Raw genomic sequence first — 69,146 nt, forward strand, 5'->3', positions numbered from 1 at the left:
GGAGAATTGATGGAGATTTTTTGTCTCTTTAGAAGAAAAACATCAGTGATGTGAAATCCAAAGACGTACTTCTTGAGACGGAAGCCATTGTGGGGAAAGTTGTTCAGAAATCGGGGGTGCGCACATATCAAACCAAGGACAAGAAGAAGAAGTTCTTCTTCTATATGGCGGTGGCCGACGGGACAGCGAGCGTTAAAGTGATGGTTTATGGGAAAGAGCACTATCGAAACATCAAGGAGGAGAGCTCCTACCTGTTCAGACGCCTGATAAAAGATCAAAATGTTGTTAAGGTCACAACATCGAGCAAAGTGTCGTCAACCAAACCTGTTCAAGTCCCTGAGGAGGTGGAGGTGGAAGCTCGGAAGCTGATTTATCCTGAGAGTCCTCCTTACTCTGTCGCTGAAGCCAAATCATGTTCTGACGGGACGGATGTGAGCCTGGAAGGAACCGTCGAAGAGGTGAGTTCAGTCATCGAGACGCTCAGCTGCTCTGTACTTTGTCCAGATATCATCAGAGTAACACGATCTATCTCTGTTTTACTACAATTTAAGGTGCGACATTGATGTTAGTCCTTAGTATCAAAGGCAATAATGATTTGTGGAGGAAGTTGGGGAGTCGGGGGCTTAAAGGCTTGTTTGACCAGAATCCCACTGTGGCCATTGTGTCCTGACATCACGCTCAGGGTGGGAGGCTAAAATGCAGCTAGTATGTCGTCCTGCTGTGTTCCACTTTGTCAGTCTTAAGAGAGGAGAGAGAGGGAGACAGACACACAGACAGATAGATAGACTGACAGGGGGAAAGCCACTCAGGCATACAGGGAGACAAAAAGACATACACAGAGACAGGGAGACAGGCAAGCAAAAAACAGGGAGAAAGACAGACAGACAGGGAAAGAGAACAGACAGACAGAGAGACAGGAAAAAGACATACATGGAGACAGATAGAAAGAACGGCAAATAAATAGACAGGGAGACAGGAAGGCTGATAGGAAGAGAGACAGACACACAGCAACAAGAACAACATATGACAGACTGTGTTACAATGCCAGTATTTACAGTAGGGAAATGTCTGATGGCCGTAACAACTTTAATAATATCAGAATGAGAGATGAAAGTAATCAAGTAGTTTGAGTCAAACAGGTCCACAAAAATAAATGTTTGCTTTGATCTGGGGAGTGATCAAGGTTCTTATGGGATTCAAACACCAACATGAAACATGCTCATGATCTCATCTTGCTGTTTTTGTTTAGATTGATCCAATCGAAGACATTAAGGTGTCTTACCAGCAGGAGAAGAAAAAGAGGCAACGTTTCAAACTAAAAGATGAGACTGATGCCATCTGGATCTTCATATGGGGCGATGAGACGCAGCAGAGCAAAGATTTAACTGTGGGAGACGTCATTAAGATCACCAACATCAAGAGCCATCAGTTTCATGAAACCAGGTCGATGAACTCGACTGTATTCACCAAAATTCACAAGGTGACTGCACTAATCCTCTGAGCTGTGTTTCTCCTCGAGTCAGACATGTTTGTAGTCCATTCTGTGCAGAAAGAGACACATTAGTCTTCATTACGAGATGACACCCTGCTCATGTTTTTAGCTGTACTGAGGTGTATTCCAGAACATTGACTGAGTGTCTCTGTCTTTATGCAGGTTAAAAGTGCGGGCGTCCACCAAGAGAACATCCAGATCATAGGGATCATAAAAGCCACAAAGAAGGAGACTCAACTGGAGGCAGAGTTCAACCAACAGGTGCACACACTCGTTGTGGCATCTAAACTTCTGGCGAAGGAATTTGACATCAAACTGGACGGTGATTTTAATGAAAATCTGCTCAAAAAACTGAATCTCAATGCGGAGGCAGAAATCAAAGGAAATAGGATAAAGAAAATTACAGCTGCTTAAAAGATGTAAAAATAATTTGATTATGTTAAGAAGGTTTTACAAATGACCGGAGCTATCATTTTTATATAAATGTATTCAAATTTCCAATAAATATCTATCTTTCTATCTAATGTTTTTTCTTCTTGTCGACGGGAAAAGGGGAGAAATAATTTTGGAAGCAGGTTCGTACTTTACATGTGCATGTTACTGGTTTCAACTAAAATCATATTATAATGGAGAAAAACATTGTTGTGGTTTTCTTTGACGATGACGTCTGTAGCTCATGTTTTGAGATGAGTCCGGCTGCACATTAATACAAATTCAAGCAAGAAAAATAAAACATTGGCTCAACGGTTTTAATGATCCCTGAAATGTATTGATTTAAGAACGATGACAAGAAGACGAAAAGTCAACATTTTAACTCTGTAATGGAGACAAGTGTCTGGAAGAGAAGCTCAAGAGGGGCATGTCGTCATCCTGAGCCTGCGAGGGAAACGCTAAACGGCGCTACTCCACTGACGAGCCTGTCACTGTGTGACACAATACTAACAAGATGGTAGAAAATACCTGCATACAAGTGTTCAAGTATTCCACTCAAGTACAACTTTTAGATACACAAATAAACTCATCAAGGAAGTTGTAGAGCAACGAGAGCGATGTAACAGTTGTTTTCATCTTTTTGCCTCAGTTAGTTTGTTTGTGTGACTTTGATGTTTTACATGGTTAGTTTATATCCAACACAATATTCTGTAACACACTCCAGCTGTGTCCTGATCCAAGGGCTGCAGCCTTCGAAGGAGGCGGTCCAGGGAGGATGCTCCATTCACAGCCTGCGGAGATGTTAAAGCCGAACTAAAATGAGACGGTGTGGTCTACCCTTGCGTCACCAAGCGCCGTTCCTGTCGCCTAGCAACAGGTAGCTAGCGGGCTAACTAGCTAGCATAACTAACATCGAGTAAGTTAACCTATTATATTTAAGATAATTTGTTCAAGGGCCCTTTCGCTTTCTTAAACATGTGTAAGGCTAGCTATTCCATTGAGTTGAAACCAAAAACGTTTACATTTTAAAGTGTGTTCCTCGGCCACGCAAAAGCCATTTTGTTTGAATTGTTACGCAATCTTGGGATAAGTTGGGCGAAGGATCCATCGGGTGCATCCTTCACGGCCCGGGAAACGGAGGACGCATTCGTCGGTCGCATCTGAAGGAGCCTTCGAATTGGGACAGCCTTCGATGCGCTTCTGTGACGCAATCGGCCTTCAAAGGCTGCAGCCCCTGGATTGGGACACTGCTAATAACACAAACAAACAAATCATTAAAGGCAGCAGTAGACTAGCAGCTCCTGTGTTCTGGGAGGTTAAATCACTGTTTTTATGAATGGAGTCTGGTGTGTCTGCAGAGAGCGATGTAACGTCTGTTTGTGGTTAAAACAATCATCTTCCTCTGTAACAAAAAGGTCTATCTCTGTAGGGATCCTTTCTGTAATGTTGTCACACACTTAGAATAACAATCTGAGCCTGTCAGTGGAAACAACAAGAACTTTGAGTGGACGACCTTTGACCCATCAAGGATTATGTTGCAGCCATTACAGCTTGTCCCTCTCCCGTGATTATAAAGTGTGCAGGTTACTGAACAGGACACGGAAGCTACGGGCTAGCAGGTTATGGGTCAGTGTTTCACTCAACAAATTATTAATCGCACTATTAATCCTGTGTGTCCTTAGATTCTGCAGCTTTCAGTGCTGCTTTAACAGTCTCACCTGCACAGGCTGATAGTGGATCAGTTTCTGCTCTGTATGAATGAGAAAACAGATTCATTGTCAACAGAAGAAAACACTGCCTTTAAAGAAAGTTTTTTAGTTCTTTTTGGACGTTTAAAGGTGACTGTACGCCGCCCAGACAGAGCCCAACTCACCTCAACATGCTAAAGTTGGCAGTTGCTGGTTGCAGTCTTTAGAATGTTCCAAAAACCAACTGCCAGCTCCACACGGCCCAGACATCAGCTGACAGGACAGACTTTTGTTGCCTACTTTTTCTTATTAAGTTTTAGCTTTATTTTGCATGGATGAAGGTCGTGCGTACTGATGGTCAGCACGCAAGTATAGGCTAGTAGTCAAGGGAACGCACTCTCAGAATTTTGCTGTTTGCTGAGAAACGGTGCACACTGGTCCGACTTTCCACAACTCCACCAAACCCGACTGGACATGTCAAACTGCAACAAATCCATTCAACCAACTCCAACCAACACCAACTGTCGGCACACACTGACCCGACAGTTGGTGTTGGTTGGCGTTTGTCCGGGCCGTATGCAGCTACCTTTAAAGTAAAGAATGAAGATGTTTGATTTTGACTTGCTATGGTCCGTAATGTTTAAGGGGAAAAAACAGACCCATGTTTATCCTTTTGATTGACAATATTTTTTATACTTTAACAAATTAAATATACATCCACAAGCAGTTAAAAAGAAACTAAATTATTATTTAAAAAAGTAAAAGGATACTTCTGTTGTTCCTCAGTCTGGCCAGCAGGGGGGGCTGCACCACCTCTCCTTCCTGTGATAATGGTGACGACGCAAAAACACATAAGGTTTCTATTATTTCCTTCTTCACTTGAAAGTGAAACTAAGTGCTATGTCTAGTTAGAGGAGGAGGGCTAACCCATTTTTTCAGCTGAGGGGAAACAGAAAGTTTGGAGCTGGATGTTACAAAAAAAAGTCAAAGTTAGAAAAAATATAATATTTGATGAAAAACTTTTTAGCCTTTATTCCATTTATATTGGATGGCTAGAGGGCTGTAAAAGATGTATCTCAGTTAGTATCTTCTGCTCATTTTTACGCACAAACTTTTTTTTTTCTTTTTCATCAGTGAGAGCTTCTCAAACTGCCACTGATAGTAGATTACCCGGGATTACCGGAAACAGTCTGTGTTCAGCAAAGGGACAAGGTGAGTATTATCGTTTCAGCCTTCCTTTAAGTTAAAATACCTGTGGTTAGGGTTAGGAACGGTGAGTTAGGGTGAGGAGAAAGGTGCGGAGTCGAATCATTTTACCGTGTTTAACTGTTTAGTTGTGCACGCAGATCTCAAAACAGCATGGCAGATTATACAGTAAGAAAAAAATGATAATGAATTACATATGGATGAAGAGAGTGATCAAGATATAAGGGAAAAGCAAAGCATTATGAATTGTTTTTGTTCTGATGAACGCTTGTGGTCGCCGTAATGATTGTGTTGCGCGTCTATTCATGCACTTACGGTAAATGTGCTGAACGCCGCCGAATAAAAGAAGCATTGAAGTTTGAGTAGAAAAAACACTAAACTTAAAAAGAGTAATATAACCATTAAGTATTTCATTCTGTATACGTATGTTTGTTTTCACCAACTTGTAAGCATTATATTTATTGATTATTTTAACGTCTGTGTACTTTGAACTGTCAATAAAGCTGACTTGTCAGATTTGTCAATTGGTTATATTTAAAATGTCTTAGAAAGAGGAGCCATTTTAATTGAGTTACCTGTGAATATGCAAAAACTGTGGGATCAGTTGTTTAAATAATAGCTTTGAGCAAAGATCGCAGATTATTTCATCTTTTCCATTTTTCGCCGCCTTAAGCACTGCTACCGTAAGTGCATGAATAGAGATGCAACTAAATCTGAACACTACCTGACTAACTGGATTTCACACCTGAATGAAACATTAAAACCTGTTTGTTTTTAAACTGCCAATTACTGAAATAAACTGTTCAGTGTGTACTGTACTAAGCTCGTAGACATACCAGAATGTCAAACGTCGATATGATGCTAGTAGAAAAACATTAATGGGGCTTGCTCTCTTCACTTCCTGTCTCTGTCGCTCAACCACAGCTACTCTCTCTCTGACTGTAGATCTGTTGTTTTTTTTAAGCCTCGGTATCTTTCAGTGCTAGCGAATGTTAAAATAACGGCGATTGTATCGTTTTAAAGCACGATATCGAAAAGTATCAACATATCGAAAATTTTGACTGTACATGGTGGCAGGTGTGAATAATGTATTTCACAAGTCGTAGCTCGTCCGTACTGAAAAAAATAGTGATGATGTTTGACCTTTTCATTGTTTTGTTGTATATAATTGAACTGTTATTGATTTATGTATTGTGTTTAAAGAACATGGCTGAATAAGTTTAGATTAAAACAAAAGCTGTGTGTTGGCTCTCACTGACTTCGTTCCCGCCTCTCTCGATCGTTGCTTGTGTTGTATTAACTCTCAGATGTACGTCGCTTTGGACTAAAGTCTCTGCTGAATAAAATTGTTACATTGTAAACTCCACTTTTTAGTTTGAGATCAAATGTTTTCTACAGTTGAGTTTTTTCAGACATATTTAGATAGAATAGTAAAGCAGGAAGTAGAAGAACATGAACATGAAAAGACGGAAAGTAGAGATGCTCTATACGTTATCTTTTGATTTCTGAGAGTGTCCTCAAGGCTCTTCAGGTTTCTGTTTCCTGTTTCAGATGTCACTGATGGCTTTAGAGACCAGGTGGAAAAAAGACCTGACCGCCATCATGGAGGAGCTGAACGAGTCAGAATTCAAGAAGATGCTGTTCCATCTGGTCAAAATCCCCCAAGGAGTGAAGGCAGACAAGGTCAGAGTGGAGCTCCCTCAATTAATCATCCAGTACTACGGGGCAGAGAGCTCGATATCTATGATAGAGAAATTGATGAAGGAGATACCCAGGATGGACGCTGCAGTCCAGGAGAAGCTCCGCCCACACGTGGACAAACTGAAGAAACAACGCCAGAAAATCAAGGGTCAGCTCATAATTACATATGAAATAACACACAATACAGTTTTTAGTGGCTCGTCAACTAACAAAACTCAAAATCAAAGCGGCCACAGGAGCTCGGGGGAGTGGATCGAACGCAGGATCAAACAAACGCTCCAGGCAAAAACACGTTTTTCTTGTTCATTCAACTTTTTTGTCCTACAATCCGTGATAACTGGCGTCCTCATTTTAAAAAACTATACCTAAACCTATCTTACCTGCCCACATATGCACGTCACCTGGTGCAAAAACTACAGATTCTACCAAAATAAAAGCCTAAATACTTGAATATATTAGTACCACAAATAGTATAAAACTTAATCCTATATCTTCCTGAAACAAAAAAACAATAAATGGCTAAATGTAAATTAATTAAATTATACAAAACAATGTGAAAAGCTCCGAAAGTTCTTAAAAAAACGACCAGAACAATTCAGAAACACTTGTGCAATATCACTAACACTATCAATAACACTGCTGTTATACAGAATATCAGCACAGACGCAACTGTTATATTTTAATACAACAGTTCTGCACAATACAGTAAAAAAAACTGTTACAAACAAAAGATAATTATTTTTGTTTCAGCCAAAAACAACTATTTTGCAGCTCATTCATGTCAGTCCCAGTGCTGTTGTTTTCTATACTAGCGTTCATGGAATGCCTCTCGTCCAATCAGATTACTTGGTTTGAACTAACAAATTATTAACAGCCACACAGAAGCTTATTCATGCAAGTTTTGTTTATTTTTAAAATGACTTTTTCAGAGATGGCGAAAACTGTGGCTAACTCAGGATCAGTGGCCAAGAAGGAGAAACCTGTGGCTAACTCAGGACCAGTGGCCAAGAAGGAGAAACCTGTGGCTAACTCAGGATCAGTGGCCAAGAAGGAGAAACCTGTGGCTAACTCAGGACCAGTGGCCAGGAAGGAGAAACCTGTGGCTTACCCAGGACCAGTGGCCAAGAAGGAGAAACCTGTGGCTGACTCAGGACCAGTGGCCAAGAAGGAGAAACCTGTGGCTGACTCAGGACCAGTGGCCAAGAAGGAGAAACCTGTGGCTGACTCAGGACCAATGGCCAAGAAGGAGAAACCTGTGGCTTACGCAGGACCAGTGGCCAAGAAGGAGAAACCTGTGGCTTACTCAGGACCAGTGGCCAAGAAGGAGAAACCTGTGGCTTACTCAGGACCAGTGGCCAAGAAGGAGAAACCTGTGGCTGACTCAGGATCAGTGGCCAAGAAGGAGAAACCTGCAGCTGGTACGTTAAACACACAGCAGGCAGATGTGTGTTCACCGTGAGTCTGGTTCTGTTGTTAAAGGAAGTGTTTGTTGCTCATGGTGGATTCATGTTGGGTCTCTCTCTGAATAATACAACAAAGAGTACGCCCCAGACCTGCTCTGTTTGTAAACTGATTTCACGGTTTCAAGTTTTGGTGTTTTTACACAAGACGACATCGAATGCTGGATTTATTATTATAGTATCCCTGAGTCTCCATAAAGACTGTAGTTCGAGGTGGGATCAGGAAGCTCATGAAAGAGAGACGATCACATGGGAGCTTTGTCAGCATGGATCAGCTTCACAGCAAACACCTCTGTAGCATGCAGTGTTCCAAAGACATTAAAGGTACAGGAGAAGTGCCCCTCAATGTTTAACCAACATTGAAGACCTCAACGGAATCACAAGGAAATCGGATGATAGTTCAAATTGGCAGAAAAGTTGCAGCAATTGGCCGAAATTGCAAAGTCGAGAAAAAGTTGTTCCTGGAAGAACTGACACTCTCATGCTGATGAGCAGCAGAACAAACTGTGTTGCTGTACGATAAAACTGAGAGAAGATCAAAGAAATATTTAAGTAACACAAAATGTCTTCATGATGAGAAATCATTAAAGACTTCTGTCAAAAACCGTCTCTAAATACTCCCATATGAGATGTATTTATGTTTTCATTCTGTCTTTTCAGGGACGAAGAGCAAACCTGCGGCCGCCTCAGGACCAGTGGCCAATAAGACAAAACCTGCAGCTGGTACGTGAAACACACATAAGAGAATCATAGTTTATAAGATAAACGTCTGTCAAACTGACGCTTTGTAATATCTCAGCTCTGATGGTTGATGACAGACGACTCAAACCGCCTTTAATGAGCTCCACCACCTCCTCAGTTTACCTTTTAGTTTAAGTATCAAGGCCAAATTTAGGAAAATAATAAAGTTAGAAATCTAGACACCATACGACGGTCAGTCCAAGGCTAAAGGAGAGACCTAATAACACAAACACCACAAGTACAGGAAGACAAAGAAACATTAAACATAATGACGTTTCCTTTGAGCTTCCAGTTTGACCTCTAACAATAAACACTGATGTTTGTTTCTTCCTCTAAAGATGCACAGAAGAGCAGCCAACCTGACCAGGTGAGAGTGAAGGACATCATATTAGGTCCCTAATAAACACTACACCATGCACACATGCTCATTTGACCTACGCTGCTTAAGCAAATCTTTTTTTATCCTCTTTGTGTCCAGAAGAAAACCATCACTAATCCTAAAGGCAGCAGCAAAACAACAGCTGCCAAAGTTGTGAAGGAATCTGCTCAGAGCACGATCAAGACAAAGAAGGAGGTGAAAAATGTTCCTTTTATCAGATGGTTGCTGGTGTATGTGTTGCATGGACTGTCTACGTGACGTTAACAGGAAGTAGAGGTGGAGAGTCGCCTGCAATATGAAACCCGCCCAACACACATCGGGGCCCAGATATTCAAAAGTAATCTGTTCAGATTGGATCTAACTTGTTCTTCAAAAAGATAAAGGATTTCAAAATCAGATCAGGTAATCCAGTTTTTATCAGTTTTTATCCTGATCAAACCTCCTGTACAAAAAGTCTACCTCAAAACACGGATCAAAAGACTACCAGCGGGTGTCTCTAAGGAGAGGTTAACCTCTAAAAACAGTGTGAGGGTTTCTCTGAATGTGGATAGGGACACTGTAAACCATAGACTGTATATAGGACGGGGGTGTGAGCACAGTCACCATCTTGTTTTTCTGGAGCCAGAAGTGACCATATATGGATGAGAAGGTGGAGCTGGAGAGAAGTGAGGGGTTATCAGCTAATGCTAGTGCTAGCTTGGTTATTAAGTTACACCCGTAATTCACAACTATGATTTTAATCTGGATGCTAATGTTAGCTAGCTTAAAACTGACTTTAAACAAACCGAGCCCTCTTAAGCCCCTTTCCCACTGGTCAAAATACCTGCTCTTTTGCTTAGATGGAAAGGCTACAATGTGCATTAAAACCCGGGTCAAATGACTCTGCAGCAGACCCGGGTAATTATTGCCTTGGCTCCGATCAACATTGATGGGAACACAAAATCTGGGTCAACACGCTAATCTCCGCCCCTTTCCGGCGCGATGCTATGCTCCGTCTGTAACTTCTGCGACTCCTCGTCATCTCAGCTACAAATTCCGCCCGTGTCCGTCAAAGCAGCGCTCAAACATCGTTCCAAATTTGCTGTTTTACTGACTTGTCAATCACAGGTAGCCCCGCCCTAAATCCTCCCCTGCTTTATAGCCTGTGTGACTCTCAATGGGAGCACAATTTACTAAATGAACATCATTCTGTGTTGAAGACTTGAAACCAGAGATTGAGACCATAAACTCAAGGGGAAAAAGTGAGTTGCCCCCTGCTGGACATCACAGAGAATGCAGGTTTCAGATAGTTCTGCATTGGCTTCACTTCACCTCTTCTTATACACAGTCTATGGTGAAACTGCAGTTGAATTACTCTGAGTTTTTTTACAGTTGTGTTGTAATCTTGTGTTTCTGGTTTATTCAGCCTGGTCCCGCTGCGGCGGCGAAGCCCAAACAGAAGAAGACCGAGAAGTAGACCAACCGGATCCACCACCAGAGACGACTCTGTTTCAATGACCATGTCTGATTTTACATTTCCAGACTCAATCCTCCAGAAGTCTCTAGATTTTCAGACCATATTTGAAATCAGAGAACAGATGGTGTGTGTTTATTACATGTATGTATGTATGTATGTAGGTATGTATGTATGGTATCATGAGTGACAGGCTGAACATCAGGGAGAGTCACTTGCTGTGCTACCGGTTTTATTTTCCTTTAAAATACTGACTAAATTATAAGATATAATAGGGCCTCATATATTTCAGTGTCTTTTGTAGTAAGATATTAAACTACAAGCCTAATAATTGGTCATAAGTGATGTTATGTATTTATGCAATTCAAAGATGTTGCTGCATTTTATTTAAACTAATGTGTAATGCCGACAGTGAATAAACTTGGGAGGTGTTCTGCAGGCTGCGACGAGGAGACGTTAATAAAATCTGTTTTTATTTCTGCATACCACTCAGGAACCTTGCTGACGTCGATTTAAAATGTTTGTTGTTCAGGTTATTGATTGTGATTCTGATTATCAGTAGAATTCAGGGATTAATCTGGACCAGAATAATAACTTCTTGTTATCCAGGATCAGCTAATCCATCTTTCTTTGGGTTTGTAATTGCAGGTACGTTTGGTTTCATTGCCAAGAGTTGCAAAAACTAAGTCCCAAAGTCACGACCAAACGGCAGGTGTGAAAGGTGTACTGTTCACTCAGTTCTTGGTCCAACTGAAAATTTCAGTGATTGAAAAAAAGTCTTTATATTTCATTTCATGCAATAAAGAAATACCTCATTTGGTTTGTTTTGTCCATTCAAAGTCTTACAGCAGCATTTACAGTTGTTAAAATGTCTGAATGTGGTCTTAAGTTTGTTACAGCTTAAAGAATAAATCCTGAGATCCAGAAACAACAAGAAAAAACTATCATACGTGTTTATTTCTACTTGACTTTATTAAAAAATATTATAACAACAAAATCATCAGGAAACACACGCACACACACACGCAGCGTAGTCATCCATGAACACTACTACACACACACACACACACACACACACACACTTGCAGTTTCTTTTAAACAGGAGAAAAAAAATACATTGATTTGAGCTTCCTGTTCTTTGAAAAACAACAAAACCGATTTGACTTTGAAAAACAGAAACATTCTTGACAGGCCGACAGGAAAAGAAAAATGACCCGTCAATCAATCAATCAATCGATCAGTAAGTGAAGAGCTTCTTTCCAACACACTTTGCATCCAATTTATTAATAATTAAAGATGGAGGATAGAAATGACCTGATGTTCCCTGTTTGATTTTCCAAAAATATACAATATTTATATAATTACACGCAGTGAAATCTCTGGCTGGCAGCTCGTTTTGGAAGGAAACTCTTCACCTGCAAAAGTCTGACATCAAAACTGTAATGAAGTGATAATATATATAAAAAAACACGTCTGTAGTTGTTTATCTCTGCTTTACACACACACACACACACACACACACATTTCTGACTTGCATTCAAACCAAACAGAAAAACAAGAAATCTACAAAAATAGACCATTAGGCATTTTACACTTTGCATGTGGAGCCTTCCTCCGAGCCGTCTCCAGACAAATCAACTTTGTGCACCCGTTTGTACGCCTTCACCGCTCGTCTTCAAGATAATCGTCTTTATTCACATATGGACAGATGAACAGATGCTACTGTCACACTACGCTAAGCTAACGGCTGTTTGATTTACTTACACTTAAACCAAATCTTAGAATGAACACACACAGCACAGTTGACGTGTGATGCATTTCCCCCCCCACACATTTAATCAGAGCTAATCAATAAGGCGCCGCTTTTTTTGGGGTCAGAGGTCAAACGAGCTATGGAGGGTTTTCACGCTAACATGCACAGTGAGGAAGAAACTGGGCTGAAGGAGGAAAGAAGCTTTTTGGGCCATTTTAAAACGATAAACAACAAAAAGAGAACTTGGAAATGACATCAGTGAAAACTGATTTTAATCCCAACAGATCAAATAAAGTGTTAAATGTAAACATAACGGAGGACCGCACCAGAGGGACTGCAAGCTTTAGCTACTTTTATAAATGTTTACTTTAGACTTTGTGGAGAGACGTTTCTTTGATCCTCAGCATCCTGAGGTTTACACTCAGCCACGCAGAGAATGAACTTCAGATCTTTATCAGAAAGTGAAGAAGCTGAAATCTTCAGGTTGATACTGAGAGGGCTGAAACCAAATGGAGTCATTTCTTTGAGTGTCTGCAGTGAATTCTTTAACTATAATGCAGCTGTCGACTGCTGAACTGTTTTCACACTGGACAGACAGAAATGAAACCAGTGGATTCCTGGGAGAAGTAGAAATAAGACCTAAAGAAAGGCTGCCGGTTCGACCACAGTATCATTTGTGTTCGTTTTTATTGATGGAATTTGTGTCAACAAGTCTTTGGATTGACTTCTTAGCTTTTAGCAGCTGAACACCTTAAAAGTTTGTGTAATATGTTTGAACTCTCTTCTTAAATTAATCTGTCAGCTGTTACCCGATGTACCAAACAATATATTTAATTCAAAGACTTTAAGGTAAAACAATCCAGTCATTGATCAGAGGAAAGTCCAAAAACAGACTATCCCTCTGCTTTCGCGTGCTGTGAACCACCACATGCGGGGAAAAGACCCCGAGGTCGGGAACATAAAACCTGTATTTCAACTGATTTGTAGTAAATAAAACATGCAGGAGTCACTGGTGTGGTTTAATCAGGAGTTATTTCATGTCACTTACTGTTGGTTATCTATTAAAACGCTCCCCTGAAGCCCCACACAGATGATGAGGAATGACATCGGAGCTTTTTACCACCGACAGACTGAAGATCGCTGCAGAAGCTGAGACAGACGGCGTCAGAAAGCAAACTGAAGAAACTCCTCAAACTGTTCCCCTCAGATGAGGACTCATCTTTAGGTCTTTACTTTTGCTGCTTCGTCCTTTTTGGAAAACTTTCTGCATCAGTATTTGAAGATATTTGAGCAGCTGCAAAGTCGATCGTTCATCATGTCTGCGTTCTCATTGGCTGACGATGAGCTGTCGCAGGTACGACTGCGTGAGGCCTCGCAGCTCCTCCAGCGTGTAGTCCTCTGGCATCGGCAGGCGGGTGATGTGCGGGGCCAGCTGGGCGAGGGGGATGCTGAGGGAGTCGGACGCCGCGTCGCCCTGCTGCAGGCTCAGCACCACGCGCAGGATGTTGGCCACTCGCTTCGCCATTTCTGCACGGAGGGAGGAGACGTGGGGGAGGAGGTGGAGGGGAGGCGGGGCTTTGTTAGCTCAGAGTTTTTGTGTCGCAGAAGTGTCTGCAGGTTTTTCGTTCTCATCAAACAACAGCAGCTGAGTTCATCCACCTGCCGGAACGTTCTTTCTCTCCCTCTCTTTCCCTACAAACTCTTCCTGCTGTTACTGCAGAACAGGAAGTCTCACTCCGAACTCTTCCTTTAAAACACCTACCTGAGCAACTACTCACCTGACAAAATCTCTTCCTTCATGAACCAATATTCTTACACATCAGTTTGACTTCAAACACCTGCAGCCTCGTGACTCTGATTATACTGTGATTACTGTCAGACTTATTTTTTAATGTTTATTGGATCCGAGCACTAAAGGGCAAGAACAGACCATTGACATGCAGTATTATTTATATTATGATTATTAGTGAGGGCTTTGTGATGCTTGAAAACTCGGCTCAGGTGTAAACGTGTGTTGGGATAAAGTTCCTTTGAAGTTCATGTAATTCAGTTGCTCATGTTTCTTAGAACATATCAGATGTTTTTCATGTTCTTTGATCTCATTTTGGATTTCCTGCTTCAGTTTTCATTTTACAAACGTGTTGGAGAACTTGAGCCTTCGTCACAACTCTTTGTAAACTGGTTCAAACGCATCGCGTCACCTCAAAAGCACAAGCTTTAAGCATATTTGAGGTGCTTGAGAACAACAGCATGAAGTGATTTGGCTGTCGAGTTTCCACCTTTACATTTGACAAAGATGTCTGAAGCTCAGGAGGCTGATGTAACAGCTCCTGGAGCCTTCAAACAATAACAACTCTTTTAAACATATCTGACAATTTACTGCAGAGTTCAGCTGGCAGATAAACACTGATGTGATCTGACACTGTAAAAATGTCTCTCTCAAACTGAACTCACTCTCTGTCTGCTCCTACCTTCATCTCACTTCAGCCAATCAGAGGGCAGATGTGATCCAGCTGCTGTTGTTTACAGTTGGAGGGAAAACCTGCAGACTCTTATTTCCAGGTAAACATGAAAGCATGAAGCAGAGGAGCTCTTACCTGATTGGGCGAGCCGGTCTCGGGCGGAGCTGCAGGGCAGCAGCTCGATCCTGCTGCAGAGAGACGTCACGTCGGTGTAGAGGCGCTCCAGCTCGTAGCCGGCGTTTTCCATCTGACAGCGAGGAGAAAAAACAAACATGAAACTCTAACCGTCGTCATGTCACATAAAAACAGAATTTAATCATTACGTATTTGGAGCACTCAGAAACACATGTCAGTACCTGCTGGATGTCCTGCAGAGTCTTTATGACTCGGATGTAGTCCAGGTAAACTCTCCCTGCAGTGTCCCAGTCCTGGATGGTAGCGCTGTGTTCAGGGACCGCCAGCCCCTCCAGGAACTCCAGTAGGTAGTCGTGGTTGTCGTTGATGATGCAGTCTACGGCAGGACGTGAGGGACAAAAATTACCTTTAAAAAAAGCTTCAAACTCCCTTTAACTTAATGAAACTTGATTATTATAAACTATTTTCTGCTAAACATGATTGAAAACCAGAGACACAGAGTCCCCTCAGTTGGTGCTGACCTGAGGCCAGGTGTTGGATCAGCAGCCGGTGGCACTGGCTCCAGAACCCGGCCCGGTACAGGTGCAGGGCCTCCTGGTGTCTGTCGGCGTCGCGGCGGGCTCGGGTGGCCTTGGCCTCGTGAATCCACTGCTCCGGGATCAGCAGCCTCTCGGTCAGGAAGCGCTCCCTCTGGACCGACTCGTCCGTGTCCTGCAGGGAGCAGTGGAGGGTCAGCATCTCCCGCACTGCTCGCTCCCGCTGACTGAAAACACACACAGAAAAATACACCTCAGTTTCTTCTCTTCAGGACGGAGATGAACATAGAACAAAAAGAGAAGCAGAGAAAGTACTGTTTATGTTTTTTGTTCCAAAATCTCTAACTTGCCGAAAATTATACCTATAAAAACTCATGAATGACTTCTGATGCAGCAAACATACTGGGTCTACGATGCGGCCGATAGAAACATCTGTGTCAAAGCTTTTACATTTATAATTTCTCATTTCAAGCTCCTGTCTATGACTGAACGGGGGAGGAAAACTCTGCGCGTTTCTTTAAACATTATCCAGTGACAGTAAATAAAGGAGCCAAAGTGTTCGTACGTGTGGTCGGGGATGTGCAGCAGGATGAAGATGGCCATGTGCCACAGGCCGGCGCTCTCCAGCTGAGCAGCGTAGCTGGCGTGGAGGAGTCCCTGCCGCGAGGCACTCAGGTGGCTGTAGTGCAGCGCCTGCAGGACGCCCCACAGGTGCCAGCTCAGACGGTAGTCCAGACGCTCCCAGGTGACGGTCAGGGGGTCCAGCAGCTGCTGCAGGCTGTAGTGTCTGCAGGAGACACATTAAAGGAGCATTACACTGATTTTACACATGTTCAAACTGCAGAAATATTTTTTTCTCTGGTTCCTGTTGCAGGTGAGCGGCTAGTTTACCGGTCGCTGTACAGTTTGAGCAGGTGGAAGCAGAGGTCGTGCAGCGGTCGTTTAGACTCCTCCTTCTCCTCATCCTCCAGGTCTGGCTGCTCTGCCTCCATGTACGGAGGCAGGGGCGCGACGGCGTACTTCCCCCCCTCAAAGGAGCCCTGCAGAAACAAGACGATAATGAGGAGGCAGGAAGCTTCTTGGAGTCTTAATGGGAAAATAAACCAACTGAAGGCTTGAACAAGTAAAGAGATCAGAACAGAAGCTCGAACCAATCACCTTTGAGTATAAAGTATCATGTGACAGCAGCTTACCTGGAAGGCAGCTTCGTACTTAGCGAGAGCGTCTGCAACGGAGGCCGTCGGAGGCAGCATGAACCAGAGGTGGACGGCCACGCAGCGCTTCCAGTCCAGCTCGATGCACACGTTCACCACAGAGTCCGACGACTGCCACACCTGAGAGACGCACAGGGAACACCGTCAGCATCAAACTACATCACATGACTAAATGGAGACACAGTTTAAAGACAACAAACTTTTGTTAAGGTTACTATGGTCCTGTTTAAAACAACAAGGTAAAACTACTCAGCAGATACCCGAGCAAATTCTGTGTCTTTGTGTACCACGTCTGAAGATGCACGTTAACATGTTAAAAAGGTTTTTTATCAGAAAGGAAAAAAACGTTGTATCATCTTTCAGGAGAATCTGTGAAGTTTATATCAGCAGTAATATTTCTGTTCTGTTGGAAGTGAATGAAACGTGTCGTACAGGTTTCCCGGCGAGCAGCGTGAAGATGCGAAGGCGCTCCTCGGGCAGGTAGCTGTCGGTCTGCATGCGGTTCCAGTCGGCGAGCTGCAGGGCCAGCAGGTCCCGGCAGTACTGAGAGCCCATAGCCTGAGACAGCAGCAGGGACAGACGGTGGTCACCTGGAAACACACAGCTACAGGTTAGCACGGCTGCTCGCTCAGCATGGAGGCATTTTGTTAGTTCAGTAAAGCTCCGACAGAAACTTCAATTCTGTGAACCATGTTTCAGCTCCATCTTGTGTGTCATGGAGCTCAGAGCTGCTGCGTTTACTTCACGTCTGCTGGACACAAACAGTTTATCCATCTGTCATTGGTACCACATCTGGACTTTTCAGATCCTAGTTTGATATTTTCTCTGTGCCAACTCTTCAGAATATAATAAACCTTCTTTAACTCTGGGTCATGTATGATTGAGCAGCAGGCGAGAGCTTGGATGAGCCTCTCAGTCTGCAGTGTTTTAATGATTCTGACTCTCCTCACCTTCCTTCTGAGCGAGTCGACATGCCTCGCTGATGCGGTTTCCCGTCAGGTAGCTGAAGATGGCGTCCGTGTGGCGACCCTTCCCCGCCAGCGCCACCTCCTCCTCCACCCTGCAGGAGGCTCCGCGGGAGAGCCATGCCGAGAAGGTGCGCCTCCTGTCCAGCTGCTGCTCGTACTCGCTGGGAGTGTCAACATCTGGATCCTGATCTGCAGGACCCAACCGGCCCCACAAGGCCTCACACAGGGTCCAGACCTCAGACCAGTACCCCAGGAGGGCTGCAGGGAGGACAGAGGTTGAAGGCTTGTACGGTAATGATGCATGAACATAAATAAATGTAATCATTTCCTTCCACAAAACATTGAGCTGCTTAGTTTTACTGTTACACTCATACATCATTAAAGTCATATCACTCAACCGTCCGTCTGAACTCCTCCCACTTACGGTCTGCGTCTCCCTGCCTGTCGCTCAGCTCGCTGATCCACTCAGCGTACTCATGCAGCGCCGCCACGCCAGGCTGTGGTCGGATCAGTGGGCAGGCGGAGACATCTGGTGTGTCTACGGTGCTGTGCTTCAGACAGATCTCCAGGGGGCGCTGCAGAACCGCCTGGCTCTCCTCCTCCTCCTCCTCCTCACTGCTCTTCACTGCTGGAGGCTCCAGACCCACCACCTGCTCCAGCACCACCTTGTAGGGGCTTTCTGTCAACCTGAGGGAGGAGAGCTGAGCTTTAGCAGAAACACGACCCTGGACACTTTGATTCATTTGGACTCTTTAAAAATCAAGTGTACTCTTCCTGGTTTCATAAACAAAGTGTTTCTGTCTTACGGTTTGCTCCTGGCTGGTTTCGGCAGGAAGCTGAAGTCGGTTTTGCTCGTCAGTTCTTGCTGGACGAGCTGTTTGGTCGACGGTGAGCTCAGCCTGTGGCCGCAGTGTGCGAGCGTCCAGCCGGGACCCCAGCCCACCCGGAAGGAACGACCGGCAAACAGCCCCGCGTCCATCAACAGACAGCCCTGCAAATAAAAACAAGATTCAAGTGTTTATGCTGCTGTCACCACTGAGGGGCAGTGTTTTTAGCTTTCACTGTAGAAGGTGTCTGTTATTATACTGTTATAACTGTTAGCAAGAGAACATGTTGCTCGTGTTTCCATAAATGTGTTTTTAAGTGTCGCAGTAAAAAAGCTGTAAAACTTTTGACTGCACATGACACTTCTGAATAACACGTGGCAGTGATGCATCTCAAAGCTGTTTGCTAAAACACTAGCAGAGTGCTGATTAATAATTGGGGGTGGGAGAAAGCTTTGAACTGGAGGTAACATCAATGCACAGCTACGCATCCAGGTAATAAAACCCTCACATATCACTAAGAATAACGAAACAACGTTATTGTAATTGTCAGCCCGATTCTGGCCTGTAGATTACAATGACTTAACAATCAGCCTGTAGCAGTATCGACAGGTATGTGTGGACCAATAACGAGACGAGGACGTAACGACAATCTCCATTTTTGTCCCGCATTCAGGCTGCATCCAACCCCTGGGAAGTGTGGCATATAAATCAATCTGACCTGTGTAAGTAACCAGCCCATCACCTGATGCTCAGGAGACATAAAAGACCTGCTCCATTTACTAACACTGAGCAAGACGTCTGGATATGAGCTGATGTTTTTAGGTGCACAAGTAACTTAAATAGCCCTCGTCTAGATTTTAGTGGCAAATATATTTATGTAAAACAAACCAACCTTCCCCTGAGTGACCGACTCTTTGAGGGGGACGGGGCCGCCCAGCCGCCGGACGCCAACAGTCCTGACCGAGGGCTCCGGGGCCCGGGGGGGCAGCAGGAAGGACGAGGGGCCTGCCCCCGCCCAATGTAAGGGCCGGGGTGGTTCGACCGCCGCTGGAGACCCCCGGGACAGAGAGGGAGGAAGAAGAGGAGTGCGAGGAGAGTCGGACACCTGAGAGAGGAGGCCGGAGGTGAAACGAGCCTGAAGGAGACCGCCCACTGCAGTGAGAGACCAAGAGAGAGAGAAAGAGAGAGAGAGAGGTTAAAGGTTGGGTTAAAGGTTACCAAAATAAAAGCGGGAGTGGGCGGAGCTTGTTGCTTCCTACCGGAGGGTCGGCTCTGAGATCCCGGCAGGACGATGCGAGGAGAAGAGACGTCAGTGGAGACCTTCATCGCTCTGTGATCCTGAAACATGTCGCTCTCCTCCTCATCCTCAGCAAACAGAGACGCCTTCATGATCTGACGACAGAACAGGACATTTTATTGTGGTGGCGGACGGTTATGGAGATGTACTTCCTGTCTGTGGATGTGGACTGTGGCGCTACCTGTAAGGTGTGTGGGTTGATCCCCAGTGTGGACGCGATGTGGCCGGACGCAGAGACGCCGTCGTGCTCTGTGGGGATCAAACCTGCGAGCTTCCCGCTGGTTGTGTCCATGTCCCCCACAAGCAGCTCGCTGTCCTCCTCTCCTCCCAGCATGCTCTCTGTCGGGAAGCTCTGGGTGATGTCGGCCATGTCACTGTCCAACTCAGCCACGCCGCCCGGCAGATCAAGGACAACAGTGGACTGAAGACACAGATGGAGATGAGGAGGTCAGAGAGACATGAACACAGAGTTCAACAACATCATCACTGACTCTCTGCTTTCTGTCGGTCTTTTATTTTGAAAAACAATGAGGTTTCGTCTTATCTGAATTACTGAACTTTTAACGCCATTTTAGGACGACAGGAGTCTGTTGTTTCTGTAAATGTTTCCTGATTCAGGATCAGTGTTCGTCCACTTACATTGCGTTGATTTGTATCCTGATCCAGACGTAAACGTCTTAAAATAACAGACTTCTTATATTTTACAGATAAAATTATAAATAAGAAATTTAAAAGTTTAGCATAAAATGATATAAACCAAACAAGAAACACCTGCGAGAGAGCTGCGGACGTCACATTATCACCACAAAGAGAAGCTAATCAGACCAAATGTTAAGCATCATCTTCATTTACTTTATTCTTTTCATTTCATGAGTATCATTTCAAAAGTACATTTTCTGCAGCGCACCTTAAAGCAGGTTAGAATCTAAAACCCACTCAACTTAAATAATAGTTGTAGTTTATTAGAAAACACAACAAGCTCTTAATAATAACTAATATAATAACAGCAGCATGAACAGGCCATAAAAACTTAGTCTGATTTTACTAAAGATGATAAATAAACACAAAGTGAAGACGTTCAGATCATTTCTTCAGTCAGCAGAGAAATGAGCAGGAAACTTATAAGAGTGTAAATTCAGATTAAAAAAGAGATAAAGATAAAGCCGTTATATTTCAGATTAACTAAAGCAACATGCAGTAACTTTTCTCTCTGCAGACACAGTGACAGATGTTTGGTTTTAACAGCTGAAGCGATGAGACGATTCAACTGTGACAGAAGATTTAATGCTTTTCTTTGTTTTATATGATCGTAAACTGATTATCTTTGTGTTAAAAACTGCTGTCACACATCTGTAGAGATCATCTTTGTAAATGAGTCCTAAAAAAAACATTCGGCAAAAGTAATCTGAGTTTATAAATCTGTGGGTTCGTGTGGATCTTTCTATTTGCTGACAGGAGAAACTCAAAGTAACGATTTTTGCTTCAAATATCAGATAAAAACACACAAAACACTGAAAGAAGAAAACAAATAAATCCTGCTTTGTATTTCTTATACTTGGCTGTTACAGTTTTCTCTTTGTTAACTCTGATGTTTTACTTTCAAGACCTTAAAGTGAAAATCTCGAAGATGTTCATGTAAATAAATGTCTGTAAGTCTCTCTCTCTCTCTGAATGAGGTAACACATGGTGACTGAGCCTATGGCCCACTGATGAAAGCCTTTGCATTTGCAGTATATAGTATTATTATGGACTGGGTGTCTGTGGCGGTGCCCAGTTAATGACGCATTTTCCATCAGCCAGCAGTGGTTGGTCTGCCAGAGAGGGTAGGCGGAGCTAAGTGGCTGCTTTTCCGCTCTCTGCAAGTGTTGCGAGTAAACAGTAATCTACTATGGCTGAACAAACAAAGAAAAGATGGATGACTACAGATACAACTTCAACAAGAAGTGAAAATCCAAAGAAGAAGAAACAAACTCGACGCTCAGATGAAGCAAACAGTCTGAAAAGGAAAGCGACCGTCAGCCAGGAAAATCAAGAGTTACAGCCGGAGCCAACCGTGGACGTCTGGTTAAATTGGGAAGTGTGCTCCCGCAATTGTCTTTTATCCTCATAGGGTGCTGGCAAACTGAGATCTTCCAGATCAGACCTTTAAAGTAGTAGTTTACTGAATAGAACAACATCTGCACTGAAGCTAAAATCACTGTTTGTAAACAAATATCTTAAAATCCAACAAGAACTCTTTCATGCATAAATCTGACGGTGTGACCTCGGTCGCTTGTTTACAGGTCTTATATTATATATTACTTATGTATAGATATATATTATATATATTTATACATAAGTTTGTTGACGATCGTCCGTATTCAAAAGCCTCTAATAAACTGAACTGCAGCAGAAACAGATTCCACCTTTTAGAGTGTCAGTTTCAGAGAAAACATTAAACATTTCAGGCTGAGCTCAATCCATCACCCGTAAAAACCTCAGCCTGCCTTTATTAACTTCAGTTTCTCTTTAGAGGCCTGAAAAATATAAAACTTTGGGGAAAAACCCAAATCACATGCTTTAATGGCATTTCGATAAATGCAGAAAATATCAGTTTTGTTGGTGGTCGTCGTCTTCGTCGGCCTGGAATAACTGAAGCCGACTCTCATAAATCAAATGAAAAACAAGCTGCTAGCTGATGTTTGAGTGAACTGCTCCTTTAATCATCTCAGCTGTGTCAGTGAGGATGAGGAGGATGAGTGTTGATGGGCGCAGGCTGCTCTACCTGAGCCTGTGGCGCCACCTGCTGCTGGGAAGGAGGCAGTTGCTGCTGCAGCTTAGAAGGAGGAAGTGACGCCATCGTCTTCAGCTTCTTGGGGTCAGTTTTGAGTGGGACGTCGTCCTCCTCGTCCGAGTCCTGGAGGCCATATTTGGAGAAATGTGTGACCTGAGAGAGGGGGGGGGAGTGGGCAGAGTCAGTTACACCTGAGGACAACATGACAGTGCCACACTGCACAGAGCTCACTGTGACCCAGCTAACTTTCACAGCAATGTAACGTTTGGTTCACGATAAACTGGATCTGTGTCTCAGCTTCTGAGAATGAAACATCTTAATTTAAAAAAGGTTTCTTCAGCTTCTTTTTTACAGTGACTCACAGATTCGATGCTTAATGCACAGAAACAGGCGCCTGATATTTTGATTGATTTTCACAATTGGAAATTCAGTAGCAGCAATGAATCAACAGATCTTGTTGTTTTGTGTTCCACCTGAATGAACAAATTCCTGAACAGTAAATGAACCTAACGATGGCTCTACTTGACTCAAAATTCTGTCAATCGAATTCTATGTCGTTTAATGTTTTTTTCTTCGGTTCAGCGACAGATCAAACTCCTACATCAGCCAACTTGTTTTTTCCTATAAGACGCACATAATTAAGTTTTCCATTAGAGACGTCGGTCAGCTGGACATTAAAACACATCCAGACGCCTTTAAATAGTTGTAAATTATGTTTTAACTACACAATTTAACTGAACAAAGGTTTTAGTTAGTTATTGCACTAGAATAGAATAGAGCCCCGAAGCCGAGCCGAAGTTCACCTGGAGACAGTTTTTGACGAAAAATTCATAAAATTGTATTTTCAATATTATTTTTTGGCTTTTGCCTTTAATGGATACGACAGTAAAGATAAACAGGAAAAGTGGGAAGGAAAGAGTGGGGACGACACACACACGGTCTCTGCCTCTGTATATGGCAGCGTTAATTTTGTTCATGAAAATTATGACAAAAAATGTTCGTCAACAATCAATTTTCCACGACAAAGACGAGCTAAAAATAGATCATTGATAATAAAAACTGACTGACTGACTTGTATGTTTAATTTTCGTTAACGAGACGAGACGGGACTAAAATGTGAGTGGTGGACTGTCAGCCATTTAAAATGCATATTTCCCCCCGCAGTGCGTCTGTCTGTCAAAATTCAAGCAATGCACTCCTGTAACTGGGTTACGGGCATCATGAAGCTGGTTGTGAACTTTCTGTGTCACTCAGGCGTTCTGCTTCAGGCTCTGTGCGCGCTCACAGAAAAAGGGGCGTTTTACGCGTCATTTGACGCTTGTTCAGCATTCACCGCCTGTCTGCTTCAGTCAGACTGTTTGAATGAGAAGCAATGATGAAAAGTAATCCTTAGATGCAGTGTCTACATCGTTTTTTTACTGTAAGGATGATCTGCTGAAATGTAAAGTCTTAACTAACCGAAGCAAACAGGTAACAGGCAAAGCGAACGACTAATGAAGGCCAAGCACTTGTGTTTTTAAAGCCGTTACTGATGTGGACACATTTAAGAATGTCACTCTAATGTATCGGTTTAAAATTAAGATTTTAACAGAAACAGAAAAAATTGTTCATTACACTTTTTTAAAAGAGTTGTGACCTTGATATAAACTGGAAACACTTTAAGTTGAAAATCTGACTCTCTGTTGGACAAACTTCCGACACTGTTTGTACATTTTCTCAGGCCTTACACAGACGGGTTGTCCAACATGTCTGCAATGAGTCAATAACAACATATTCATTAAAGGCTCCTATGTGTCCTCAGCTTTATCATTCACGTGAGAGTCTAAATAAACTTTAGGTGACACAACAGACGCAGCAGTGACCGACCTCGAACACCCAGGATCCCGTCTCAGGTCTGTACTCCAGGAACCTTGCTCCCTGTTTGCGTGATGCTTTCTCCAGCCGGCCCTCGTAGTTCATGTCTGTGAGGCGCTCGGGGCTCCTGATCTGCATGCAGGTCGTCTTGTCGTTTGGCCAAACACCATCGAGAGTCACTTCCGCTCGCCTGCGACCACAAAAAACAGGATGAAATTAGTCAAAGCCTCCCCATGCAAGAAGGCTTTCAGAGTCCCTGGCTTCACTTCCTGTCACTCACCTGTTAAGCCCCTCCCCCTCTGGCGGCTTGTTTTTGTCGTCCGGGTACACGATGACCTCTTTGCGTCTGAAGTGGACAATCTCGTCGAGGTTCAGTCCCGTCACGTTCACCTCGCCGGGGAAGAAGATGGAGCCGTAACCTGTGGGCCAATCAGAGAAGGGCATTGAGACGGCTGTCCAATCAGGACTCGTGACAAAAGAAGTTTGGTTAGTTTTCTACAGGCCCAGGAACCCATCAGGAGGCAATTAACCAGCCAATGAGTTCGGATAAAGTGTGAGAGTGCAAACATCACAAAGTCTGAAGTCAGGTGTGTGTGTGTGTCTCCACTGGGAGCAGAGATGGAAGCTGACGTTACCTTTCCTGCCGACAGTGAAGTTTTCCACCATACACTCTCCGTTTTCGTCCACCATCTCAGCCAGATCCTCCATGGAGGGGATGGTGTAGTAACCCACACGGTTCAGAACGATGCCTGAAAAACAGGAAGCAGCATGTGACGGATTTATTCGACAACCACTCAAATGTAGTTTTAAAGGTAATGTAGGAAGTCGCGATCTAATTTCCTCTTGTAAGTGATGGCCCAATATTTCCTATGCTAAAAGGAGGAGTCATATGGGACAAAGCAGAGAGGACACTGAGGTAAGAGGTAAGAAGTAGTAGTTCAAATGTTTCATTCTGACCTGCAGGGTGAGGAGACTGTTGGGACTCCTGCTGCTCCTCCTCTCTCTCCTCTTGCAGAGACTCCTCCCCAAGAGACGCCGACACGTCCTCGCTGCTCAGCTGAGGAAGAAGAAGCATTCAAGTAAAAATCAAAGTTCCACACCTTAATATTAAAGCTTTCACCTGACAATAACCCACAGAATGAAGGTGACGTTTTCCATAAGATTCATTCAAATATGTCAGTCATCAGGATTTAAACACAACTTGATCTTTTCATTTTCGTATTGGAATATCTGGCTTCTACACAGAATCATAAAGTGGAGGTAAATGCTCCCTCTGTTGTTGTAGGCTCTCGATGCAAATACTGCCTCTTCTAATCGAACATGTTTTGTGAACCAGTGTTGAAACATGAAAGTAACTGGTGCAGATCAGGTTTGAGGTTTAACCTCAGATCGTCTGACCTCCAGTCCGTTCCTGGACGCTTTGTGCATGTTGAGGTCGCTGATGGTGTCCTGCAGGCTGGTCTGGGTGCGGCCCTGCGGGATCGGCTTGGCGATGGGGTTGACGTAGAACTGTGTGACCTCGGGGTCGTCGTCAGCTTGGGTGCTGGGGCCCGGCACCTCCCTCAGCTCCTCCTCCTCCTCCATGTGACTGTAAACAGGGGAACAGAGAGGAGAGCGGAGGACTCAAACTATGAAATTATTGTCCACTAGATCGTTCAACTAATCGTTCAACAGTTCACTGAAAACTGAGTTCTTAAGTGAAATTTTAAAGAAGAATATGTGAAAAAAACCTGATAAAATGGGAAGTGTGTGTGTGTGTGTGTGTGTGTGTATTTTTTCAGACCTGTGTCCGTTCTGTGGATACTCTGAAGGTGAAGCGAGGTCGTCAGTCTCTTTGTTGATTGGACTGTTGTACTGACTGCTGTTCAGGTTCTTCAGCACAAGTTTCTTGATGCTCTTCCTGTGGACAACACAGGACAATGTCAACACACATGATTTTTGTCGTATTTCGCTTAATTAAAAATGATTCTGGTTTGAAATAGTAAGCATTTATCTCTCAACAAAGCCAATTATGTGCATTAAAACACCTGTTCAGACACTGTTGCCATGGCAACGGTTACCTGGGTATGAAGGCTCCGTTGGTGAGCGAGGGCTCGTCGTCATCCAGGCCATCGAAGAGCTGTGTCTTGGAGGCTCCTGATGACGTCAGGGCTTTGGGGCGTACTCTGGTCGCAGGGCGAGGCGTCAGCTTGTAGTGGGTGGGCGTGGTCAGAGCCTTCTGGGCCGTCGGATTGGTCGGTTTCAGACGCTGTTGCAACAAAGATAGGTTGTAAGTTTTTAACGCCTTTGTTACAAAACCAGGTTTCTCAGATACTCAAGGCGAGCATGAACAAACTAGCTCGACTCTCTCACCTCCTCTTTCTTCTTCGGGTCTGACAGCTGGTTTCTGAACAGCGGCGAGTCTCCGTACGGCGAGTACGCCAGAACGCTGAGCTGCTGCTGAAGCATGGCCTGCTGGGCCCCCGCAGCGCTCGGATCTGAGAGAGCTGAAGGAGAAAAGGGAACACACACATCAACATGGAGAAGAGTAACCAAGACAACTGGGGTCAAAGTGTAACACTCAGACAGCTGAAGAAATAATAAGTTTGCATATAAAAATGTGAGATATCACACATGCATGGCATGATTGCTGCCATAGGCTTTGACCCGAGTAAAACTATATATTTTTTACACAACAGTGGAAGAATAAAGCTGTCTGAGAGACAATTAGACAGACAGACAGTCAGAGTTGAGCTGCTCACCGACGGGCTGCTGCGGAGCTCCGAAGCCGAGGGTGCCGGCTCCGGTGTTGAATCCTGTTCCTCCAAAGGTTCCTATAGCTCCCAGCGTGGTGCCCAGTTTGTTCTGGTTGTTCCCAAACAGAGACGGCTGTCCTGTGCCCACTGCTGAACACACACAACTTTGTATCAGTATATTTGTGAGGACTCTTTCTGCATGTTTCCACAGTCAGGGGTGGCTTTAACCAAATATTGTGTCAATTCTACTGAATTCTTTTTAAATGACAGGAATCTAAAGTGGAACCTCTCTTTAGTGGTGCATTTTGCTCTTCTAGGGGAAGGGTCATGGGAGAAATGTTGAGACATAATGCATTCTTATATTTCACACCCTGAATCATCATGTGTCCCTTCATAGTTTAATTACTTCCTGATGTCACAGATCATCTGGTACCTGTTCCAAAGCTGGTTCCCAGTCCAGTTCCCAGTCCCCCGGTGGCCGGCTTGTTCCCGAACAGACTCCCAGCAGCAGGGTTCGCAGCAAAACCTGCAAAACATCAAATCATTAATAAAAGTTAAGTATACTAAAGTAGTATAGGGGTACAGTATGTTAGCCTTAAGCACCTCGAGCAACGTGCGATGGATCAATAAATACTGCTATAAATCACAGCGAACACTGGCAGACCTACCGAAGGTGGACGTGTTGGTTCCTGTCCCCAGCGTGAGTGCCGGCTTGTTGCCAAACAGCCCGGTGCCGGTGCCGAAGGAGGGAGCGCTGGTGGTGGTGGTGCCAAACCCAGCTGTCTTACTACCAAATAAACTCGGCTGTAAAAGTAAACATACACAGACGCATTAAAACATCATTCAGTCACATTCACTCATTAACTCTTCACCAGGAGCCCAAGAAGCTTTGAGGAACTCAGAAACTGAACCTGTGATTCACCTGAAAAACATTAAAGACGACATACTAAACTTACTTTCCTCTTCTGGTGGTTTTAAAACAAATAACCATGACACACACGAAAGAGCCCAGCGGAGAAAACCCTTCCGGGGTTCAACGTCTCGTTTTAATTCTCTCTCCTTTAATACTTCGTCTGTACATTTAGCTAAGTTTGTAAGTTTCTTTAACTGACTAAATAGGACCTTAAATCTGATTAATTTCGAATAAAACTGGTTGGTACCTGAGTACCAACGTTTCCAAATCCAGTGTTGGTTGGACCGAACAGCCCGGTGCCCGCCCCGAAGCCGGTGGCGGTGCTCGTCTGAGCGGCGCCGAACAACCCGCCTGACTGAGACGGTGCAGTGTTCCCGAACAAACCCTGAATCACAGGAGAGGAGCGGTGACTCAACACTTCAAACATCCACAAAACCCTGACTGAGGAGTCTGACAACAGCAACGTACAGATTTTAAAGGGGAATTGCAGTGTTTTTAAAGCTGGGCCACCATTTTATACACATGTAAATGTCTCCAGTACAAGTGTTCATCCTGCAGCAGTGAAACAGGCTGTAATGGCTGCAACATAATCCTTGATGGGTCAAAGGTCGTCCACTAAAAGTTCTTGTTGTTTCCACTGACAGGCTCAGGTTGTTATTCTAAGTGTGTGACAACATTACAGAAAGGATCCCTACAGAGATAGACCTTTTTGTTACAGAGGAAGATGATTGTTTTAACCACACACAGACGTTACATCCCTCTCTGCAAACACACCAGACTCCATTCATAAATACACTGATTTAACCTAACAGAACACAGGATCTTACTGGTGGATGGTTAATTTCGGTCCATAACAATATTTGTTTAACACAAACAAATAATAATAAGAAAAACTATGTTAAAAAAAAAGGGCCCAGGTTTAAAAATACCAGAATTACTCTTAAATACACCAGAATGCTTGTTAGTGACACTGCACAGAGAAACAGAGCGACCCTCACCATGCTGCTGGTATTAGGCTGCCCCATCGTGTTGGTGTTACCAAAGGAGAAGCCGGTGCTCTGTGTGGTGGTGGCCTGGAACGGCTTGAAGAGGCTGCCGGCTGGTTGCTGTGCCGGCTGACTGAACAGTCCGCCTGCTGTCGTACCAAAACCGCCTGCAGGTGCTGGACAAGAGAGAAACACAAAGCATGTCGCATCACCAGCTCTTATTAACACTTCTTATTTCTGAGACGTATAAAATGAATTCTACAGAATAACTTCAGCTTAATCGTCACTTACTTGCTCCAAAGGTGCTTTTGTTTCCCCCGAAGGAGAAGCTGGAGTTGGGGGCGGAGGAGCCGAACAGGCCAGTGGCGGCGCTGGATGCGGCCGTGGTTGGTCCGAACAGGCTGCCCGTCCCTGCAGCCATCGGGTTGGCCGGACCCTTTCTGCCCGCTTGGTAGTCCTCGAGCCTCAACTCCTGCAGGAAAACACCGGAGAGAGAAGAAAGTGAGTGGTCAGCAAATATCAGGTCATGATTCTACAAAGTCTAACTTACAAAAATGCTTTGCTTTGTTTAAAGCTGCTTTTTTGGTGTTTTTAACAGTTTGAATCTGGGTCTGTTTATTTTGGAGACATTACTGGATACTTCTGCATCCATTAAAAACCTTGTGGATGATGAAAACTGAATAAATCCTGAACTAAAAACAAGTTAGTAGGTAGCTCCTGACATACGTACACTGAAGGGTGTCGGACATTGTTTACTAACATGAGGCTGCTTTATTCAGTGTTTCTATCGGGTGTAATCCCCTTTAGATAGAAGGAAAACTCTTCGGTTAAACCTCGGGAAAGATTAAAACGGAAGGATAATTTTTAGACTCGCTTTTGTGTTGCTGAATCTGTAAAAGCAGCAGCTGACACGTCTGTCTGTGTGTCGATCTACAATCTCACCTCCAGGGATTTGTTCTCGTACTCCTTCATGGCGGTGATGCACTGGTGCTTGGTGTTGATGCTCGTGGTCACACCTGCCTTCACCATTGTGTCACTTCCTGTTGGAGGCTGAAGGAGCAAAAAAATAAAAGAAAATTGTTAAGTGTGAGAAATACAAAGACGCTTGAACATTCCCTGAGGCGTCTTTTGGCCAACATTTCCATCCAGACAAATAAAATCTAAATCCTTTTATATTAAACTGATCTAGTTCAGTGTTTTTGCAGTAAGTACAACAGAAATATACAGACTATATCATACTAACATGAAGTTAAACAAAGATGCTAACTGTTTTTAATAAACTTCATGTAATAGTTGAAAACAGTTCTTCTGCAACATGTTGTGCGTCCACATTCGCTGCACCTGAAGTACTCACGTTAAACTTCACGGTGGTTCCTGGCTGCTGTGTGGCGGAGAACCCAGAGCCTCCAAACAGTGAGGCGGTTCCACCGAAAGGGTTGGAGGTGGTGTTGGTGGAGCCGAACAGCCCGCCACTGCTGGTGCTCGTCCCAAAGCCTGGAGGACACGATGTGAGGGACACTTCTTCAGGCCGATCAGACGTTTCATTTGATAAACAAATCACAATGACAGCTGGACTGAGCAGTTTGAAAATGGCACTGGAACGGAGGTTACTGTTGTTTTTGGTTAGTAGACACTTTTATTAGAAAAACTTAAATCTGCAGCATTGTTTGCATTATATTGTTAGTACTTTTCTCATTTTGGTTTCTGATCCCTATGTCATGATTTAGTTCTGAATGAAATATAGAAACTCAAACACATAATTTCCTTAGAGAAAGTCAGCTGAGGTTCATACTGGATGGATTCAGAAGCAGGTTGTCATTAATGAGCTAATCTGATGGAATAAGACAGCTTTAAAAAAAAAAAGAAACTGTTCAGCAGTGATGTACAGTGGGTTCTTACTTCCAAAAGATGTGGGTTTGTTTGCACCGAATGCATTGTTCGGCTGTGAGAAGAGTCCACCAGTGGTGCCCGTCGCGGTGCTGCCGAAGAGGTTGGTGGTAGTCCCACTCGGTGCACCAAAACCGAAGCTAGTGCTGGTGGAGGAAGTTGCCGGCTGGCTGAACGTGCTGGACCCGAACAGACCGCCTGGAGCAAACAGACAGAGATGTTTCAGTGTAAAGTATTTCTTCATTCATCTTTAAAAGACACCTTCTTTACTTTACTTGATTGATAGACATGTTTGCGTCTTTAAAATCACAACTTTTTGTTTAAATAAAAAAACTGAAAGTTTGAAGACTTAGTTCAGAAAATAAGTAGACATCTACAGTCTCAGCAGGTGAAACTTTATCTCCATCTGGATGGGCTCACAGCACTCAGAAACTTAACAACATGTGTCTGCTTTTTCTAACAAGAGCAAATAAGGTAAGAGCTGACGAACCAGGTTTATTCTGTGTGGGACCAAACAGTCCTCCAGCGTTGCTGGTGGCCCCAAACGCAGACGTCCCAAAGCCTCCTGCTGCCCCAAAAGCTGCGTCTAAAGTTACAGAGTTCATGTGAGGAGAGGACCACATGACACACATAGATGCTTTATATCACCTGCTGCAACTTCAGACAACAGGGACAAAAAACTTGAATACTGAAACTCTCATTTCACTGACAATTATTAATTCGTACTTCTGGTACTTCTTGCCATGAATTGAGTAAAATCAGACTCCTACTGCACAGAGCAGACACTAACATCACTTACATACATAGCAAAAAAAATAAACTACTTACTTTGCTGTCCAAAGGTTGACGATGTGCCAAAGCCCCCTGTCCCTCCACCGAAGGGAGTCCCAAATGACTTGTTGAACATCTTGCCCTGCTATCAGGACAGCATAAGTCTTCTGTATGGAGACAAAGTAAACACATCAGCTGTTTATATTCTACAGGAGCATTCCAGAACTGTAAAGGGGCTTACCTTTAAACAGTCTTAAAAATATTGTCGGATAGCTCTGTTATAAAGTAAATAAACTGAATTTAAAACACATCAGATTTGGGATAACTCTACATGTTAAACAATCCTATCCTAAAAATCAACTGAAATTTAAACAGCTTCCTTATTAGAACAAATAATCTCGTCACTGCTTTAAAGAAATAAAATGCACAGATTACAGTTACTGGTGATTACATTACATTTGGGACACAATTTTCCGAGCAGGGTGTGTAGTCTTGATATAAGTGTCAGTCACATGGTGATGACGAACAGGTAAACAATACGGGCTACTGTACAACGTTCAAGATAAAGTTACTATGTGGAATTAATCACTGTTTTTGTATGTCAAGGATGTTTCCGAGGTGGACTACAACTGAAGTGCTGCTGTGGGCTGATAATATCTGAATTTTTGTATTTTGTAAATCTTCCTGTCGCAATAGATGCACATTGACACTCCCTCTCCAGACATATCAAACAAAACATTAAAACCACTGAACACTATACAAAATATCAAAAGAAACAATTCAAGAACCTTCGGTCTGATTTTCTTAGAGCTGTCAACCTTGTTGCGGCTGTAACATGAATACCGAATGTGGTGAAATCCGGAAAGTGAAACTTTAGTACAATACTGTTTCAAATGAAGCTGGCCTGAAATCTTAAGCTCAAATAACGACATTGTAGAAGACAACATTAGCCGACCCTCACTCTATCTGACTTCCTGCTCCACGTGCAGCTAACCGGGTAGAGCCATTAATTTAAAACCGCTTATCAAATCTATCATATTTATGTGAGACCCCGAGGGTTGGGCGAGTTTAAACTGTTGGAAAACCATCCCGTCACTTAGCGAGTTTGAGCCAGATTAGACCAGTTATTCACCGCAAAACATTCAGCTAACACTGACACGCACGTAGCATAATTTCTTAGCGACCATATAAGCTCTTTGACTGTAGCGCACAAATAACGCTATCGACAAGTTAATTGTTCATTACTAATGGTAAGGCAATATTTAAAATTGATATAAAGTCGAATTACTGTTGGATATTTAGTGTGTAAACGCTACGGACAGTTGTTAGAAGTTGCGTGTCAAGCTAATATTAGCTAGCTAGCGCTCCCGCTAACTACTTAGCGTTGCTACGTAAACGTTAGCAAAACAAATGCGAAACAGACAAAGAACGACTGATACTCTGACAAACAGTTACCTTGAACACTGTTGCTGTGGTTGTTGGGTTTCTTTGTCGGCCTTTCTATGCTATGTCAAAACGACCGGTCCAAAATGATGAAAGATTAAGTATGTTTAGACAAACATCGGCAGAGCCGGATAGCTTTTTCAACGAGGAGGGAAAATTGTCGACCTGCAACCGTCACTACGCACACTCATGCGTCATACGTTATGACGACACCGAAGAAGAAAACGTTGAGAGTACAGCACTTCTGAAAATTGGAAAAATAAACATGTACTTTTAATTCTGGGTAAAAAAATGAAACTGTGGTCTTATTTAAATGCTAAGGTTTTTATTTCTACTAATGTTTAAAAAATAATACAAATACTACATACAGTCTTCTATATCATTTGTTATTTTGCCCACATGAGTAAAGAGAAAGTAAAATTCAATGTCAAACAAATTGTTCACTTAATGTCTGATCAAGATTTGCATCATTTTTATTATTATTTATCTTAAACCTATTTAGAATATTTATACATATTCTTTAATTGCATTGTATTTTCTTAGTTATTCTAAGTAAACAGGATAATACTGAAATTCTGCTTGTAGAAGATTATTTTGGTTGAATAATATTAAATACTAAAAACTGTATTTTGAAACCATTTTTGAACCCATCATAAAAATCAGACACTGCAATAAAATGTCAAATGGACTGATAACTGATAAATGTTGAAAACAGTGTAAACAAAAAGCTTTAATACTTTTGTCTGATGTCTTTGTCCCACATGATACCCCTATAGTTCTAGTTTTTGTCTTGTCCTGTGTCTTTTGACATGTATTCAATTTCTTGTTTGTTAGAACATTATGAGTTGAAGAGGATTTAACAATGATAAATGAATACACATGTTGTTGTTGTTGTTCATCGTAATATCAGGGCGCTAAGTCCAGTATATTCTCCCTTCCCAATAAATTGGTATATATTTTAAGTAAAGCTGAATAATCAGTGTACACAAACTTTTAAAACAAACGCAGGTTTTATAGATTTCATTTACATACATCAGGAAAAATAAGAGTCTTATCATCAATCACTTTTGGAACATTACATGTGACCACTCTCAAACCAAATTTACAAAAAATGTCCTTATTAAAAACGATTAGAAAACCTATGAGCTGTTATGTCGTTTACACAATCGATTTGTAACGTAACAAGTATGCTTAGTTAGTAGATACATGTAGTAGGGTAAAAAGTACAATATTTCCCTCTGAATGTAGCAGTGTGGAAGCACAGAGTACCAAAACATTGTAGACTGCCTCTAATGTATATTAAACCTCTTGAGTACATTCATTTTAACTTAAGTCTTCATGAACAAAAAATATAATACTATAAAAATAAAGCAAAATATTCTGTAAACAGATCATATATTTTATTTACTAACGTTGGTCTCCCTTCAAATTTCTGGAAGTTGAAAGTTTGGAAGAATTGCCATTTGATCATATGAGTGGTTGCTATACCGCACATTTTAGGAAAACTGGATATGACTCTACAAGGGTTTGAAGATATACTGACAAAACTATGGATTTGTTATTTTAGTTTACTTTATTCTCAAGAAACATGTACCGTCAAATTTGGTGTATAAGACACACTTTTATTACATTTCTTTTCATCTAAAAAGTATACCAGTATAAAATGCAGAGAGGTATTTTATTATGTCACAGTATTTTACCCAGACGATGGCGCTATAATCCAGCTAAAGCTTCGTCACAGACATCTACTTTAAAAATACATTGGATGAATTCTGGTCAGCAAGGGATATTTTGTTTAGCTTCAATGCTGAAATGTGAGCGTTTGCAATATTGTTGGGATTTTAAAAATGTATGTTGTTTTAGTGGAGTCTGGTGTGGAGGATTTGTATCCTGTACCACAAAAAAATTCTATAAATTTCAATAACTCCAAAAACAGACTGCGTCTTATATTGCGGTGCGACTTACATTCTGTGCTAACTCATTGAGGGCACAGGTTTAACAAACATTGAGGGAAGTTAAGGCATCAGGTTATGGTGAGAGTTTCAGTCGACAGCATAAATTGCTAAAAAAGACGGGTCTGATAGTCTGGTCTCTGAGTCCATAGATTAGAGCACTCAGACATCTGGGAAGAATGTAAACAAAGACATAAAAAACACTCATTATGTACACAAAGAGTGATCTCCTAACAATTTCTGAAATGGCAATAAGTAAAGTGGTGTGCATCATTGACATGAGACTGAGGCCCAGCTGGAACAGATGCAGCAGCAGTGTCTTACAAACCTTATGTGCTGATTCTTTGTCTGTGGAGGCAGACCTGGCTGCCACTACCACACCTATGTAGGAGGAGGTGATAGCCACACCAGCTGTTATAAACAGAAAACAAGTATAGGCTTGGTTATACACATATGACATTGGCACAAGATACATTTGAAGTTTACTACAGAATTCCTTCATCTGCAGACTCTCCAGATCTTCAAATGGAAATTGTAACAGTAAAAGTAAGTGAGTGAGGACATTCAGTGAACTGAAGGCCCAAACTCCAATGATAGCAACTAGTGTGTTTCTGATGGGGATGATGGCAGCGTGCCTGAGTGGGTAGCACACAGCTATATATCTCTCCAGAGACATCACCACCAGTGTGAGAGGGGAAATATCAGTTGTGAGACGGGCAAACATGATCAAAAGACCACAGATAGGATACGGCAACATTAATCTGCAAGCCGACAGTACGTACAGTAACTGACTCATTGCCATCTGTAAAGTGTCTGCAACAAGAAGGTTATACAAAAGAACATAACGAGAGGTTTCACTAAACACTGGTTTACTCCTCAAGGTGAATAACATGGTCCCATTTATAAAAAGCAACATACAGCCAGTCACTGCTACCAGAGTTGAAAACATCACTCTTTCCAGCAACCCTAATCCAACAGTTATGTTAGTTTGAAATTGAATTTCTTCTGACATCTTGGCAAATGATTTAAGAGAAATATGAACCAGGTGAAACACAAATGCACAATAAACTTCTTTCTGTTTTTGTTGTATCTGAGAATACTAAAAAAAGACAATCTTTTTTTTTTTTATCTCAGCTGCCTGTTGTATCCCATCCTAAACCTTACATCATACATTTTCCCTGAGCAGATAATTAGCAGGTTAAAGTCCGTGCTTGTTTCCATGTGAGTGGAGCTGCTCTGCAGGGTTTGACTGCCCTTACATACAGTGTATCAGCTTTGCCCGTTACTGTGTTCACGTGACATTATCACGTCAACGTGGTTAACAGCTCAGTGGAAGATGATGTAAACCAGTTTTATTTGTTGTTATTAAAATTGAATGAAAACTCCATCACCAGATAACTTGTTCTCCAGAGGGCGCTGCCTTCTGAACAACTGTTATACAATGTTGTTTAATAGAAGGTCATGATGACACCGTTTGGGTGTTTTCTAATGTGTTTTTATAAAAAAAATTCTAAAAGTTTGAATTCTGTTTAGGTGGGTTGTGACTTAATGGCCATTGTTAAATGTGGGTTGAACAGAAGAAAGTATATTGTCTTCTATTGTACTTTATTATCGTACCTTGATTTTGATGATACAAAAATCTCTTTTATGTCCCATTTTATCAGAGTGCAGGGATTATTCAAGCATATTCATACCATATATTCAATAAATCAATCAATTATAATTTAGATAGCGCCAAATCATAACAAAAGTTATTTTCAGACACTTTACAAATTAAGCATGTCTGGACTCTTTGTTATAAAGTCATCAGCTGAATGTATTCATCTCTATAACCTGCATGCAACAAAGGTACTTAATGTGCCCCAGAATTAGGTGAGAGGCTAATTACTGGGACTTTATTTAACTTTATTCAACCAGGAAGTCCCTTGAAATTGAAATCTCTTTTACAAGGGAGACCCAGACAATACAATACAGTAGTTACAATGTAGAACAATAATATCAATAAATACACAGAGACAGGGACATACATTAAGCAAACAAGGAAGAGACTTGATCCAGCTCAAGTAATGCAAGTGATGTAGAGAAGAAAACATCGCTTCAACAGAGTTTTCCCCCAAAATTACTTTTAGTTGCTGATTACTGCGGGTTTTACTTCAACCATAGCTGTGTCATTATCATGAGCTCTATGAACCCTGTTCACATAATATGTTATATTACTTAAATTATATTATATATATTACTTAAATATTTGTCTCACAGTCAGTTAGTTAATCTCTGATTGGCCCGGCACCACAATATTCACAAAATGTGGGTTTTTAATGAATTACTTCCAGCTGCATTTATATTATTTGAACTCAAATGCAATGTAAAACTTCTAAAATCAATTTCATGATGAATAATAAAAAACGAATCGTGTGGGCAGGTCAGTACGATAGGTGAGGTTGGATAAAGGTAGATTTTTGATGCAGTGAATTGTATGAAAAGCTGTTGTGACAGATGGGGCTGTCTGTCCCTCAGATAGCAGCAGAGGGGTTGGATGCATTTTGTATGTCAAACTAGGAAATAATCCATTGATATAACCCATTAGACTTCTGAACCATATTTTATTTATTACATATTTCACAAAAAAGGCCTTCAATATCTTTTAAACATGAATATATGGACTGTAATGCTGAGTGGGCCTAGAGGTTGAGGCACTGTCCCGGAACCAAAAATCCAAGATTACATCCATCCGACGAGGAAGTTTGTTGAATGTCTTCTTGTCCTGCTAAATCACAGCCAGCTTTGGTGACTCATGACAGCCTCCCTAAAATGTTGACAAAGATCCACTTCTCAGCCTTGGCTGTGATTAACGAGTTTTAGTCGACAGCAAAGATAGTAGATGAGGATGGGTCGGAGTGTCTGGTCTCTGATGCCATAGATCAGAGAACTCAGACATCTGGGGAAGATGAAAATACCCACATAAAAGACAATCTGAATACGCACAAAAACTAACCTTGTTACAGCTTTTGAGATTGCTATGAGCAATGGGGTGTGAATAGTTGAGGAGAGACTAAGGCATAGCTGTATCAGATGCAGCAGCAGAGTGTTACGAGTCTTACGGGCGGAAGCTTTGTCTGTGGAGGCAGACCTGGCTGTGATCATCACACCAATATAAGAGCAAGTGATTGCCACACCAGCTGATACAAACACAAAACAAGTGTACGCTTTGTCGTAATGATCAGACATTGGAACAAGCAACAAGACAGGTGCACTACAAAGGGTTGTCATCTGCAGGCTCTCTAGGTCTTCAAATGGAAACTGCAACAGCAAAATAATTCGAGTGAGGACATTCAAAGAACTGAACGCCCAAACCACAACGATAGCCAACCCAGTGTTTCTGATGGTGATGATGGTAGCGTGCCTGAGTGGGTAGCACACAGCTACATATCTCTCAAGAGACATCACCACAAGTGTGAGAGGGGAGATTTCTTTTGTAAGATCAGCAAGCATGATAAGAAAACCGCACACAGGATATGTCAGCCTTATTCTACAAGTAGTGAATAAGTACAGTAACTGACTGATTACCAGCATAACAGTATCTGCAAAAAGGAGGTTATACAGAAGAACGTAGCGAGAGGTTTGACAAAACACTGTTTTACTTCTTAAGGTAAATAACATGGTAAAATTAATGAAGAGGAACACGCAGCATGGTACTGTTATTAGAGTGGAAAACATCACTCTTTCCAGTAACCCCTGATACTGCTGTTCAGCAGTGATGTTGGTCACAGACAGATTCGAATACATTTTAAAGAAGCAAATAAGACACACAATGATTTTCTTACAGTCTGTATTCCTTAAAATGATGAAGATCCAACTTGAGCAAGGATGCCTGTGGAGTCCAAATGCAGAATATAAAATCATGCGAACACATTTTCCCTGTAAACATACGTAACAGGTTAGCAGCTGTGCTTTCTATGTGAGCAGAGCTGGTCTGCAGGGTCGTTTGCCTTCATGTGCTGTATATGAGGTTTTGTCTTAACCATGCTGAGGTGATGATGTCACATGAACATGGTAAACAGCTCAGTAATGGGTGATGTAAACTATGTTTGATTGTTTCACAACAACCTAAAACATTAACCTGAATCATGTCTTAGAATAGCACAGCATTTGGATATATCCAATCTAAATCCCCAAAGCCCTAAGCTTGGTGGTGAGTGCTTGGGAGGCTGATTAAGAATTTGATCTACTACTCACAACCCAGCACATAGGGCCCACTACAAATGATTGACCAAACAGGTTGGCATGGTCTCTTAGATACTATATGTAGCGGCAATTTTCTGATGACGAGACCAATAAAGTTCTTAGGGAAACAAAGTTGTCTTTTGATGTCTTTTAATTGAAGAAGAAGAATAATTGAGTAAAAGCAATTAACAACTCGAGCTGGGTCGGACCAGTACTACACAGCACGCAGCTGTCTAGCTGACTGACACAGACTCAAGGTTCACAGAGTATGTTATACATTACAGAAAGAACTCCTCTCACAGAGACAAAGTAAGGTGTTATTGTTATGACTTTAGCTGAAGCGCCTGACTATCTAGAGTTTACCCCTTGCCCTGGAGCTCTCAGCCCCAGACAAGGCCACCAACTATCTCTCTAAGATAGAAGGAGCAACAGTAAATCATGCACAAGACCCTGGAGAGGAGCAGACAATACATATCCTTAAAATTAACCTTAGCTGATTATACCATGATTATTGATTCTATAGTAGTAAAGAAATTTAAACATATGATCAAACAGGTTAACATAAAAATTTCCTTCACACTATACACCAACCTTACCCACTTGAATAACAGGACTACGTAAGACTACGTGTGATTCATAAAATGGCAATCAACTATCTCATCTGTTCCGCCTCACCTACTCTCCCTAACGCTCAGCACTGTCCCTCACCCACTCTTAATGTATTTTATCTGGTTTGTTTTACTCTTGTTGGTGTTTTCTTGTTTGTACAGCGACCTTGAGTGTCCTGAAAGGCACTTCTAAATATCATTTATTATTATTATTATTATTATTATTATCATCATCTATACCATAATTTCCATGAAACTAGGGCCTAAATCTGATCTCGGACTAAACATCTCAACCTACATTGGAACCTTCTCCCCTGTGCCTCGTTGTGCATATAATCCATGCTCCAAGTTCATAAAATGCATCCTGGTTTTCTGTCATCATGTCGTGTTGATCAAAACAATTAATCCACTAGTTATTTCAGATTAAAAGTCCACTTGCTGTTATGCAGACGGATGACATGCACAGCTCATTTAGAAGCAGCTTTGCTGTTTAGTTGCATCGAGCATTATAAAGATAACTTCGACTATTTGCCTTTTTGAACAATGATAGCGATGACTTCTTGCCGCGGCTGCTAACGTTTGCTATCATCCATGTTGTCTGAGTCTGACTTGGGATCTGACCCTTCACCTCCTGATCAAAAGCAGCTGGAGCACTCGCTGGCTGGTCATTGGTGCCACCTTGTAGCTAAAGCTGCATTTTGTTTGCACTCTTTCATCATGACCAGCGCTTTCTTTTCACAGCCGGGTCATCCCGGATCCACTCAGATGTTACAGAACAGACCGGAACCTGGGGTTATAGAACGAGTCCTGAACCGGTTGCCCACATAAATCCCCTCCGGGTCACAGCTCAGGTCCTGGCTCCTAGGGTTCCGGTGGAACCATGAAGATCTCAATCCTAAATATCAATAGGACCCTTTCTAAGAGGGTGGCCATCTTCAGGTACCTGGGAGCCACATCATCAAGAATCTGACATGGTCCACATGCACAGATCTTGGCAAGGGAGACAAGGGGATTCTTAGCCAGCAGAAGTTCTGCAGGATGCGTTCTATTAATCTGCAGGGGGGTTCTAGTTTTCCAACAAGGCGACATGACTTTCATCATCAACCCTTCTTTATTATAATGCTCATTCACGCACACACATACTGATGGCAAATCCTTCAGGAGCCATTTGGGGTTCAGTATCTTGATCAACGACACTTTGGCATGCAGACTGAAGAATTCTGGGAATTAAACCTTCTTTAATTTGACAACCTGCCCTACCGCCCAAACAAATGAATAGATATGCTGCTCAAAATTTACTAAGAATAAATTCATGAGAGACATCCAGCGGGTTGCCGCTTTTACTTTCGTTTACTGTACGTTATTGATCCCCAAACTGGGAAATTGTAGGAAAAGATGTGGATGCGGATGTGACTGATGTCACATGGTTCTGGCGTGTAAAAAAACTATAATCTACCAATGATGGACTCAAAGTCCCTATCTATCACCTGGTGCGCTCTTGCTGTATTGTTTCATTCAGTCATCAAAACGTGGACAACACGGTGAAAAGTATAACCTCAATATGATGCTTACACTGTTTGAACCAATACAGGCCATCAGGAAGAGGCAGCTTTTAGCAGCAACAGTCTGAGGACCTGAGAACACACATTACTTTCCGGACCAAATTAGGAAAGTGTTGTGGCTCCAAATGCTAGAGATCCGTTCATGTGACTCTCTGCAGCTCTGCTCAACATCGCCTCCTCCACCGCAGCCCTCATCTTCAATGTGTAGTCAATTTCAAGGTGAATGTGAAATGTTTTTAAAACCTTTTTTCTGTTATTATTCATCGATTCGATGCAATTGCCCCCTTTTTGAAGTTTATGAACATGCCCAATTGGGAAGAATATTCCAGAAGGGGTAGGAGGAAAAGAGCAGGTAGACAGCTATCGAGGGTACTATAAAGCTGCATTTTGATTGACTAACCAGCAAATAATCAATGTGAAAACACACTTTGTGAGGTGTATGATTTTAATTAATATGGTATTATAGAGCCCTGCAATAACAATAATGAATACAGAATACACAGATGCCAGAGTGGCCCAGGGGTAAAGGTACTGACCTTGAACCAACATTCCCAGACTACATTAGTACAGTATCATTAAAACCAAATATGGCAACTTATGACAGCCTCCCTAAAAAGTTGACAAAGATCCACTTCTCAGCCTTGGCTGTGATTAACGAGTTTTAGTCGACAGCAAAGATAGTAGATGAGGATGGGTCGGAGTGTTTGGTCTCTGATGCCATAGATCAGAGAACTCAGACATCTGGGGAGGATGAAAATACATAGATACAAAGCAATCTGAATACGCACAATAACTATCCTGGTTGCAGTTTTTGAGATTGCTATGAGCAATGGGTTTTGGATAGTTGAGGAGAGACTAAGGCATAGCTGTATCAGATGCAGCAGCAGAGTGTTACGAGTCTTACGGGCGGAAGCTTTGTCTGTGGAGGCAGACCTGGCTGCGATCATCACACCAATATAAGAGCAAGTGATTGCCACACCAGCTGATACAAACACAAAACAAGTGTACGCTTTGTCGTAATGATCAGACATTGGAACAAGCAATAAGACAAGTGCACTACAAAGGGTTGTCATCTGCAGGCTCTCTAGGTCTTCAAATGGAAACTGCAACAGCAAAATAATTCGAGTGAGGACATTCAATGAACTGAACGCCCAAACCACAACGATAGCCAACCCAGTGTTTCTGATGGTGATGATGGTAGCGTGCCTGAGTGGGTAGCACACAGCTACATATCTCTCAAGAGACATCACCACAAGAATGAGAGGGGAGATTTCTTTTGTGAGAGCACCGAGCATATTGAGAACACCACACACAGGATATGTCAGCCTTATTCTACAAGCACTGATTATGTACATTAACTGACTGAGTACCAGCATAACAGTATCTGCAAAAAGGAGGTTATACAGAAGAACGTAGCGAGAGGTTTGACAAAACACTGTTTTACTTCTTAAGGTAAATAACATGGTAAAATTAATGAAGAGGAACACGCAGCATGGTACTGTTATTAGAGTGGAAAACATCACTCTTTCCAGTAACCCCTGATACTGCTGTTCAGCAGTGATGTTGGTCACAGACAGATTCGAATACATTTTAAAGAAACAAGTAAGACATTATTGACACATTCTTCGACTTTGTATTCCTTAAACAAAGAAGGATTAACGTTATCACAGAAGCCAGTTGAATCATCATGCAAAATCTTAAATCATGGACATACATGTTTTCTTGTTAATATATTTAGCAGATGAGCATGTGTGCGTTCAATGTTGGCAAAGCTGTTCTGTACTCTCTTACTTACACCCTCTTCTTTCATGGGTTCATGTGACACCATGACCTCAACATAATTAGCAGTTTCAAAATAGGTGATGTAATCTCTCTTTGGTCATGTTGGTCACCCTGGTAATTTCATCATGTCTTACACAAGTTCAGTTTAATTTATTTGACAGGGGCCGTGCACAACACAACTGTTAGGCCAGAGTTACCTATATAGCTAGTTCACATCTGTGGTCCCTGGACAGGAAGATCTAAATACATACATCACAATACAAACAATTAAAAACAATACAAATCATCACATTTACAAACAGTGTATCATGCAAAACAACATACATTGCAAAGCTACATTTCCTCCTCTTCATGTTGGAGAACGGTTCCATACAAAGGCCATAATCAGTGATTACATGACTGGTTTGCCTTGAGCCATGTTTCAAGTTTTGTTTTAGAAATACTGAAGCTTGTGCAGTCTCTGGTATGAGGTGGAACTGAGTTCTCACTGAAAAACCTGAAAAGCTCTTGCTGATGCCCTGGTCTACCTAACATTGCTCCTGCAGAATGACACACATTGTTTAAGTGATAGTGGTGCATGATCATGAATTAAAATACACTAGACACGTCTGTAAAACCAAAAAAACTGTCAAAGGCCAATAAATAATATTTTTGAATTATGTAACAATGGTGGTAGCTCCTTGGTTTTTTATCTTCACAGATGGTGAAAACAGGACCAGCTTGTGACACAGTATGATAAGTGCGAAAAAAAATCATTGACTGTATAAAGCAGCTAAGAATAGCACAGCATTAGGATGTATCCCATCTGGTGCTTTTACTTTTCTTACTGTTTTAGTTTTTATCTTTTTAGATATAAAACTTCTATCAACACATTAAATGTCCCACGAGAGGGGTCCCGTGTCTCACATGGGGTGCTTGCTCCACCCACTGGGCTAAACCAGCGCCCAGTAAGAACAATTCTAAGCCACTATTAGACAACTCAGACCATACAAACAACTTCCTCATACCACGATACCTACAACTGCAGCTAGCCAAGACATAACTGCACTACATGTTCTCAAGGCCGATGCTGACCTTCAGTGACTACCACTATGCTGACCCTTTCCCTGGAGTACTCTGTGGTCCCAACATGCCTTTAGAGGTCACATGGTCCCCTGTACCAAAGAATGGGTTCCAGATTTTCTGAATGCTTGTTGTCTGTAACCCTAAACTTCATGATCACTGCTCTGAGAAGTTTTATTTAGGACTTGAGCTGCTCCTCACTACCTAGCATCCCATTCTCAAACGATCGAGCAACAATGCTCGACTATGTGAGATTGCTGTTGCTATTGCTCGGGGGAGTGGGGTAGGGGATCTGGAAAAACAGAACTTTTCACACATACATTCCTGACAATTTCTAGAAAATGTTACAGAGTTTCCAGAGTCACGTTCCTCACAAAGGGAGATTTTCGGACGGGGTTCATGAGGCAGGAAATAATGTAAAAAGTACGCTAGGGTCCTCACAACTGGCAAAAACATTTCTCCGTCGGCTCTCACCACCAGAAGCTTTCGAATCTCTTCAGCTCTCCAATTTGCAACTTTGTAACTGTCATCTTGTAAATGATCCTTCTTCAAACTCTGATGTTTTTTAATCATCTTGTTATTTGCCACTCTTCTGTTTTCGTAACAGTCACGTGACATAAGCGTAATCACCCCGCACACTCACTTGCAGTGAATTTTCCAGTCATCGGACAACAATTTAGTTTCATATAATTCTCTATAAACATGCATCTACATGCAAGTGCAGCTAACCATTCAATATTAGACATCATATCTCAACTCCAAGTTCATGGTCAGCACACAGAAAAGGGAGTCTTGGCAGGAAGTCCTTTATTACTAACTGCTGGCTGCACCGAAAACCCCGAAAAGTTGCCCAGAGGCCAAATTATCATCAGATGATAGCCGATGGGTCCTGCGATGGTTACACAAGTGCTGTGCTTTAAATGCAGGAATTAAACGATGTATATTTCACATTAAAAGCTAACTGTCTGTGTATGCTCCTCTGTGTACACACTTGTATAAGTCTGTTTATGTAATGCCAGTTTTGCTATGTGTTTCTTTAGGTGTCCATGTACATCCCTCTACAAGGCATTCAAATTAAAAATACTTTCTCTCTTTATGCAGGAATGAAAATATGAGTACATTTTAGAAAATACCCTAGCTTTGTTTTCATTTTATAAAAGGTGGTGCCACCACAAAATGCAATTAGATGATTTCCCCTCCAAATGAACAGTCATTTGCCCTCTCTCCTGGTTGAGGTAGAGCACTGAAACAGTAACAGGACGTCAATCGCTTGCGAAGTCGTGGCAACCAAATAAACAACAGCGAGACTAGTTTACTCTTCACACAGTGTTCTTACCACAAGTGAGGGTCCCCTCTACATCGCTGACATTTCAACCAGGCCACATAATGAGTGGTGCAGTTTTGAGCTAAACTTTTTAGCTGTCAGAGAGCCAGTTCCTATTTTTGTCGCTTTGAAAACACTGCAATGGACGAGGAGCAGCTGATTAAAGACGCTGAAAGATACCCCGCTGGATATGGAGTCTCCAACATGCTCTACGGGCCCTGACTCTCTCCGCTGTGATAGGCTCTCCTGTCGGTAAAGGCTCCGGATTAATGGACTACAAAGAATACATAGGCTATATGAAAAGTATTGAAATTATGATATTTTGTTTAAGTCATTGTGTCATTTTTTTAATATAAAATCGTTTTGTGGTTCCAGCTTCCCCAAAGCAAAGTTTACTGCATTTCCATTGAATTATTTTACATGAATGCATGAGTAGGCCTAATAATCCGATGACGTCATCAGGGTGCGATTTGTGAAAAAACAGGCATACCCGGCTCTTAAAGGGAATGAGAGCTGACACTCTGATTGGTTTGATTCATGTTACGCCGAAAACACAGCTGTGAATAATCCAGGGACTTAAGCCAATCTCTTTGCGCCATGCGCATCCAGATCGTACATCCAGATTGTGCGCTGTGTAACTAGCAAAAGTGGATCGGACATGCCCTAAATCACTTAGCGCAATGCACTTCAGACTGTGAGCCTTCCGCTGTGTAAACAGAGTATATATACAGTATATATGTACACATACACATATATAGATGTATATATATATACACTGAACAAAAATATAAACGCAACACTTTTGTTTTTGCTCCCATTTTTCATGAGCTGAACTCAAAGCTCTAAGACTTTTTCTATGCACACAAAAGGCCTATTTCTCTCAAACATTGCTCACAAATTTGTCTAAATCTGTGTTAGTGAGCACTTCTCCTTTGCTGAGATAATCCATCCACCTCACAGGTGTGACATATCAAGATGCTGATTAGACAACATTATTATTGCACAGGTGTGCCTTAGGCTGGCCACAATAAAAGGCCACTCTAAAATGTGCAGTTTGATCACACAGCACAATGCCACAGATGTCGCAAGTTTTGAGGGAGCGTGCAATCAGCATGTTGACTGCAGGAATGTCCACCAGAGCTGTTGCCCGTGAATTGAATGTTCATTTCTCTACCATAAGCCGTCTCCAAAGGCGTTTCAGAGAATTTGGCAGTACATCCAACTGGCCTCACATCCGCAGACCACGTGTAACCACACCAGCACAGGACCTCCACATCCAGCATCTTCACCTCCAAGATCATCTGAGACCAGACACCCAGACAGCTTCTGCAACAATCGGTTTGCATAACCAAAGAATTTCTGCACAAACTGTCAGAAATCATCTCAGGGAAGCTCATCTGCATGCTCGTCATCCTCATCGGGGTCTCGACCTTACTGCAGTTCATCGTCGTCATTACTGACTTGAGTGGGCAAATGCTTCTCTTGCCAATTTATTTATTTATTTATTTAGCCAATCTTCACCCTAGTCTACCACTATTATTGGCATTGTAACCATAAGTATGTGTCTGTTGTTGTTCATGTAACAAGGACATATGTTGTTGTGGTAACAAGAACATATGTTGTTGTTGCTCTCTTTGCCTGTCTCTATCCTGCATCTCCTTCTATCCCATTTTCGGCCCGTCCAGTCGAGGCAGATGGCTGGTCAACATGAGCCTGGTTCTGCTCAAGGTTTCTACCTGTTAAAAGGAAGTTTTTCTGCCAATGTGCCGAATTGCTAAGTGCTACTCATGGTGGATTCATGTTGGGCCTCTCTTTAAATAACTTAACAAAGAGTCGGTCTAGACCTGCTCTTTCTGTAAAGTGTCTCGAGATAACTCTGGTTATGATTTGGCGCTATACAAATAAAATTTGATTGATTGATTGATTGATTGAAATGCTCACATTCGATGGCGTCTGGCACTTTGGAGAGGTGTTCTCTTCACGGATGAATCCCGGTTTTCACTGTACAGGGCAGATGGCAGACAGCGTGTATGGCGTTGTGTGGGTGATCGGTTTGCTGATGTCAACGTTGTGAATCGAGTGGCCCATGGTGGCGGTGGGGTTATGGTACGGGCAGGCGTATGTTATGGACAACGAACACAGGTGCATTTTATTGATGGCATTTTGAATGCACAGAGATACCGTGACGAGATCCTGAGGCCCATTGTCGTGCCATTCATCCACGACCATCACCTCATGTTGCAGCATGATAATGCACGGCCCCATGTTGCAAAGATCTGTACACAACTTGGCAGCCATTGAAGAGGAGTGGACCAACATTCCACAGGCCACAATCAACAACCTGATCAACTCAATGCGAAGGAGATGTGTTGCACTGCGTGAGGCAAATGGTGGTCACACCAGATACTGACTGGTGATACTGTGAGGTGGATGGATTATCTCGGCAAAGGAGAAGTGCTCACTAACACAGATTTAGACAAATTTGTGAACAATGTTTGAGAGAAATCGGCCTTTTGTGTACATAGAAAAAGTCAGATCTTTGAGTTCAGCTCATGAAAAATGGGAGCAAAAACAAAAGGGTTTGCGTTTATATTTTTGTTCAGTGTATATATATATATATACATATATATGTGTGTGTGTGTGTGTGTGTGTATACTCTATCTGTTGAATGCAACCCAACTTTAGACTCTGAGGATGCCTTCATTTTTACTTGAAAACCTTATAAAAATACAGATTGAAACAGGTAGTTACAGTTCTGAACTAGCAACTCTTAGTTTCAGGGATTGGATTGGACTTTTCTCTTTCCTTTTCACTTATTTTTCCACTTGCTATACTTTTCACAAAGGTACTCATTGACCCCTCTCCATTAAGATTTGTTTTGAAACCCCACAAGAATCATTAATCATGTCAATATTTACTGAAAACATTAATGAGTGAGGGTTTGAATATATAATGATTCTAAATGAGTTATCAGGAGACTGAGTCAGATGGGAGTGATTCCTCTCTGTGGCACCTCTGTTGTCAGCAACTGAAACACAACATTGACAACAGGATTTACACTTCAGATTTAGCAAAATGCACCTGTCAATTAGGAACCAAGTTCCAGAACAAACAGTGACTCTAAACGATAAACAAAGTCATGTTGGTGAAGGGAATATAATTATTCTAATATTTCTTACCTCAGTGATACATAGTATGTATTTAGTGTGTCATAATGTTGCATAATAACAAACATTAAGTAGGTACAAGTTTCACTAATCTTATAGAGACCGAGACAGATGTAACTCAGTCACTACTTTTTTTTTACTCCTGACCTGCACTATTCAGTGAATTATTAGTATGTCAAAGTAATTAGTAGTATTTCTAAATCCATGTGCTGTCATTGTTTTGTTTATTAGACTGACATTAATCTTTGCTTCAAAGAAGTAGTTCAACGATGCTTTAAAACACATAAAAAGGAAAGTCTAGCACAAGGCTGTAATTAAAATTCTACATGCATAAATGTAGATGTTGTTTGGTCCATCAAGTGTCAGCTGATGATAAAAGACTACTTCTAGAGTTCATGAAGCTCGTAACCAAGAGCAGAATTTGTCTTACAGGACTCATTGCTGCTAGTGTTTGTATACTGTATCCAATATAATCTGAGTAAAATCAGCTCAGACGCTAGAAATGTGAATCATGAATTACTTTAAATGTAAAAGATGTACAACGTCTTTAAAGATGTCAGTTTTCTCTTCTTTGTGCTTGTTGAACTTTGTCTCCTCAAAAGAACACATCTACCCTTCTCCATGAGGATTACTGCCAATCAACCTCAAGTGTCATTCATTATGTCACTGTTTACTGAAAACATTATGACTGAGGGTTTAAATATTTAATGTGTCTTAATGAGTTATCGGGGGATTGAATATGATGCGGGGGTTTCAATGTGAACCCTCAGAGTATTTCACTAAACTGAAAACATTTTGGCCATTACAATAATAACAAACTTGATAGAAGTTACTTCTTGGTAGAAGTAAGCAAAAGTAAAACTTTTACTGACTTGCAATGCAATGTTGTCTTCTGACTTGTTTTGGGCTTTGGATGTTAATGCAGAAATAAATCAAACTGATGGAAAAATCAATCAAAAATCAATTAGACAATATATGTAGTATATAAACAGTATCATGATTTAAGGAGACGAAGGAAACCAAAGCTTTCTGTCTCACAGGCCTCTGTCTACGGTGGCCGACAAGGGCAAACGCTCTACAACAGCCCGAAGCATTTCCATTAGAGGAAAACGGCTGCAAATACACGAACGATGCAAAAACAAAAACACATACAAAAGTCCAAACAAAATACAAAAAACGAAACGTGCTGCAAATTAAATAAAGTGGTGCGAGAAAACAAAACGCGCTACAAGGCCCGAAGCATTTCCATTACAGGAAAACGTGTTTTTGTTTTTTTGCAAAAACAAAAACACATACAAAAGTCCAAACGAAATACAAAAAACCGAAACGTGCTGCAAATTAAATGAAGTGATGCGAGAAAACAAAAACAAATGCATTTAAAGTAAACGCCCTGCAAACACAAAAACGACGCAAAGCCGAAAACAAATGCAAAACATCAAAAAACAACTACATAAGAAAAACGCTGCATATCCAGTCGCCACAACGGAAGTGCTCCAGACCTACAGGGGGCGCTTTAAGCAGGAAAGCTCAATTTACGACGTCCGAGAAAGACAACAGGCGATAGAGATGTCAACTCGTTCGCTTCAGTGACCCGGATCTTCGGATCTCGTTCAGCTGAACGATTCGTTCATTACATTCGTTCACCAGGTCGTTCAGTGACATTTCCGGTTTACCCGTAACTCAATCACTCTCACTCGTTCATGAACGACACAGTTCCCATTGCATTACTGGTCTTCTTGTTCAATCATCACAATATAACAGTTACTTGGCCCAACTATATTAAAAAGAAAATATTATAATATTTATATAAAAATAAACATTCATGTGTTATCTCATCTTGCTGTTGTGTCAGTTTATTTTTGAGCTGTTGTAATACCGTTTCTAGTATTGTACTTTACTTTATTTCTTTATTTCAGACACATAAGTCCATCTGTACAAAACACAATACATAAAATAAAAGACGAAGACTACAACTTCATTGTGCTTTACACAAAGTCGTGGTCGAGGATCAGAATGTCTGACCTGTTAGGACATTTCATTCGTTCACGTTCGTTCACGAACGAAATGACCCGGTCATTCGCCCCCTCCTCGGCGATCAAACTGTATTTGCTAGTGTGAAGGTTCTCAGTAACCCAGGTCATTGTAATTTTAATATGCGTAATTTTGTTTGTGTTGCAGTCTGCTGTGTACTACATATATTTTACACAGAGCTGTAGATGATCAGGCTTCATGATCAAACTTTTATATCTCGTCTGTTGCTGTTGTCGATCGGTTTGGATTGTGAGGACAAATCCAATAATGCTGTCGTGGCAAGTGTAGGAAAAAGTTATTAAAGGAATTTATTTAGGTATTTTCTACATATAATAAGTAAAGAATAATGAATAGAGAGCAGGTTGTTATTGCGGAAAGGTTCCTCCGTTATAACCAGCCCTCTATACATTATCCCACTTATTACACAGCTTTTATTCAAAATTGTTACAAAATATTGACTTAGAAATTATGTTATTAATTTAAAAATGATTATATTTCAGTTTTCCATTTAAAAATAGTCAGTTACACTCACAGTCAGAGCTGTTTGCATAGCAACGGTTAACTCTAGCCTTCTTAAAATGAGCTAACCTAGCTGTTAGTACTCACAATTAAATTCATTTTTGTATCGTTTCACCTTTAGAGCTTTGTCGCTGCTTTTTTCCCCCTCCGTAAACAAACTGAAGTCAAATTTACCTGACTTCTTTTAGCAGATTGATAGGATTACAGTTGGTCCTCTGGATTGTGTGATTCAAGTCGCATCCCTAGCAACAGTCTTTTCTTCATAACAGTGGTCTTTTATTGAGAAATAAAAGACCACGGTTCATGGTGGACTCTACATTGGGCGTAGGTGTTAGTGTGAGTGTGAAAGGTTGTCCGTCTCTATTTGTCAGCCTTGTGATTGACTTGCGATCAATGTTGTTCAAATCAAAGCTTTTTGGATGTCCAAGGTTAGATTCACTAATTTAAAACCCAAAATAATCGAACACAGGTAATGGACTGAAAGCAGTCGAAAAAAAGTTTAAGGAGAGAATGGTAAAGAGATTAACTCACCAATTTCTAATCTAATGACGATGACAATGATGCAAGGATGTCTTGTGACGGACGCTCAAGGATAAAGCATATATACTCTACTCTAGGCAAAACCAGCACAGGACTAGCTCAGCCCATTCTGAAACAAACTCTAAACTCCTGTCTTGACTGCTCAACATTGATGGAAAATTTGGGATTGGTGTTTGTTGTGAGGATATTAACCTTTTTTGATGTAATGAAATGTACTCTGTATGATCTGCAGGTTAATAGTACAACTATTTAAAAGCCAAAAGAGAATATTTTCCTCGGACATTTTTCTGTATCCTAATGCATCTGCAACCTAAGGCCAATTTCACAGCTACTTGGCAGCATCAAGCATCAGCGCAGGCAAGCCTGACTTTGTTGGGCATGTTATCCATGGGGTCCAGCTGCTCTTTCCTCTACATTAACAGTGTTTTGTTGTTCACTCTGAGAAATAAGCAGGTGTTTTGTGAGACACCCCGTTTCATTTTGCTGTACAACCTGCTTTTTGCAGACACTGCTCACCTGGTAGCAAATCTTGTGCTTTACATACTGGCTTTTTTTAAGATGAAAATGACATATTATGCATGCGGTGCTCTTATTCTGATCTCACTTTTTACACTTACAGTCTCCCCTGTCACCCTGGCTGTAATGTCTGTGGAGAGATTTGTGGCTGTATGGTATCCACTGAGGCATGCTACAATTTTCACCATGAAAAGTACGGTAATGGCAATTGCTTTGGTGTGGGCCTTTAGTTTTATCCACATCCTCATTCGAGTGTTTATGCTGTTATATTTGTTCACAAAAATCTCCTTTAATCTGCACAAGATTGACTATTGTACTAAATATGTAATTTTTTTCGCACCAATCTTTAATGATTTTGATGAAGTGTATGCCCTCGTTCTCTTTCTGTCAGTGGGTGCAGCTATCATGGCCTCCTACATTGGTGTAGCACTTGTAGCCAGGTCAGCCTCAACAGACAAAGCCTCAGCAAGAAAGGCTCTTCGAACAATGTTGCTACAAATGGTTCAGTTATGCCTGGCTCTCATCTCCACCATGTACAACAACATCATACTACTCACTGCCAAAATAGTGAGAGGACTAGCTCTTATGTGTATTCAGAATGCCTGCTTTGTTTTCTTCAATATCCTTCCAAGGTGTTTGAGTGCTCTCATCTATGGATTCAGGGATCAAACCATCAGACCCTTCCTCCTGAAAAATCTGTGCTGTTGTTTGAAATGCTCGACTTTCCTCAACAAAAGACAGTAATAATTTAAATGATACAACAGCTAGTTCCGACCAAGTAATCTGATTGGAAGAGGTATTCCATGAGTGGCGAAATAGAGTGCATCATCACTGGAACTTTTCACTGTGTATGTGTTCTGAATACTGTTAATTAACACTACAGCAGACCGTGTATGTCTACATTGATCAAGCTGGCACCTCTGAATCACACAGCAGACTCTTATTTCACTGGCTGATGATAAATTAAGACAAACAGATAAATGTACATGATAAAAAACAGCTGATCTGTGGTAACCTGTAGACACAGAGTGCAGGAGAATGTTTGGGTTGCTTAGCAACAAAAGTTCAGTTTCAGTTGAGCCGTGGAACAACAAATAATCTGTTGTTGATTGTTACTGTTTATTACTATTTGCTGCTTGTGTAACTGTTGTATAAAAGCAGTATCACACTCGAGGTCGTGATGTTGTACTGAATCATACTATCGTCATAGTGATGATATTCAGTACAACATCACTCCCTCTCATGCGATATGCTTAAGTGAATGATGTTCAATACACATTCAAGCTTTCTAAGTCTTTCTTAAGTGTTTGTTTTCTGAATATGTTGCACGATACTCAAGGATTTTGCATCATATTTAAAATAATAACAAAGGTTCCCTCCCGGAACTTCGGCTTCCTCCCACAGCCCAAAGACATGCTCGTTAGGTTCACTGGTGACTCTAAAATTGCCCGTAGGTGTGAGAGTGAGCTTGTGAGGCTGTCTTGAAACGTGCAATTGTCAAATGACATCTCCCCTCTCACACTGGTGGTGATGTCTCTAGAAAGATATGTAGCTGTGTGATTGGTGTGATGGTAGCAGCCAGGTCTGCCTCCACAGACCAAGCTTTGGCCCAAAAGATTCGTAACACACTTCTTCTGCATCTGGTGCAGCTAGGCCTCAGTCTCTCTTCAACTATACACGACCCTCTAGTTAATGCCATCTCAAAAATCCTTGACAGAAGAATGTTTTTGCGTATCTTGAGTATTCTTTATGTGTGTATTTTCCTTTTTCCCAGGTGTCCATAGACCAGACCATAAGACCAATCCTCATGTGCAATCTAAGCTGTCGACAGAAAAAGTCACTCACCCTAGCCAAGGCTGAGGTCTCACCATAGGTTACGCTGAATATTAAGCATCATTCTCATTAAGACATGTATACTGATTGAAACAAAGCTCGATTTCCTACCATTCTAAATAGAGAACACAAATGGAGGCTTTCAATTCTTAAAACTGAAGCTGTTCTGGCTGCACTTGCTAATGACATTGATCCTCTATATTGTTAATGTTATATATTAATTATGCAATATAGTAAAATGAATGTGGTTTACTCTTGCAACACTATTTAAAATGGTTTTAAAATAATGTATATTAAAGACTACAATTACGTTGAATGTTTTATATTTATCGTTGTCCCACTAAACTACAGTAAAGGGCTGAAAACCACTGCAAACACTAAAATACATAAACATACACTTCATTAGGTACAGCTGTACAATCTAATGCAGTTCAATACAACAGCACTGCCATGAATTCTGCCTTTAATGAAGTTTGGTTTTTGTTGAATTTTGTTTTGTTGAGAGTCGGAAGTGTGTAAATTAAATGATGTTTCTCACTGAGGCCGTAGTGACTAAGCCCCACACTGTAGCCCCTACTGGTTGCTAATATAGGTCCAAATATTTGACGTGTGCTCAGGATGAAGGAAATTCAACTTCCACGAAAAAAACTTTAACATTACTTTACATTTATTAAGCATTAAAGTGTCCGTTACTGTATGATCTAAAAACATATGCAAATAGTCTTTCAAACATTGAAAACCTGACAAGTCAAGACACAGTCAAAAAACATTATGCCTCTATTAGCTGTGCTGGCAGGACATGAACTTAAATAACCTTTAGCCAACTTGGCCTCAAATCACGCCCCCTGGTGCCCGGAGGAACATAAACAACTAATACATGGTTCCTACAGAGGCCGTAGTTAAAGGCGGCGTTGTTCTGAACTAAATCATATTGAGATGTGTCTATGATTTTGTGTCCTCCCTATTTACATACATGAGGGGCCAGAGTATTAGAAACACCTCTGAATATAATGCAGCTCAGTACAGCCGCACCACCAATTATGACCTTGACGCTGAAATCTCATTGAATGAACACCTCTGTGATAGCTTAGAACAAAGCCTGTACATTACAGGCAACATAAGAGCTCGTCTCATGGCTGAGCTGGTGTGTTGGATTACATTAGATTTTTCAGGTGTACCTCATGAAGTGGCCAGTGAGTGTATATCAAGCCCATCAAATATTGTACATTAACTTTACAAGTTTACTTTATTTCATTCTTAGCCCAGATATTAATATCTTTATTGTTAGACAGATACAACTACTTCCTGTTGTAATAGGCTACTCACAAAGCAAGAAACCTTTGCTCCAGAGAACAGCGGCCAGAAGTCATGATTTCATGTAATGCTGACTGAAAATATCATTAAAGCTTGAATTGGTAGCTGATGTGCCATCTTTCATGACTGAATATGAACCAAACAACTGAATATGGCTTACGCATTTGTCCATAACTACGCACAATAAAGACATTCAAACTCAAACAAAGAAGCTCAATGTTATGAAGGCTGACATGGGACAAAGCCTGTTGGTCACCTTCATTCAATTTGTTTTCTTCTGAGAAGTTAGATATGAGACGTTGGTCGTAGCTGGGAGTGTAAAGGTGCATTCTGAAAAGGTGGGATTTGGCCCATCTGTTGAAATGGACCCTGAGTACTAAATGCCGTTCACCTTTCACTGTAATCATCTTTAACCAAGCAACAATGGAGACCCCAGCCCAGCTTTTTAAGTCTTTTGTACACTAACAAATGGTAGATAACAATGTGCATAGTCAACATAGACTTTGCATATATCCCACCTGGCAATTGAATAAAATTTAAAGAGAATTTGCCACAGTCTAATATACTTAAGTCCAGCTACATGAAAACGTATTGTAGTAAAATAAAATAAAATGGGTTGGAATAATATCAGTTGTACACACGTAGTCTCTCTTCCTCTCTTTGCTTCAATGGGTTAAAGTTTTGCTGGTCATGAAATGTATGAAAATAAACCAGATAAAACTGTTATGGACATGGTATGTTGTTAGGAATAATAACTGTATGTGCCTGCTCTATTTAACATCTCGCACATTTAGGAGATTTGTTTTTTACGATATGTATATGTTTAATCAAATGGAGCCAACTCACAGAGGAAGTAGGCCAAAACTGGCTTGAATAATTTGGAAATGATACTGATAACATATTTATAGGAAAGTAATCATTCAGGCTTGAGTGTATCAGACTGACATGATTTACTGTTTAATGTCTTGACGACCTCAGAACCCATCAGCTATCATCTCACGACGACATATCCTCTGGGAACAACGGGCAACCTTTCAGGGCTTCTGGTGCAGCCAGCGGTTAGCGATAAAGGGCTTCTGGTCATGACTTCCTTTTCCGTGCCATGCACTGTTTACAGTCCGACTAAAAACTTAAGAAGTGAGAATGGAAATATGAAATCTATAAACAGATTGTTTTCTGCTCTTACATGCAGATGTCTTTTTATAGAGACTGCATTTTTAAGCAGAATCAGTAAATAGTGATTAGTTTTTTTATTTAGCCTTTATTTAAACAGGTATTTTGTAATTTGCAGGGGGAATTAAGCTGGACAGCTTTGAGTTCAGGTGTACTGTGTTCCAGGTTGATGGGGCCTTTCTACCAAATTCAGTATGGACTGATGGGGTGGACAAAGTAATGAAACCCTGGGAGCGTAATCTGTAGCACCACTGTTTATGTGAGATGTAGCTGGATAAGTAAGTGGGCAACAGTCCGAGCATGGACTGGTAAATGAAGCTATACCAGTGCAATGTTCTGTGCAGGGTGCAGTGATGTGTGAGGTTTACAGTTTGTGATGAATCTTAGAGCTCCATGATAGACAGCATCGAGCAGATGTAGAGAATGAGCTGAGGCGTTCATGTATAGAAACATCCATCCATAGTCCAGGAGAGAGAAGAAGGTGGCAGCAACAAGCCGTTCCCTAACAACAGAGGAAAGACAGGCTTTGTTTCTAAAAAAGAAGCACAATTTTAATTTCAATGTCTTTAGAATCTAAATTCTGTCTTTTTTAAATTATGTGGTTGTTTCTGGGCGGTGCTTCAGTATTCACAGTTCAACAATTTGTTGCTCACATTAATCTGTTCAGTGTTCCCACAGGATTTGCAGAGACTCTGTTTGACTTGATCCTGGACCCTTCAGTAGAGTTCGGTCCCCTGAAAGCTTAATCCAAAAGGCAACTGGACTTGGTTGAAGTTATTGAAGACGTTTCACCTCTCATCCTAAAGGCTTCTTATGCTTAGAATTACCATGGCCTTGATGACTGAAACCTTCACAGACACGTCCCCTCAAAGAAAATGTTGTACATTTAGTAATTGATAAAATATGAACAAATTAACTAATATGATAAATAATACAGTTTTTAAATATAAGATGAAAAAAAATAACTCGAAGTAGGCGGTCCTCCGATCCTGGTGCTCTTTCTGCCGGATTCTCTTGACAAACTGTGCCCAGCCATAAAGGAGCTGTTCTTCTCCAGGAAAACTCTGTTACCAACAAAATGACAAACCTTTTAGCCATTGTTGAATCCTTGTTGAATGAGACCCGTAATTATAAATTCATTTTAAGAAAGATAACCCAAAGTCAACACCATGTCATATCAGATGATTTTTCAATCTATACTTTTACTCTACAAGTGACATTTTGATTTTCTCTTCCCTTATTGTGTCTTACAGATGCAGATAGCTAGACTACACACACTTACACACCCGACATTATCACTAGCCTCTGATAGCACCAGCTGGACTGCTTTATTAGCCTGCTCTACTTGTTTTAGAAATAGAAAAACACAAGGATCAAGTAACTAAGCACTTACCCTTTGTTATATTTTACATTTTGTTGCATCTTGTCACCATCTCCTCACGCTTGTAGAGCTTGGAGAAAGAAATTCTATTGTAGAGTTTGCTTCTAACTTTAGTTAGAGTTGCGTCACAGTGCCGTCCAAGAGATTGCGCAGCTGTCGGTCTCTGTAACACCTACCTGATCGGAAATAGGCTCGTCTCGTCACATCGTGTTGTCGTTTGATGTAGCACTTCAAACGGAAAATAATTTAACAAGACTAGGTCAAAACCTAGTATGTGTCTGACCGCATCAGGTCAATGTGCGCCTTTCTTGGCAATGTGTTTCAAGGACTGTCCTTGTGAGGCCTACGACAATGTGTTTGAAAGCAGGTGAGCGCTGCGGACGAGCATGTGATGTCGCAACTCTCCCTCTCTTTATGGCTCTGAAAGTACCGTCACTCACTCACTCAGTCACATACAGACCAATGTGTAGGGCTGACCCCGGCGGTCAGCCAAAAATTAAGCATGGCAATCCTCGTGTGAATTATTTTAATCTAGGTAGGTGTCTCCCTCTGATAACCACAATCGGTTTCATCTTTCTATAGACTTTATTCAGCCTTGTCAATCAACATACATCAGAGGAAAAACTTTGAATCCTTAGAGCTTTAAACCGGCCTTATCATTTAATTGTGACTGAGTGGGATTGAGAGACGCTTTGCTTAAGCAGCACACAACTGGACGTTACAAATCTTTCATGTTATTATGAGAAATTTAAAAACATTTTCGATTCATTATTAAATTATGAAATTGTGGGGAGGATGGGAGCAAAAGAGAAAATGGTGGATCACCAGAGTCTCTGTGTTTTATTGTCTTTTATTTGTCATTCTCTTTTAATGTGTTCACTTCTATATTTGTGATGGTCTATTTATTCTGTTGTTTTTATTACTTTGTTATTTAAATGTGTTTCTATCTGTTATCTATCAAAGTCATAACAAATCAGCCTACGCATGTAACAGGTAGTGTGAATGTCAAAAGCTGACAGATATTTTCTGTCTGTATAAGTTACATTTTGAATAATGCTACATTTATTTGTAAATTACAACTAACAATACTCGATGGAGTATCTTGTGTCAAATAAAGAACATCTGATGATGTAGGGCAGGTGTATTTGTAAGGCTCTATAGTTCAAATGTCAACCGTTTTTTTTTTATCCAGAATCACATAACCCACCTTTATCTAACAGCTTAAACGTACTTAAAGTTACTTTACTTGCCTTATTTAATCTTTAAACCATGTCAAAAAGATCCCAAAGGATTGAACTGACATGAACTTACAGCCACAGCTACTGAGAGCTCACCTTAAAGCCTGTAGCGCCACCTGCCTCCTGTCTCCTGTCACTGCTGCTGCTGTTACTGCCAGTGTGTCCCTGTTATGATGATTCACAAATATATCAGATACATGTTAAATTTACAAATAACCATGTAAATATGATGCAAACTTTAACAAGGCTATAAGACGTTCAACACATGGAATATGTAACATATTCATGAAATCATGAAATACTACCCATATATGTACACAGCACTGCCAGAGTACTTATTTACTCTAAGTTTATAACATTAGTACATGCTAATCTTCACACATTGTATGATTATTTAATTGATCATATTATGTATTTAATGAGCTTTACCATGACTAAAATCACCCTGAAAAAAGTATTTGGCTGACACATTCCCTTCTCAATCCAGGAGTGTCCTGTAATAAAATGCTTCTTTGACGGTTAGAAGATAATAAGTTATAACACTTATAAACATTTAAAGTATTACTTTTAACTATTCGGATAACATCAAACAGGTCTGAAATGATGTCTGAAATACAGTGAGTCTATGGCAGTTAACCTATCTACATGTTAAATGTTAGCTAATGCTGAGGCCTAGTTACAAGCTAGCAAGCTAACGTACTTACTTACATTTTTGTCGTATTTCTATGACATGTTGTCCTCAGTTTCCGGAACTTCATAATATATATGAGGAGAAAAGCAGCTAGCTCCACTTCCCACAGCGTTTTCAGCCCGCTGTTTTTCGTGTGGAAGAAGAACAAAAAGGCGCTGGTGAAATTAGGTTGTAGAAACGGCACAAGTTGGTCAGAAAACAGGTTCACGAGACTTTTCCAGCCAATCACAGAGCTCTCCGTCTCTCTTTCTCAACGGCCGATCAAATAAACAACCGCCAAAACCGAGAGCTAGCAGTTAGCTCGGGGTTGCCAGATTATCATCGTATCCCCCATACTGGCAAAATTCAATTCGTGAGGACTTGACTGATATTTCTCTCTCAATGATGTCTTAATATTGGCAGGATTAGCCTATTGTAGCAGTATTACTAAAGCAGATAACAAACTAAGCTACAATAAATGTCACAATGCTGCAATAATTATTAGTTTTATAGGCTACATAAATTCATTAATACACGTAGAATGATGTCTAGATGTCTTCACATTACCTGTCAACAGTTCAAATCCCAAAGATGTTGATTTTTTCAATTATATATAAAGATGATTACATTAAAGATTTTGAAACAGATCATGTATTTCAAGAGACGTAAAATCATTAATTGGTAATCATATTTTTGAGTTTTCAAATGTAAGTAAATTGTTTCTTTGGAAGACGTCATAAATGAATCAGCTCATTCATTTAAAAGATTGTTATACATGAGAAATGACAAAACAGTGAAGAAACAAATCACATCAGCAGAGAGCAGGCTATAAATATGGCAGGACTTTTACATTAAAATTTAGTCTGTTACTTTTATAGTGATAAAAACTCGTAATATGATTAAACAAATGTAAAAATAAGACAGAACGTTTATTATCAATCCTAAGACTCGTCTATTTTTTTATTATTATTGTTGTTACCTCAGACTGCTCTCTCAATACAATGGGTAAAATTTGGGGGAACATTTTATCGTGACGCTACTACAATAATTTGGCCACTATGGGGCGCAGTTCTCCAATTCTTCCTCATCTGTGTAACCTAGAAAATAACAGTGCTTTTATTTTGAAATTTTGAAACGGTAGTGCGCGTGTGATTGTTCTCGTCAGTCTGTTTTGACTCTGGTCCTGCTCCTGCTCGCGCAGCCTCCGTTGGCTGTCACCATGGTGCAGATGATGGAGTCGCAGTGCGAGTATTTCATGTACTTTCCGGCGGTACCCATCACGGATCTGTCGGACCCGGCCCGCTACCGCACTCTGCCCCGCCGGAGTCACCTCTACCTGGGTGAGACGGTCCGCTTCCTGCTGGTGCTGCGGTGCAGGGACGGCGGGGCGACGCCAACCGAGCACGGCCCCGGTAAGGAAAGGGGGGGGGGCCGGAAGGATGCCTCCATCCGACCGGCTCTGTATGAAAGGGAGGAGAGAGAGATGAAAGGAAATATTTTGTTGTGTCGCTGTAATATTCAAACTGACAATGGCTGTTTTGAGTCAACGAACAGCTTCAATACGCTAATGTGACTAAGACTGATATCACAATGTTAGCGTTTGACTCGTGGTGTGTGCCCTCTTTAAAAAACCTTATTGTGATCATTGTAGGCTACGTTTCCAAAAGCGAAGGGCAATGAATTACATGCAAAACATTGGTATTGTAATCTGAAGGGAATAACTACTCACCAGATCTGGAACAGAGAAGGAAACACCAATAGACATGATAAATATTATAAAGCTTAATATCACCAATAAAAAACAATCAATAACTGATAGCATGTAAAATTATGAATAAGAACCACATTAAAAATTCACACTGAAAAAAGGCTTAAAATAGAACAATAAACGTGCCTATTCATACAGTAACTATTGCACCTATTAAAATGAGTATTCCAGGGCTAAATAACCTGAAGATAATGCACCAAATCGGAGATAAAAACTACACCACAGAAGTACAGTTAATTAATTGGAGTTGGAATTAATTTAGCCACTGATTCTCATAAGCATGAATTTAAATGTGTTTCCATCATTTTCCAGCAGCGGGAGATGACGGCATGGCTGCAGGTTTTGGGACTGAGTCGGCTAGCAGCCGGGCGTGGCGGGAACTGGCCGGCTCTCTGTGTGCCGTGGCGAGCGTGAGTCCAGGAGAAAGTGGCCGCCATCGAGGCAACCACCACCAGCATCACCACGATTACCAGAGCAGCGGGGACGAGGCCAACGAGGACGGTGAGGAGGACTATATCGCGGCAGCAGAGGCGGCCATTGCTGCGCTGGGCAGCAGGGTGGACTCCCGGTGTCGGAGCTTCAGAGACTGCAAGCCACTGCTAATACACAACTCATCTGGGACAGCGAACAGGGAGTTCCGCAGGGCACCTGTTCAGGTACACTGCTGTTTATACTGACATTGAAAGGCCAAAGAACGATAAACTGATTCTTCTTCTTCTTCTTCTTGCTTTAAAGTGACATGTTCTTTTCAGTGTGAGTAACTGGTTCCTGGTTATGTTGTCAGTCTCCTCTGGACGAGCCGGTGGTTTTGACGGATGAAGTGATCTTCCCCCTCACAGTCTCTCTGGACAAACTCCCCGTCAGCACTCTGAAAGTCAAGGTCAGGTCAAATATCTGTCTCATGTTGGATGTAACATTTTAGGACTTCTTCCCACATGAGATAATTGCAAAGGTTCTTTCAGACGTTTATTACGTTTGGGAAAGTCTGTAAACTGTTAGCAAACTACGGTGTTATCCAGACAACCGGCCTTGTTTTCACCCACAGACCGTATAAGTGGACACAGCCACCGTGACATCATACATTGGATTGTGGACTCTTCCCTTTTGAGCATTGAGTTTGTATTTTGTTTGTTGCCATGTTTATAAATAGCCTAGCCTAACCCCTCCCCTCTCTCTGCTCTGTGTGACTCTCAATGGGAGCATCAGTGACTAAATGAACATCATGCTGTGTTGAAGAAGACTTGAAACTAGAGACTGAGACCATAAACTCATTAGGAACATGTTTACTGAGGGAATAATTCAGGAGAGGAGGAGGAGCATGTTCTCATAGACTTCTATATAACCAGACTTCTTTTGAAACCAGTGGTCGCCCCCTGCTGGACATTAGAGAGAATGCAGGTTTAAGCCACTTACATTTTTTAGACCCGACATCCACTTCTTATATAAAGTGTTATTATATGTGTGTGTGTGTGTGTGTGCAGGTGATGGTAACAGTTTGGAAGAGGGAGGCAGAGAAAGCGGAGGTGCAGGAACTCGGCTACCTGAGCGTCCTGCAGCAGCGAGAACCAACACACACCTTCAGACATGACCTGAACACCTTCAAGGCTCAGGGTAGGACACACACACATTTGTCCTTCAATACTTGCTACTCAAAAACTCTGATTTTAAGATGTTGTCTTGAAGATTTCAGTTTCGTTCTCTTTGGCGGCACCTTTGGTGATAAACGGTAATTGCGGGAGCACACTTCCCGATTTAACCAGACGTCCACGGTTGGCTCCGGTTGTAACTCTTGATTTTCCCGGCTGACGGTCGCTTTCCTTTTCAGACTGTTTGCTTCATCTGAGCGTCGAGTTTGTTTCTTCTTCTTTGGATTTTCACTTCTTGTTGAAGTTGTATCTGTAGTCATCCATCTTTTCTTTGTTTGTTCAGCCATAGTAGATTACTGTTTACTCGCAACACTTGCAGAGAGCGGAAAAGCAGCCGCTTAGCTCCGCCTACCCTCTCTGGCAGACCAACCACTGCTGGCTGATGGAAAACGCATCACTAACTGGGCGCCGCCACAGACACCCAGCCCATAATAATACTATATACTGCAAATGCAAAGGCTTTCACCATTGTGTTACCTCATTCAGAGATAGATAGAGACTTAACAGACATTTATTTACATTAAATCTTCCAGATTATTACTTTAAGTTTGTAATTACATTCAAAGTTGGCTATGTTTGATCTTACGCTTTGTTTAAAGCTGTGCAGCTCTTAACAAACCTTCTGTTCCTCCTGCCACAGTCAGCACCACCCTGACCGTGCTGCCGCCTCCCACTGTCCGCTGTAAGCAGATGACCGTCTCTGGAAGGCACCTCGCCGTCCTCAAAGGTAAAACACTGCCTAGTATAGCTGAGTTCAAAGAGGATCATTATGGAATGAAACATACTTTAGATCTTGTTTCTCGTCTCAGTGCTGAACGAGTCGTCTCAGGAGGAGGTGAGTATTCGGGACGTTCGGATTTTACCGAACCTTAACGCCTCCTACCTGCCCATGATGCCCGACGGCTCCGTGCTGCTGGTGGACAATGTGTGGTACGTACAGAGTTACATAGCGTTACATTGGGTTATCATGTTGTTCATGTAGGTTGGTGTTTTGTTATGTTCATGTGTCAGTGTAATATATGTGGAGGCTGTCATATTATTATTATGACTGGTTCTGTTTGGTTTGACAGTGTTACTTATTAACACCTTCCATTATATTAGATTAGATTTTCTTGTTATTAACGTTACGTTACTTTCAGTCTGTTACCATCTCATGGTTAACGTTACTTTTAAATTCGATGACGTTACTCGACATTTTGTTGCCTTCTGTTACATGTTATCGCACGTTTCATGGTGATGTTACACTTCCATTATGTTTCCTTCTAACATGAAGTTCTGTTACTTTAGGTTACATTATCTAACTCTACGTTCTGTTACATTACATTCTATTCCATGTTGTTAACTTCTTTTGTTACTGTACCTTATGTTGTATTAAAGTGTAAGGTTACTTTGTTACATTACATTCTTTGATGTTACTTTGTTACTCTTCCTGACCTTCGGTTCCTTCTGTCTAACTCGGTGAAGCTTCATTACTCAGGTGTACATCATGTCCTGTTAGTTTGATGACGTTAAAGGTTGGATCTGACGGCACTCAATCTGCTTCCTCTTCACTCTGCAGCCACCAGTCCGGTGAGGTCGGCATGGCCTCCTTCTGCAGGGTGGACAGCCTGGCCTGCCGCCTTCCCAGCATGCTCAGCGCTTTGGAGGAGCACGACTTTCTGTTCCAGCTGCACCTCAACGACATGCCGCAAGACGACTCCAACGAGGTGCGGACATGTTTGTGTTGTGTTCTTAAAGGAAGTGCACGAGTTTGTGGTTTTCTGTAACTCGTTTGCTCCGTTTAAACTCGGTCAGGTTTCACTAGTTAAAGAAAAGTGAAATGAGTTTATTTATCCATAAATCCAAATATTGAAAACAACTCACTGACCACTGCAGCTGCAGCTGGAGCTGAATGACTGTAGCATCATATTAATCTGGATATCTTCTCTTAAAAACTAGATCTCAATAAACAGATGATTTTAGGCTTTGTTGATGTTTGGCTCCAGTCTGACTGTTCTTGACTCTACTGCAGCTCCTTAGCACATCCTGTATTTCCCCAGCTCCCCCTTGTGGTCATAATCTTTCCTTTACTATATCCGATTATGTTTGTCAGCTTGTTCTATATTGTTTTTCAGGGGATGGAGGTTCCCCTGGTCGCTGTGCTGCAATGGTCAACTCCCAAGATGCCTTTCACCAACTGTATCTACACTCACTACAGGTGAGGTCCATGCAGGAGAGTTGATAGACACAGGCAGAGCAGGTGACCAGGAGGCGTAGGACACATTTTATTCTACATTATAAAACCACTCGTTTGTTCACATCACTCTGTTACATGTCTGAGAATCACAGATTCCAGGTTATTCAGCGACTCATTGACAGGATCTTTACCTAGAGGAGACTCTGAACTAGAACTAGAACTGGTGCGTGTAACTGAAGTCCTGTAGGATTTAAAAAGACACATATATATTTAGTTTGGTCATTAAACTCCAGATTTATTGACTCTCCCTCCCAGGTTGCCCAGCATCCGTCTGGACCGGCCTCGGTTCGTCATGACGGCCAGCTGTCCGAGTACGGTCCGGGTGAAGGAGCACTTCAAGGTTAAATACGTCCTGTTGAACAACCTGCAGGACTTCCTGGCTGTTCGGCTCGTCTGGACTCCAGAGGGTCAGTGTCTGTGTGTGTGTCTGTGTCTGTGTGTGTGTGTGTGTGTGTGTGTCTGTGTGTGTGTCTGTGTCTGTGTGTGTGTGTGTGTGTGTGTGTGTGTGTGTGTGTGTGTGTGTCTGTGTCTGTGTGTGTCTGTGTGTGTCTGTGTCTGTGTGTGTCTGTGTCTGTCTGTGTGTGTGTGTGTGTGTGTGTGTCTGTGTCTGTCTGTGTGTGTGTGTGTGTGTGTCTGTGTCTGTGTCTGTGTCTGTCTGTCTGTGTGTGTGTGTGTGTGTGTGTGTCTGTGTCTGTGTCTGTCTGTCTGTGTGTCTGTGTGTGTGTGTGTGTGTGTCTGTGTGTCTGTCTGTGTGTCTGTGTGTCTGTGTGTGTGTGTGTGTGTGTCTGTCTGTGTGTCTGGGTGTGTGTGTGTGTGTGTGTGTGTGTGTGTATTAGCATTTTTGTGAGGACCAGTTTAAGACCGTGACAGTGGAGGAGATACATTATTACGATCTTCACTCTTTCAAAGGGTTAAAGTGGAACATGCACCAGACACGGAGCAGATAAAGAGGCACGATGATTTTAAGAAAAATATCTGATGTATTGAAATTATTCAAAGGATGTAACCTTGTTTGTTTCTGTGTGTCTGTGTGTGTGCGTGTGTGTGTGTGTGTGTGTGTGTGTGTGTGTGTGTGTTCAGGTCGAGGTCATAGCGAGGACACGTCGCTGTCCGCTGTGGTCTGTCACACGCCTCTCAGTAACCTCGGTCACTGCAGGAAAGGAAGCACTCTGTCGTTCAGCGTGGCCTTCCAGGTCCTCAAACCGGGACTGTACGAGGTTTGTGCGCTCTGAAGAGACCTTAAATGTTTGAAATGAAAAGTTCTCCTGCAGTTTTCAGTCAGCTGCTTCATTGTTTCATGTTGATGTTTCCTCTCTGCAGCTGAGTCAGCACATGAAGCTGAAGCTGCAGTTCACGGCCTCGGTGTCCAACCCTCCGCCTGACGCCCGGCCGCTGTCACGTAAGAAGAAAACATCTCTGTGCTTCTGCTTTTGTTTCTACATTTCAGCGGTTAGGGTTAACAGAAGATGTGATAGATGCTCTGTTGAATCTGTTTCCTTCTCCAGGTAAAAACAGCCCGTCCAGCCCGGCGGTTCGAGACCTGCTGGACCGACACCAGGCCAGCCTGGGTCGATCTCAGTCCTTCTCCCACCAGCAGCCGTCTCGCTCACACATCATGAGGTAACACAGACCATCATCATCTTTAGCCTGTGTTAATCTGGTCTGTTAATCCAACTCTTCTTGGATTATAATTGTTTTCTGTGTGTGTGTGTGTGTGTGTGTGTTTGTGTGTGTGCGTGTGTGTGTGTGTGCGTGTGTGTGTGTGCGTGTGTGTGTGCGTGTGTGTGTGTCAGGACGGGCAGCGCCATGGAGCGGCGGGCCATCACCCCTCCTGTGGGCTCTCCGGTCGGGCGGCCGCTCTACCTGCCGCCTCAGGACAAAACGCTGCTGTCGCTGGACAAGATCGCCAAGAGGGAGTGTAAAGTGCTGGTGGTGGATCCTGTCAGCTAGGGAGCAAGGAAGCAAGGAAGGAAGGAGGAGATGAAAGGATAAGGAAGCAGCGAGGAGAGGAACTGAACTGAGCCTGCTGCTTCCTGATTTTGGAGGAGAAACATTTTATTATAAAGAGGAACACAAAGACGGACGAAGGTTCATCTGCTGCCCTGTGGACCCTACAAACCACGCCCCCTGCAAGCCATGCCCCATATAAACCACGCCCCCTGAAGCCACACCCATTATCATGATTTGTTAATGGTGAAGAAAGTAAAGTAGCTGAAGTGACCAGGCCACAGCTAGAAATACAAATACACGCCCCCTTGTTTATGACGCTACTGTGCGAGCTAAAAACAGGATGTTCAATCCATTAACAAAGTTTCATAATAGCGTTCATCATGTTTAGCATGTGTTAGCCTTAATACATTAAAATGCACCATCACGAACAAACACATTTACACCGGGTTAAACGTGCAAATTATTTGCACTTCCAACGATTTAAAGTATAAATTGGTCAAATTAAGACGTTTATCATATTTTTTTATTGAGGACTGAAATTCTCACCTGAGCTTCTGGCCAGACGTCTCAGAAGTCATCGCGTTTTTTTGTCTCTTCTGAGACTCCAGAACGACAAACCACCATAGTTGATTGTTCAACTTCCTTCACGTTTGTGCTGCGGCTGCATAAACGTCCAAACACAAGAGACTGTCGTCTGCAAAGAGAGTGACTGAGAGAGGTCGAGTCCACGCTCTGACTGAATTATTTAATGTCATGTATCACCATGTTTCTGTATTATGTGACGGGAGGACGGTCGTGTGATTCTCAGTGATATTCACACAGGAAGAAGACGCTGCTGAATTCACCTTTTATTTCAGTATTATTGTCTGTTCACAATCAGTATCAACTGGTTTCATGTGTAAGTTATAGAATGTAATATGATGCATTTAACAAGTGATCACAGCCTTTTGTTTTAAGTTCACATTTAACATGTTTTAGAAAAACTAGACATGATTCAGTGATGAATAAACATTATACAACAAACTGCTCTGACTCTAGAAAGTGAGAAAATTATTCAGGATCATAAATGTTGATTTCATAAATCTGTTGTCACTGCAGGTTTTTCTGAGAATCTTAGAATAATCAAATAAAAGGAGGAAACTAAATGGCCACGCTGTTCTCGATGCGTTCAGGGCTGAGGTACGGATACGGCAGCTCCAGTCCCCTGTTGCGCTCTGTGATGTCATCAGAAATGGCCCTGAGTTCAGCCTGCACCTCCTCGAGCAGCCTGCCGGGGGCGTCTTTAAAGATGGCTTCCTTGTAGTGACACAGAGGAACCTGCAGGAGGATTAAGGAAACACAGCTGAGGTCAGTAAAGTTCTTTATTTGAGCATAGAAAGAATAAAAACAAGAGAAGAAGAACACGTATTTACAAAGTCGACGGCTGGCTGTGACAGCAGAGACAGAGCCGACAAGACTCGACAGGTTGAGTTCACATCAGGCAAGAAGGACATGATGTCGTCCTCGGTCACCTGACCTTTGACCTGTGGAGGAGGACGACACAT

The 69,146-nt window shown here is 41.9% G+C and overlaps 9 protein-coding genes across 15 annotated transcripts in view; 4 read left to right on the top strand and 5 right to left on the bottom strand.

Annotated features, from left to right (window-relative positions):
* LOC138602768 (uncharacterized) overlaps window positions 1–2,113 on the top strand; it is a 4,523-nt gene extending 2,410 nt beyond the window's left edge. For both annotated transcript variants that reach the window (XM_069674342.1, XM_069674338.1), the window contains 3 exons: window positions 33–458; window positions 1,250–1,480; window positions 1,655–2,113. In XM_069674342.1, the coding sequence (XP_069530443.1) occupies window positions 33–458; window positions 1,250–1,480; window positions 1,655–1,906 (909 nt within the window). In that variant the 3' untranslated portion in view covers window positions 1,907–2,113. The remainder of the gene's footprint in view (window positions 1–32; window positions 459–1,249; window positions 1,481–1,654) is intronic.
* A 3,138-nt stretch (window positions 2,114–5,251) lies between these two features.
* Window positions 5,252–11,474, top strand: LOC138604265 (uncharacterized). The gene is made up of 7 exons (XM_069676159.1): window positions 5,252–5,263; window positions 6,370–6,667; window positions 7,449–7,937; window positions 8,640–8,702; window positions 9,059–9,087; window positions 9,199–9,294; window positions 10,505–11,474. The coding sequence occupies exons 2-7, from the start codon at window positions 6,370–6,372 to the stop codon at window positions 10,553–10,555; spliced, it is 1,026 nt and encodes a 341-aa protein (XP_069532260.1). The 5' UTR covers window positions 5,252–5,263; the 3' UTR covers window positions 10,556–11,474.
* Window positions 11,475–11,511: 37 nt separating this feature from the next.
* Window positions 11,512–33,265, bottom strand: nup98 (nucleoporin 98 and 96 precursor). Of its 5 annotated transcripts, none has more exons than XM_069669174.1 (35): window positions 33,119–33,265; window positions 31,721–31,830; window positions 31,383–31,478; window positions 30,905–31,090; window positions 30,360–30,499; window positions 29,948–30,055; window positions 29,297–29,477; window positions 29,018–29,181; window positions 28,267–28,404; window positions 27,775–27,910; window positions 27,540–27,632; window positions 27,113–27,253; window positions 26,724–26,857; window positions 26,432–26,619; window positions 26,155–26,271; window positions 25,770–25,959; window positions 25,329–25,428; window positions 25,007–25,120; window positions 24,652–24,790; window positions 24,384–24,561; window positions 22,509–22,670; window positions 19,926–20,165; window positions 19,707–19,839; window positions 19,340–19,599; window positions 18,427–18,611; window positions 18,045–18,307; window positions 17,603–17,878; window positions 17,085–17,242; window positions 16,632–16,772; window positions 16,330–16,478; window positions 16,004–16,225; window positions 15,424–15,665; window positions 15,124–15,278; window positions 14,903–15,014; window positions 11,512–13,832 (listed from the first exon to the last, which is right to left on the bottom strand). In XM_069669174.1, exons 2-35 carry the CDS (start codon window positions 31,797–31,799, stop codon window positions 13,633–13,635), a joined length of 5,520 nt encoding a protein of 1,839 aa, XP_069525275.1. In that variant the 5' UTR covers window positions 31,800–31,830; window positions 33,119–33,265; the 3' UTR covers window positions 11,512–13,632. The 5 variants fall into 5 exon arrangements, with proteins under 5 accessions (XP_069525275.1, XP_069525273.1, XP_069525264.1 ...); XM_069669172.1 differs by having other exon boundaries at window positions 27,113–27,256; XM_069669163.1 differs by having other exon boundaries at window positions 30,360–30,526.
* A 1,869-nt stretch (window positions 33,266–35,134) lies between these two features.
* On the bottom strand, window positions 35,135–36,070 carry LOC138599723 (odorant receptor 131-2-like). The gene has a single exon (XM_069671482.1). It carries the CDS (start codon window positions 36,068–36,070, stop codon window positions 35,135–35,137), a length of 936 nt encoding a protein of 311 aa, XP_069527583.1.
* Window positions 36,071–37,890: 1,820 nt separating this feature from the next.
* On the bottom strand, window positions 37,891–38,844 carry LOC138603629 (odorant receptor 131-2-like). The gene has a single exon (XM_069675506.1). It carries the CDS (start codon window positions 38,842–38,844, stop codon window positions 37,891–37,893), a length of 954 nt encoding a protein of 317 aa, XP_069531607.1.
* A 3,243-nt stretch (window positions 38,845–42,087) lies between these two features.
* Window positions 42,088–43,041, bottom strand: LOC138603986 (odorant receptor 131-2-like). The gene has a single exon (XM_069675776.1). It carries the CDS (start codon window positions 43,039–43,041, stop codon window positions 42,088–42,090), a length of 954 nt encoding a protein of 317 aa, XP_069531877.1.
* Window positions 43,042–52,264: 9,223 nt separating this feature from the next.
* Window positions 52,265–54,177, top strand: LOC138599766 (odorant receptor 131-2-like). The gene is made up of 2 exons (XM_069671523.1): window positions 52,265–53,091; window positions 54,168–54,177. Exons 1-2 carry the CDS (start codon window positions 52,265–52,267, stop codon window positions 54,175–54,177), a joined length of 837 nt encoding a protein of 278 aa, XP_069527624.1.
* Window positions 54,178–61,221: 7,044 nt separating this feature from the next.
* LOC138598075 (trafficking protein particle complex subunit 14-like) lies at window positions 61,222–68,639 on the top strand. Of its 2 annotated transcripts, XM_069669770.1 has the most exons (13): window positions 61,222–61,414; window positions 62,086–62,426; window positions 62,555–62,650; window positions 63,252–63,381; window positions 64,057–64,143; window positions 64,226–64,346; window positions 64,975–65,122; window positions 65,531–65,613; window positions 65,908–66,059; window positions 66,733–66,869; window positions 66,973–67,051; window positions 67,158–67,272; window positions 67,446–68,639. In XM_069669770.1, exons 1-13 carry the CDS (start codon window positions 61,222–61,224, stop codon window positions 67,600–67,602), a joined length of 1,839 nt encoding a protein of 612 aa, XP_069525871.1. In that variant the 3' UTR covers window positions 67,603–68,639. The 2 variants fall into 2 exon arrangements, 1 of the variants encoding a protein (XP_069525871.1); XR_011308637.1 differs by lacking the exons at window positions 61,222–61,414; window positions 62,086–62,426; window positions 62,555–62,650 and having other exon boundaries at window positions 63,192–63,381; window positions 67,446–68,110; window positions 68,211–68,639.
* The window catches only part of LOC138598067 (hydroperoxide isomerase ALOXE3), an 8,869-nt gene continuing 8,118 nt past the window's right edge, over window positions 68,396–69,146 (bottom strand). Inside the window, exons 14-15 of the mRNA XM_069669754.1 lie at window positions 69,015–69,146; window positions 68,396–68,919 (exon numbers count right to left, since the gene is read on the bottom strand). The exon at window positions 69,015–69,146 is cut by the window's right edge and continues 39 nt beyond it. Coding sequence (XP_069525855.1) covers window positions 68,743–68,919; window positions 69,015–69,146 — 309 coding nt within the window. The 3' untranslated portion in view covers window positions 68,396–68,742. The remainder of the gene's footprint in view (window positions 68,920–69,014) is intronic.

The sequence above is a fragment of the Semicossyphus pulcher genome, unplaced genomic scaffold (assembly GCF_022749685.1).
Source record: "Semicossyphus pulcher isolate SPU_LCO1_2020_fin unplaced genomic scaffold, fSemPul1.0.p SCAF_10, whole genome shotgun sequence".
Lineage (NCBI taxonomy): Eukaryota > Metazoa > Chordata > Actinopteri > Labriformes > Labridae > Semicossyphus > Semicossyphus pulcher.

What these genes read in the sequence shown, in the direction of transcription:
- nup98 (XM_069669154.1), bottom strand. Translation starts at nt 31,799, where the DNA reads ATGTTCAACAAGTCATTTGGGACTCCCTTCGGTGGAGGGACAGGGGGC. An exon ending in AGGTGGCGCCACAGGCTCAG is followed by an intron (nt 20,166 to 22,508) that starts GTAGAGCAGCCT and finishes CTGTGTCTTCAG; the next exon opens with TCCACTGTTGTCCTTGATCT. An exon ending in CGCTGCTCGCCGGGAAACCT is followed by an intron (nt 16,773 to 17,084) that starts GTACGACACGTT and finishes TGCGTCTCTCAG; the next exon opens with GTGTGGCAGTCGTCGGACTC.
- LOC138599723 (XM_069671482.1), bottom strand. Translation starts at nt 36,070, where the DNA reads ATGTCAGAAGAAATTCAATTTCAAACTAACATAACTGTTGGATTAGGG.
- LOC138603986 (XM_069675776.1), bottom strand. Translation starts at nt 43,041, where the DNA reads ATGTATTCGAATCTGTCTGTGACCAACATCACTGCTGAACAGCAGTAT.
- LOC138599766 (XM_069671523.1), top strand. Translation starts at nt 52,265, where the DNA reads ATGGGGTCCAGCTGCTCTTTCCTCTACATTAACAGTGTTTTGTTGTTC.
- LOC138604265 (XM_069676159.1), top strand. Translation starts at nt 6,370, where the DNA reads ATGTCACTGATGGCTTTAGAGACCAGGTGGAAAAAAGACCTGACCGCC. An exon ending in GAAGGAGAAACCTGCAGCTG is followed by an intron (nt 7,938 to 8,639) that starts GTACGTTAAACA and finishes CTGTCTTTTCAG; the next exon opens with GGACGAAGAGCAAACCTGCG. An exon ending in CGATCAAGACAAAGAAGGAG is followed by an intron (nt 9,295 to 10,504) that starts GTGAAAAATGTT and finishes TGGTTTATTCAG; the next exon opens with CCTGGTCCCGCTGCGGCGGC.
- LOC138598075 (XM_069669770.1), top strand. Translation starts at nt 61,222, where the DNA reads ATGGTGCAGATGATGGAGTCGCAGTGCGAGTATTTCATGTACTTTCCG. An exon ending in GCCAACCGAGCACGGCCCCG is followed by an intron (nt 61,415 to 62,085) that starts GTAAGGAAAGGG and finishes ATTTTCCAGCAG; the next exon opens with CGGGAGATGACGGCATGGCT. An exon ending in CTGCTGGTGGACAATGTGTG is followed by an intron (nt 64,347 to 64,974) that starts GTACGTACAGAG and finishes TTCACTCTGCAG; the next exon opens with CCACCAGTCCGGTGAGGTCG.
- LOC138603629 (XM_069675506.1), bottom strand. Translation starts at nt 38,844, where the DNA reads ATGTATTCGAATCTGTCTGTGACCAACATCACTGCTGAACAGCAGTAT.